The sequence below is a fragment of the Schistocerca piceifrons genome, chromosome 4 (genome assembly GCF_021461385.2).
Source record: "Schistocerca piceifrons isolate TAMUIC-IGC-003096 chromosome 4, iqSchPice1.1, whole genome shotgun sequence".
In the NCBI taxonomy this organism is placed as follows: Eukaryota; Metazoa; Arthropoda; class Insecta; order Orthoptera; family Acrididae; genus Schistocerca; species Schistocerca piceifrons.
The window spans coordinates 661,792,116-661,864,204 of NC_060141.1; the positions used below are offsets into that span (position 1 = coordinate 661,792,116).

The following is a 72,089-nucleotide window of genomic DNA, read 5'->3' on the forward strand; positions in this document are numbered from 1 at the left end:
CAATCTAAGCGACTCATGGTTGCACGTGTTAGCCATGTGGACAAAAGAAAAAGAAAACACACACACACACACACACACACACACACACACACACACACACACACACACACACACACACACACACGCGCGCGCGCGCGCGCGCGGCCGCACACACACACACACACACACACACACACATATATATATATATATATATATATATATATATATATGTGTGTGTGTGTGTGTGTGTGTGTGTGTGTGTGTGTGCGCGCGCGCGGCCGCTGAGCGAGGCAGCCGGGCAACACGGGCCCTAGTATTACTAGGCCCGTGTTGCTGGAAAATCAAACTGTGCGTTGCGCAATACACACACACACACATATATATATATATATATATGTGTGTGTGTGTGTGTGTGTGTGTGTGTGTGTGTGTGCGTGTGCGGCCATGCGTGTGTGTATGTGTGTGTTTTTTCTTTTCTTTATATATATATATATATATATATATATATATATGCCAACGCTGAATGTATGTTTGTAGTAAATAAATTACAAATTGTATAAACTTTATGAAAAAATTTAAAATAAAAAATCTATACCTTATTGTTTAAGACAGCTACTATACAATGGTTTTCGTACAATGTATAACAAAAAACAGATTTTATTTGCTCCTCATAATTTACATTTCTCAGCTGGTAGAAATCGGCAAAAATAGCATATTTGCTTTAATACCTCCTGACTGACCTTTGAGACCTTACAACACCGGTGTGAATTAGCAGCAAGAACTCAACTGCTGAACGTGGGCGAACAGTGAATGCTGCATCTGGGCGAAGACCGGCAAACATTTGCACAAACGAAGAATTACGCGAAAAGTAACAACAACAAATACCCCACTACACACAAAAGCTGAAATAGAATTGTTATGAGACAATTATAGCTCCCATCTGAGACATTCAAACATCCGAATCCAATCTATAACAGAGTGTCTGCCCTTACCTTCCATCGTCGCAAGAGTACCAGGCACTGAACGCTATCCAGCGTTACTGGTTTGAAATATCTGGAGAAGGAAAGAAAGAGAGTAAATTTTTGTTGCTCGCCAACTTAAACGGTGTAATGTCAATGTAGATCAACCTTTCTGCTTTCCTGCCTACACCATCTCAAGTCGGCAAAACTGTCATATAACTCTACAGGCTCCTGTTACCTGGGATAATTTCAGGTACATATCAACCACACAGTCATCCATTCTGGATTTCATTCAGAGGAATGGGTCATAGGAGGTACTGATACAGGAAATAATAGTCCAGTAAATGTGTACACTACTAGTATCAAACATAGGCCTTAATTTGAGGATGAATTTTCTGAGAATGTAGGTTTGGAGTACAGCATTGTATGGTAGTGAAATATGGACTGTGGAAAATAGGAATAGAAGAGAATCGAAGCATTTGAGATGTGGTGATACAGAGTAATGTTGAAAATTAGGTGCGCTGATACGGTAAGGAACGAGGAGGTTCTGAGTTCTGCGAAAAACAGGGGAGGAAAGGGTTATGTGGAGATGGGATAGGATGATAGGGCTCTGTTAAGACATCAGGGATGACTTCCCTGGTACTAGAGGTAGCTGTAGAGATCAAGAACTGTAGAGGGAGACACAGACAGGAATACATCCAGAAAATAATTGAGGGCGTAGGCTGCAAGTGTTGCTCTGGGATGAAGAGGTTGGTACAGGAGAGGAATTCGTGGCGGGATGCATCAATCCAGTCAGAGGAATGATGTCTCAGAAAAAAATAAATAAAAAATGTAGAACACGATGCATAATCTTCTATCCTCCTAAAATGGTGCTTGGTGACTCGATGCAAGTACTTTTTTGTATCACCCTTAGCATGGCCTCATTTAGGACTAAGAGGAACTATGCACCATCCCTGCCTCGCCTGCTTAGTATATTTTTAGCCAAATGTGTTTTTGATAGTTGTCGAACAATAATACAGCCAAATATTTAATTTGATTCTCCATTGTGCCTTGCACCAAGTGTGGTAGGAAACCTCTGTCACATGTATTTTGATGAATAATACAGACATTTTAGACAATGAAATAATGTAAGTTACTTCAGGGTTGTCAATATCTTCGATATTTTTGATAGACAATATGTATCACAATTCATATTGTAATATATGAAGTAAACATTGTGTGTGTGTTTTGCTGATGAAACTTACATGTATTTGATAACTGATACAGACACATTTTGGACGTAGAGATACTGTTACACCAGTGTTGTTAACATCTTTACATAACTTTGCCAAATATTTTTGATATGCAAATAATATTGTGACACTTGACATAAACATTGTGTTTGTGGATCAAAATGGCTCTGAGCACTATGTGACTTAACAGCTACGGTCATCAGTCCCCTAGAACTTAGAACTACTTAAACCTAACTAACCTAAGGACATCACACAAAACCCAGTCATCACGAGGCAGAGAAAATCCATGACCCCGCCGGGAATCGAACCTGGGAACCCGGGCGTGGGAAGCGAGAACGCTACCGCACGACCACGAGCTGCGGACTGTGTTTGTGGGAACTGTATTTGTTGCTGATGCAGCTTATGTGTCTCTGATAAATAATATAGACATTTTTGGACGAGGAAATAAAATAAATTACTCTTGTATTGTCAAAATCTATACATATTTTTTGCAGATATTTTAGATGTGCAAATAACGTTGTGACACTTGACATAAATGTTGCGTGAGTGTTGATGATAAAACCTCCATACTTCTGACAAGTAATACAGATATTTTTGTGTTAAAATAATGTAAATTACAGTAGTACTGTCAATAGCCTTACTTAGTTTTGATAAATAATTCAGATCGACCAGATACTTTTGAAAATAGCATCAATGTAGGCAATTCAGTTCGTTCAGATACCTTTGAATGTGTACTAGACGGGAGCCCTGGGCCTGTATACTTACGGGCTTTTCCTTTTGAGCATAACTAGGCTATATCAGTTATCTTGTACTGTTTCTTTAATTTTCCACTAACACAACTGAGCTAGTTCTGCCATCTTACGTTTTTTAATTTCCCTCCACTGTTTTCTTAGATTTTGCACAAGATGGAAGCCGACAGCAGTTCCACCAGTGGAGAATTTCTGAACTCACTTTAATAGTGACTGACTGCAGTGCTGCCAAGCAGAGGCCACGCAAACTCGACGAGACCTCCGGTAGCCCTGTAGCTGTACTAGTAACACTCACTAGGCTACATACTGTGCGTGAGTCATCCTCCAGAGATCTGAGTGGCACACAGTTTACCATAAATTCTTATTGTATATGCTAAATCTTACACCATCACAGGCACAACGAAAACACAGCCCAGGGGAACGACTTTTTTTTTGCGTCATCAGCTTTCTGACTGGTTTGATGCAACCCATCACGAATTCCCCTCCTGTGCCAACCTTTTCAACTCAAAGCAGCTCTTGCAACATACGTTCTCAATTATTTACCGAATGTATTCCAATCTCTGTCTTCCTCTACAGTTTTTAACCTCTACAGCTCACTCTGGAGCCATCGAACTTAGTACCTGATGTCTTAACATACGTCCTATCACCCTGTCCCTTCTACTTGTTAGTGTTTTCTACGTATTCCTTTCCTCACCGATTCTGTGGAGAACTTCCCCATTCGTTATCTTATCAGTCCACTTAATTTCCAGCATTTTTCTGTAGCACAACATGTCAAATGCTTCGATTCTCTTCTGTTCCGGTTTTCCCACAATCCTTGTTTCACTATAATGCAATGCTGAGTTCCAAACGTACATGCACAGAAATTTCTTCCTCTAATTAAGGCCTCTATGTGATACTAGTAGACTTCTTTTGGCCAGAATGCCCTCTTTTGCAGTGCTAGTCTGCTTGTTATGTTCCCCATGCTCCGACCATCATGCCTTCGTTATTTGGTTGCTTAGGTAGCACAATTCCTTAGCTTCAGCTACTTTGTAATCATCAATACTGATGTTAAATTTCTCGCTGTTCTCATTTCTGTTACTTCTCATTACTTTCGTCTTTCTTCAATTTACTGTCAATCTGTTTCCTGTAATCATTAAACAGTTCATTCCATTTAGTGCATCATGTAATTCTTCTTCACTTTCACTGGATATAGCAATGTGATCAGTGAATCTTGTCATTCATGTCCTTTCATCTTGAATTTTAATCCGATTCTTGAATCTTTCTGTTATTTCCGTCGTTGTTTCCTCGATATATAGATTGAAGAGTAGGAGCGAAAGACTGAATCCTTGCCTTACACCCTTTTTAATCCGAGCACTTAGTTCTTGGTCGTCCACTCTTATCATTCCCACTTGGCTCTCGTACGTTTTGTGTATTAACTGTCTCTTGCTATACCTTACCCCAGACTTTTCTCAGGATTTCGAACCTTTTGCATCATTTTACATTGTCGAACTTTTTTCCAGGTCGACGAATCGTATGAACGTGTCTTGATTTTTCATTAGTCTTGCTTCCATTACCAACCACAACAGCAGAACTGTCTCTCTGGCGCCTGTACTTTCCCTAAAGCCAAACTGATCGCCATCTAACAGATTCTCAATTTTCTTTTGCATTCCTCTTCATGTTATTCTTGTCAGAAACTTGAATTCACGAGATGTTAAACTGATTGCGCGATAATCTTCGCACATATCTGCTCTTGCACTTTTAGGTACTGCGTGGATGACGTTTTTCCGAAAGTCAGATGGTATGTCGCCAGACTCATACATTCTACACACCAACATGAATAGTCGTTTTGTTGACGCTTCTCCCAGTGATTTTATGAATTCCAATGAAATGTTATCTATTCATTCTGCCGTATTTGATCTTAAGCCTCCTAAAGCTCTTTTAAATTCTGATTCACTATATGGAAATTTTACAGAAAAGTACATAAACGAAAATACTCCTTCGCTGGGAAAAGCTAAGCACTGCAACAGTTTACGGAACTTCTTGATTAGCACTGAATATCTACTAGTCTGAACTTAGACGGGAGGCCGTAGGGATGAAACAGTTACAGCTAATATTCACTAGGAAGTAGAACAAAATAATGTAGTGAAGGTCGACGGCTGATACCAAGTTCCTGGTCGTCTCCAAAGCATAGGCCAAGTCCTGTTGAAGGCAAAGGCAGACACTGACGGTTTCCTGTGTCAGCGGTGGTTGGTGCGGCACTGTGTCGTACGAAGCGAACGTTTCGATCGAGACTCTGATTGAAGAACTGTAGGTGCAGTCGACATCTAACCCAGCGCTCGATAGAAGATGCGACAGAGTGGTTAAGCGTCGCCCTAAACACTCAGGCCGCAAGGTTAGGTCGCTGGTGCACCATTGCAGAGAAACGGCTGCCAGTCTGTAGGGCATACAGTCCGTGTACAGCATTATAAAACTACCTTAAGTTTTCGCAACACAGTCTGGTAGCTGTTTGAACCACATTGAGGATGTGGTCACTTGCTTTTGTCGTCGCTACCTACCCGTCAACAGAGTGGCCATGAATGGTTCAGAAATATTCTGACATAGGTCCCTGTACTCGTTCCGCAACGAATATCTACACAATAGCTGAGAGGGATGTTTTCTGACTGGGTCGTAGAGAGCGCTTTAGTGTTTAAAAGTCACTATAGATGTTTTATAAGGCGTAAAAGAGAGAATGTTGAGTTTTGTAGTATCCTGATGTCCCTATTGTTTGAAAAAATTGATAACAAACGACTTGGAGACGTAAGCTGTGATTTCCCTCAAGCAGAATATCTGAACTTATGAGTTCTTGTTAACTTCACCTGGGAAATGAAATGAAACTGGTCGGTGCTTCGCTCTCATTGTCTAATGAACAACACGATACAATATTTTTGGTATATGGTTTAAATGGCTCTGAGCACTATGGGACTTAACATCTGTGGTCATCAGTCCCCTAGAACTTAGAACTACTTAAACCTAACTAACCTAAGGACATCACACACATCCATGCCCGAGGCAGGATTCGAACTTGCGACCGTAGCGGTCACGCGGTTCCAGACTGAAGCGCCTAGAACCGCACGGCCACACCGGCCGGCTTTTGGTACATGACGATACATTATATTTCACACAACTTTTTTTTTGACCCATTTTATAAATTTCACATCGTTTACATCGCGTACACGTATGCATCAATACGATATTGCATATAAATTGTGACTACACGCAAATCATCTGAATTGGAAATATTTCTACATGTATAGCTTGTTAGTATGGAAAACTTCACTGTTAAAATACATTTATATTTATTTTTATCATCAGTAATTGAAAGTCATGTAAAATAACGGAAGACTGTACAACATAAATGGACTAACTTTATTAACGTTGCTATTGCGGTAATATACTTGGTATAACTTTAGGGTATATAATTTTGGCACGCCCAGCATTTGCGTGTTATAGGTAAGATCTCATGCTGTTTTGGACGTAATTGTAGAGTAACGGAGTAACGCTAACGCACTGAATAAAAGTTGGGTTGAGTGAATCCAATGTACTCTGACCTTTAATTTAATAATGTATATGAAATTAACCGGAACATTGCTTGTAAGCAGGATCTACCTAGACAGACTGTGTCAACAACGATAATGACAACTAATGGACAATCAACAAAGTGAATGCAAAGTTCACTTATTATAAAGATGTTTTAAATCATGGACAATCTAACTTGTCCTGATATTTGTACTCAAGGTGAGAAAATGTGCTGCAACCGAAATCACAGTAGAAATTTTGCGGTTCGTGATTAGAGAAGGAACCCGCCTCCATAGATCAGATAACGCACGTCTATGTGGTGACCATCACCTCCGAGGTAGCTGGTTCGAAACCTGACGGGACAAGAAAATTTGATAAGGAAATAGCACCACCAGTATTTGGCCGTTGGTCGGACTGTTTACCATTTTCTTGTACATGGTGGGTCGGGTGAAGTAATTGGTCCTCCACATTGCACAAAGCACTATGAACAATACGCCAAGTTCCTAAGAACGTTGACATTCGAGTATGTTTTTATTACAACTGCTAATCGGCCTTCGAAGTCAGTTGCAATTTGTAGACTATTTTGTGGCAGTCACGCTCCATGTAATAGGTTGAAATAGGGATGTTAAGTGTTAGAATATTCTAGACAATGACACACTAATTTTAGGAAAAAATCTTGAATATCCAAAGGTAGTAATATGGCGTGTTCCAATCTGGAAATTGTAATGAAAATTAGTGATATTTAAAAGTATTGCAATGAAGAAGATTACTGCTCATCTCTGTTATTAAAAGGTCGTAGTAGATGACAGTTCACTATAGCTTTTTTCTTCTTTACATGTGACACTTTAGAATCATGTGTTCTTTGGGAAGAAGATTACAATATGTATTTTTGAAGTGCAGTACTGATATGAATGAAGGTCGAAATGAAGTCAATAGAGGACGAATCGCTACCACTAAGAACGGCCTGCCATGGAAAATTTTGTTATTCGACAGAAGGAACATGATAGACTATCATGCATTCATGATAGCTGTCTCCTCCTGCTGGGGGCTAAACGCTGTGGAAAGAAAACTATGGCGCACCACGAAGAACTTATCCGAAATGGACGGAGGTCTATAGTTGTGATATATAAGTACAAGCGAACAAATGATTACAATTTCAGAAAATTTGGATATTTATTCAAGAGAAAGAACTTCACAGAATAATCAAGTTACTAACTCGTTGGTCCACCTCTAGTCCCTGTGCAAACAGATGTTCGGCATGGCATTCATTGGCAGATTTGGTGGATGTCCTCCTGAGGGATATCGTGCCAAATTCTGTCCAGTTTTTCGTTAGATCGTCAAAATCCCGAGTTGGTTGGTGGCCCTGCCCATAATGCTCCAAACATTCTCATTTGGGTAGAGAACAGGCAACATTGCTGTCCAGGGTACGGTTTGGTAAGCATGAAGACAAGCGCTAGAAACTCTAGCCACGTGTGGGCGGGCATCATCTCGCTGAAATTTAAACCCAGGATCGCTTTTCTTGAAGAGCAGCAAAACGGCAAGTAGAATATCGTGGATGTTCTGCTGTGCTGTAGGGTAGCCGTGGAAGATGACGAAAGGGGTCCTGTTATGAAAATAAATGGCAACCCAGACTATCACTCCTGGATGTAAGGACACATGACGCTCGACGTCAGGTTGGTATCCCCTTGCTTCCCGGGGCGTCTCCAGACTCGTTTTCAGCACGGAAACTCATTGACCGGAGTATAATAGTCTTCATTGATGAGTGGCGCTTGGAACTGATCCCCGATGACCAGTAAAGACGTGTCTGGATATGCGACAGACTGGGATACCAAGCTGACTGTCGCCCCCACAAGGCCAGACAACAAGGCGTCATGGTCTGGGTGCCATTCCTTTTCATAGAAGGTCCCTCCGCGGCATTCTTACAGCACAGCGCTACGTTGATGGTATTCTACTTCCCGTTTGGTTGCGCTTCGTGGCCGGCCAGAGTGACCGAGCGGTTCTAGGCGTTACAGTCTGGAACCGCGCGACCGCTACGGTCGCAGGTTCAAATCCTGCCTCGGGCATGGATGTGTGTGATGTCCTTAGGTTAGTTAGGTTTAAGTAGTTCTAAGTTCTAGGGGACTGATGACCTGAGACGTTAAGTCCCATAGTGCTCAGAGCCATTTTTTTGCGCTTCGTGGCAACCCATTCTGGACTTGCATTTCAGCAAGATAATGCCCGCACGCACATGGCTAAAGGTCCTACTGCTTGTCTTCGTGCTTACCGAACTATAGCTTGCCCAGCAAGTTCGCCGGATCTCACCCCAATTTAGAACGTTTGGAGCATTATGGGCTGGGCCCTCCAACCACATTTTGACGATCTAACGCTCCAGTTGAACAGAATTTGGTATGATATCCCCCAGGAGGACATCCAGCAACTCCGTCAGTCAATGCCAAGTCGGACAGATGCTTGCATAAAGTGCAGAGCTGGTCCAACGCGTTATTGATTTGATTGATTTTTGAAGCTCTTTCTCTTCTATAAATCATCAAATTTTTCTGAAATCGTAATGATCTGCTTGCCTGTAGAATAATCTACTGATTTCCGCCCCATTCGGATAATTCCTTCGAGGTACACCTTTTTTAAAACCTAGAGTGTACTTCTGTACCTATTATTCGAACCATTTATCTCCGGTTTTAGTGCCGCTGGACCATAACAGCGGACTAGACATGGAGCTGTACGAAATAATTATCGTATGTGGTAGTGGACAGAATCACAGAGGCTACAAAAAGTTTTTAGGATTCTTAATTTTCTTCGAGGTGTTTACATTCTACGAAAACTCTGAATATGTGAAGTGATAACGTAAAATCTGTGACGGGCATGTGAATGCCCATTTTGTCTTTATTCCAGTTACATAACTGCACTGAAGTGCCAAACAGACTGTTATACAGGGTGGTCCATTGATCATGAGTGGGCCAAATATCTCACGAAATAAGAGTCAAATGAAAAAACTACAAAGAACGAAACTTGTCTAGCTTGAAGGGGGAAACCAGATGGCGCTATAGTTGGCCAGCTACATGGCGCTGCCATACGTCAAACGGATATCATCAGCGTTTTTTTTTTAAATAGGAACCCCCATTATTTATTACATATTCGTGTAATACTTAAAGATATGAATGTTTTAGTTGGACCACTTTTTTAGCTTTGTGATAGGTGGCGCTGTAATAGTCACAAACATACGGCTCACAATTTTAGACGAACAGTTGGTAACAGGTAGGTTTTTTAAATTAAAATACGTTTGAACATTTTATTTCCGTTGTTCCAATGTACCTTTGTGAACTTATCATTTCTGAGAACGCATGCTGTTACAGCGTGATTACCTGTAAATACCACATTAATGCAATAAATGATGTCCGTCAACCTCAATGCGTGTAACGACCTTCCTCTCAACAGCGAGTAGTTCACCTTCCGTAATGTTCGCACATGCATTGACGATGCGCTGACACATGTTGTCAGGCGTTGTCGGTGGATCACGATAGCAAATATTCGTCAGCTTTCCCCACAGAAAGAAATCCGGGGACGTCAAATCCGGTGAACGTGCTGGTCATGGTGTGGTGCTTCGACGACCAATCCACCTGTCATGAAATATGCTACTCAATAGCGCTTCAACCGCACGCGAGCTATGTGCCAGACATCCGTCATGTTTGAAGTACATCGCCATTCTGTCATGCAGTGAAATGTCTTGTAGTAACATCGGTAGAACATTACGTAGGAAATCAGCATATATTGCACCATTTAGATTGCCATCGATAAAATGGGGGCCAATGATCCTTCCTCCCACCATCATGCACCATACATTAACCCGCCAAGGTCGCTAATGTTCCACTTGTCGCAGCAATCGTGGATTTTCCGTTGCCCAATGTGCATATTATGCCGGTTTACGTTACCGCTGTTGGTGAATGACGCTTCGTCACTAAATAGAACGCGTGCAAGATAACTGTCATCGTCCCGTAATTTCTCTTGTGCCCAGTGGCAGAACTGTACATAACGTTCAAAGTCGTCGCCATGCAATTCCTGATGTATAGAAATGTGGTACGGGTGGAATCGTTGTTGATGTAGCATTCTCAACACCGACGTTTTTGAGATAGCCGATCCTCGCGCAATTGTCTGCTACTGATGTGCGGTTTAGCACGTTTCACATGTGGCTGAACGTTTCCTGTTTCATTAAATAACATAACTATCCGGCAAACGGTCCGGACACTTGGATCATGTCGCCCAGGATACCGAGCAGCATACATAGCACACGCCCGTTGGGCATTTTTATCACAATAGCCATACATCAACACGATAACGACCTTTTCCGCAATTGATAAAGGGTCCAAGCAAATACCGTCCGCACTGGCGGAATGTTACGTGATACCACGTACTTTGTGACTATTACAGCGTCATCTATCACATAGAGAAAAAAGTGGTCCAACTAAAACATTCATACGTACTACACGAATGTGTAATAAAAATGGGGGTTCCTATTATTAAAAAAACGCTGTTGATATCCGTTTGACCTATGGCAGCGCCATCTAGCGGGCCAAGCATAGCGCCATCTGGTTTCCCCCTTCCAGCTAGACGAGTTTTGTTCTTTGTAGTTCTTTCGTTTGATGCTTATTTCGTGAGATATTTGGCCCGGTCACTATCAATGGACCACTCTGAATACATGCGTATTCAAATACAGAAATATGAAAACATGAAGAACACGACGCTGCTGTCGACAACACCTGTATAAGACAAGAAGTGTCTCGCTCAGTTGTTAGATCGGTTACTGCTGCTACAATGGCACCTTATCCAGATTCAAGTGAGTTCGGACGTGGTGTTATATCCGGCACACTAGGGATGGGACACAGCATCTTCGAGGTAGTGATGAAGTGCAAATTTTCCCGTCGACCATTTCACAAGTATACCGTGAATATCAACAATCCGGTAAAATATCAAATCTCCGACATCGCTGCGGCCGGAAAATGATCCTGCAAGAACGGGACTAATGACGACTGAAGAGATCGATCACCGTGACAGTAGTGAAACCCTTCCGCAAATTGCTGCAGATTTTAGTGCTGGTCCATTAACAAGTGACAGCGTCTGAACCATTCAACGAAACATCATCGATACGCGCTTTCGGAACCGAAGGCCCACACGTGTATCCCTGATGACCGCACGACACGAAGCTTGACGCCTCGCCTGGGCCCATCAACACTGACATTGGAGTGATGACAACTGGAAACGTATTACCTGGTCGGACGAGTCTTGTTTCAAATTGTGTCGAGCGGATGGACATGCATGGGTGTGGGGACAACCTCATAAATCCATGGACTCTGCATGTCATCAAGGGACTGTTCAGACTGGTGGAGTCTCTGTAATGGTGTGGGGCGTGTGCAGTTGGAATGATATGGGAGCGATACGTCTAGATACGACTCTGACAGGTGACACGTACATAAAGCATCCTGTTTGATCACCTGCATCCATTTGTTCCGACGGACTTGGGCAATTCCAGAAGGACAATGCGACACCCCAAACGCCCAGAATTGCTACACAACAGGTAGCTCCAAGAACACTCTTCTGAGTTTAAACACTTCCGCCTTCCACCAGACTCCCCTTGCAACTCGCTGTTCAGAAGGACAGCACTGTAAGATTCATGATGTCAACTCCCTCCAGCACCACTTCAGACATTAGTCGAGTCCATGGCACGTCGCGGTGCGGCACTTCTGAGTGCTCGCGGGGGCCCTGCACGATATTAAGCAGATGTAGCAGTTTCTTTGGCTCTTCATTACACACTCCTGGAAATGGAAAAAAGAACACATTGACACCGGTGTGTCAGACCCACCATACTTGCTCCGGACACTGCGAGAGGGCTGTACAAGCAATGATCACACGCACGGCACAGCGGACACACCAGGAACCGCGGTGTTGGCCGTCGAATGGCGCTAGCTGCGCAGCATTTGTGCACCGCCGCCGTCAGTGTCAGCCAGTTTGCCGTGGCATACGGAGCTCCATCGCAGTCTTTAACACTGGTAGCGTGCCGCGACAGCGTGGACGTGAACCGTATGTGCAGTTGACGGACTTTGAGCGAGGGCGTATAGTGGGCATGCGGGAGGCCGGGTGGACGTACCGCCGAATTGCTCAACACGTGGGGCGTGAGGTCTCCACAGTACATCGATGTTGTCGCCAGTGGTCGGCGGAAGGTGCATGTGCCCGTCGACCTGGGACCGGACCGCAGCGACGCACGGATGCACGCCAAGACCGTAGGATCCTACGCAGTGCCGTAGGGGACCGCACCGCCACTTTCCAGCAAATTAGGGACACTGTTGCTCCTGGGGTATCGGCGAGGACCATTCGCAACCGTCTCCATGAAGCTGGGCTACGGTCCCGCACACCGTTAGGCCGTCTTCCGCTCACGCCCCAACATCGTGCAGCCCGCCTCCAGTGGTGTCGCGACAGGCGTGAATGGAGGGACGAATGGAGACGTGTCGTCTTCAGCGATGAGAGTCGCTTCTGCCTTGGTGCCAATGATGGTCGTATGCGTGTTTGGCGCCGTGCAGGTGAGCGCCACAATCAGGACTGCATACGACCGAGGCACACAGGGCCAACACCCGGCATCATGGTGTGGGAGCGATCTCCTACACTGGCCGTACATCACTGGTGATCGTCGAGGGGACACTGAATAGTGCACGGTACATCCAAACCGTCATCGAACCCATCGTTCTACCATTCCTAGACCGGCAAGGGAACTTGCTGTTCCAACAGGACAATGCACGTCCGCATGTATCCCGTGCCACCCAACGTGCTCTAGAAGGTGTAAGTCAACTACCCTGGCCAGCAAGATCTCCGGATCTGTCCCCCATTGAGCATGTTTGGGACTGGATGAAGCGTCGTCTCACGCGGTCTGCACGTCCAGCACGAACGCTGGTCCAACTGAGGCGCCAGGTGGAAATGGCATGGCAAGCCGTTCCACAGGACTACATCCAGCATCTCTACGATCGTCTCCATGGGAGAATAGCAGCCTGCATTGCTGCGAAAGGTGGATATACACTGTACTAGTGCCGACATTGTGCATGCTCTGTTGCCTGTGTCTATGTGCCTGTGGTTCTGTCAGTGTGATCATGTGATGTATCTGACCCCAGGAATGTGTCAATAAAGTTTCCCCTTCCTGGGACAATGAATTCACGGTGTTCTTATTTCAATTTCCAGGAGTGTATTTTGCTAGTGAGACATACGTCCGTCGACGATACTTAAAGGTTGTTTGATATCTCAGCAGTAGTACGTTTGTGTGTTCTTAAACACTGCGTCAATCTACGAGCTTCTTATAATTAAACTTCCTCTAATTGAGAGGGCCATATGGAAAATGAGTGACAGTAGGGAAATAAAACTTTGTGGAAGCATTTGTAAAGACACGCGGAAGAAAAATAGCGAATAAACACTGAAAAAAATTATTTTAATCTTCACGTGAGGGTAACATTTGTTAATTGTGATTATGTTCTAGCTTACAGTATGTTCCAGCTTTCAAACGTTGCTTAATGTGACGAATATCTGCATCCACGACAGCCTACAACCGCACTATATGTTGCTCTACTGCTACCCGAAACATTTAAGGTGGCATGTTGACTACCTCCCTCGCCATACTCATTTTCAGCCTCTGACGCGTGTTAGTGTGTCGGTGATAAATCTTGTCCTTCAGGTAACCCCACAGCCAGAAGCCACACGGGTTCAAATCTGGTAATCTTGTTAGCCTTGTAGTTTGGAGCGCTCGGCCGATGTTTCGGTTTTCTCCAAATGTATTACGTAGTAATCGAGTGACCTCCCGACCAATGTGAGGCGGAGCTCCAGTGCATCAAAACAGTTGAGTACGAAGCTCATCTCATCCGTAGAGCAAGGATCACATGTTGGCGAAGCAGATCACAGTAACGTGTACCATCCACGCTGCATGTCCTTGGTCCTTGTGGTCCGAGCTGCTCAAAGAAAAATGGACCCGTCATGAACTGTGCCGTGAAACCATACCACACAGTGACGTGTTTGCTGTGCAGGGGAAGTTCATGAACGTTCTTTGGACGTGACGATCCACAAAAGCAACAGTTGTGATTGTTCTCTGCCCCGGTGAACGTAAATTGTGCTTCATCACTCAACAAAATGTTCCAAAGCCACATGTCGTCAACTTCAAACCTTTCAAGAAACACAATAACGAAGTCTACTCAAGCACGTTTAGAACGGAGGCCCATGGATTGATCGGCTGTCATGAAACAGCTCGCGCACTGCTTGAAGATGGTACGTTGCGTCCAGCATTTTCAGCATGGTAACAGTAACTCCTTCAACAAGTCGTGGCGCAATAGGCTGTCGGCATCTCTTAGGAGTAATTCTCAAATCGCTATTTGATTCGAAATTCCGGATAACGTTCTTCAACCACGGTGCAGAAAGAAGATCTAGCCGTGTTCTTTTAATGCGTCGGTATTCTCGAAGAGCACCAGCACTATTACTGTTGTTTTGATAAAACAGCTTTACGAATAAAGTTCTGCTCACATTGTCCAAACCCATGTTGACTGCCTGCAACAGTATAGCATACTGATGCTTGTGTTTCAACTCTACGTCATCGTTCCAGTACATGCCACTAACGGCAAGTCATGAGCTAACATTACTAACAACGCAAATCTTGCAGCGCGCAAACTGAACATAATTCCTGTAAGGTTGGGTGCCTACATGGTAAATACACTCCTGGAAATGGAAAAAAGAACACATTGACACCGGTGTGTCAGACCCACCATACTTGCTCCGGACACTGCGAGAGGGCTGTACAAGCAATGATCACACGCACGGCACAGCGGACACACCAGGAACCGCGGTGTTGGCCGTCGAATGGCGCTAGCTGCGCAGCATTTGTGCACCGCCGCCGTCAGTGTCAGCCAGTTTGCCGTGGCATACGGAGCTCCATCGCAGTCTTTAACACTGGTAGCATGCCGCGACAGCGTGGACGTGAACCGTATGTGCAGTTGACGGACTTTGAGCGAGGGCGTATAGTGGGCATGCGGGAGGCCGGGTGGACGTACCGCCGAATTGCTCAACACGTGGGGCGTGAGGTCTCCACAGTACATCGATGTTGTCGCCAGTGGTCGGCGGAAGGTGCACGTGCCCGTCGACCTGGGACCGGACCGCAGCGACGCACGGATGCACGCCAAGACCGTAGGATCCTACGCAGTGCCGTAGGGGACCGCACCGCCACTTCCTAGCAAATTAGGGACACTGTTGCTCCTGCGGGTTCGGCGAGGACCATTCGCAACCGTCTCCATGAAGCTGGGCTACGGTCCCGCACACCGTTAGGCCGTCTTCCGCTCACGCCCCAACATCGTGCAGCCCGCCTCCAGTGGTGTCGCGACAGGCGTGAATGGAGGGACGAATGGAGACGTGTCGTCTTCAGCGATGAGAGTCGCTTCTGCCTTGGTGCCAATGATGGTCGTATGCGTGTTTGGCGCCGTGCAGGTGAGCGCCACAATCAGGACTGCATACGACCGAGGCACACAGGGCCAACACCCGGCATCATGGTGTGGGGAGCGATCTCCTACACTGGCCGTACACCACTGGTGATCGTCGAGGGGACACTGAATAGTGCACGGTACATCCAAACCGTCATCGAACCCATCGTTCTACCATTCCTAGACCGGCAAGGGAACTTGCTGTTCCAACAGGACAATGCACGTCCGCATGTATCCCGTGCCACCCAACGTGCTCTAGAAGGTGTAAGTCAACTACCCTGGCCAGCAAGATCTCCGGATCTGTCCCCCATTGAGCATGTTTGGGACTGGATGAAGCGTCGTCTCACGCGGTCTGCACGTCCAGCACGAACGCTGGTCCAACTGAGGCGCCAGGTGGAAATGGCATGGCAAGCCGTTCCACAGGACTACATCCAGCATCTCGACGATCGTCTCCATGGGAGAATAGCAGCCTGCATTGCTGCGAAAGGTGGATATACACTGTACTAGTGCCGACATTGTGCATGCTCTGTTGCCTGTGTCTATGTGCCTGTGGTTCTGTCAGTGTGATCATGTGATGTATCTGACCCCAGGAATGTGTCAATAAAGTTTCCCCTTCCTGGGACAATGAATTCACGGTGTTCTTATTTCAATTTCCAGGAGTGTAGTTTTCCATGTACACTGTCTCAAGTAGCTAATGTTTAATTATAACCACCTGGTATTTAATTAACGCAGCGTACCTGATTCGGAACTCCGACTGTCGTTAAGTGAAAGCACAAACGCACAACTCGGTGAGGGAAAGTACATCAGACAATAAAAATTCAGAGTAAACAGAAGCTTGAAGCAGGTGAGAGCAACGGGAAGATAACCGAGAGAAAGTTGAAACATTTCTAGGAGGGAATGCAAACTACAAAACCGACCTCAAGAACTGGAAACGACAGTTAAAGCAACATAAATAAAACGCAAGTTACACTGCCTGCGGTATTCCTGAGACTCTGCTAGAAGAGGGAGAAATTTATGCCATGTTAGCGAAGAACCGTCGTTAATTAGTGCGGAGCTGCAAGCCTTTGGGGAGGAAAACTTGTAGCTATTAAGTGACGATTCAGATTAAATGAGTGGACATAAGTGACTAACAAAAGTGTGGATGGTAATTGCTGATTTGACAGAGAGCTAAAAAATACCGCAGCTGTAATTATTGGAGATGGACACGTGATTTAATTTTCTCGGACATTAAGTTACGGTATTTCAAGAAAGAAGGATATTCCCATTAACACGGACCAAAGTTCTGTCTAGATTGGTCTCTGTGAAGGTTAATGTTAATTTTCTTATGAAACGCTACATCAATGGGTAACAACCTCATTCCAACAAATTTCGATCAACATACTCCACACATACTTGCAAGTTAATTAACTATCGATGAGCAGCCACTTACTGCTGAAACTGAATGAAACTTTCCATCTTAATTTGTGGTGGTTTTGTGTATATACTATAAAAAATAGACAGTGGGACTTCTTACAATCTGTATAATTGATAATTTGACCGGAAGTGTGGTTATAAGATGATCGCCCGCCACCACATACCGCAGTTCTCGGCCGATACCAGACCGACACAACATTCAGGAGTAGGTGGACATGTCGAGGTGGACCTCATGCTTAGTCGTCAAAGTCCATGGGTTTGATTACTGTACAGACATAGGAGGACTTCTGTAGGCAGCTTATAGATACAGTAGAAATGAGTCACGTATACAGTGAAACGTTCTTTTGCTTCGTCAGTCACAGACATAGCAGGACTCTCAGCACTACTGGTCTCCAAGGCAGACAATGCTACCTGTTGCTCCAAACAGTAACCAGGAGACAATGACGAACCCAGGTCAATTATCGTCACTGCTGCGCTTATAAATCACTCTTAATAAGAGTCACAAGGCTCGGCTTGACCCGCGGAAGAGGATTAAACCTGTCAGTGCTCCAAAAGCTTCAGCTATCTAACTGCATTCGGAAAACTTCCGAGGCTCGAACACTGGACTAGATAACGTACAAAAGTCAATAAACAACAGATGTTCTTAGGGCCTTCGACTATAATTCCCCTCCCCCCCCCCCCCCCAGCCAAAACAGAGTAACAGTTTAGAGGCAATATGTCACAAGTCACTCAAAAGTTTTAACTTAAACAAATATAATTTATTGATATTACCCAGATGTCGTCGCGTCGCCCATGTCTTCCATTAGACGCCATCGTCAGCCAGTTAATAGCTCTAACATCCCATATTAGGCCTCTTCCTACCTCGGACGGGAACTTAGCTACACTATCCGAGAAATTCTGAAAATGACTGAATAGAATTCTTTGCCTGCGTGTGGGAACGCAGTTAAGGATCTCTGTGAACTTTCTGGATTGGAAAACTTACTTTTCATATCACGTACGATCACGAACTACTTGCTTCGGAAAGGTTAAACATTTTCAGACATCATCTCCGTCCGAGAGGGCACATTTACCACTACACAAAAGAGCACTAGTTAGTTCCGTAGATCATTAGAACGATTGTTTTATAGAAATGATGTGGAACGAATCAGTCTACTGGCTATGTATTCACTATTAGTGTTGGCATTAATTTCTTAGTCCTAATCACGCAACTGCACTTTAACACGAAATTAGTTTTTACCAGCTTTTAAGTAGAAATTCGTCAATGGAACAGAAGATGTCCAGGAGAAATGACGTTAAGTTAGATTTAAAACTTGCTCTGCTACCTGTCAGACATTGGACAATATTTTTGTGACAAAAACAAACATAATTCGAAAAATGATCAAAAATTTTTGTTGCTTCAAATTGGACTTCTTTTTGAGCCACCGACAGCCTTAACAACGTAATAAACGTTATTTTTCCCTCTAGTATATAGATATGGCTATCACTGTTCTTCTCAAATTGTGATAAATTACTTATGACGAATTTCATTAGCTGCTTGCAGAGGTACCCTCATGTCTCACGTGGGTGAACACCACATATTATTCTTACTGCTGGCTTTTTTGCATTCGTTGCTTTCAGTCTAAGTGATTAGATATCCCAGAAAATATTCCGTAAGACATTATTCAGTGGAAATATGCAAAATATTTCAGCAGGTTGATTCCTTGGTTTCCAAGACAAGTAATTATACGAAGAACAAGATTAACCGAACTTAATTGTTTGAGAAGCTCAGTAATATGCTTCTTTCGGTTCAAATTTTCGTCAGTACGTACACCGAAAAATTTGGAGCATTCTATCCTACTTACTATCTCCTGTGCTCATGTACTACATCAGTTGTTTGTATGACAATTTGGAGTACAGAACTCATTATAGTAAGTTTTTCAAAATTTAGGGGGAATACATTTTCTGTATCACCTCTTCTGTTGCTTTCTCTCTAATGGTGTTGGTTATAACACTAGTATTGTCTGCAAAAACGACCAATTCAGCTCGTTGAATGTTAAGTGGACGGTCATCCACATATATAATGAATATAAGTGGATCCAAAATCGAATCCTGTGAGACTCCCTTTATAATTTCTCCCCAGTAACTAAAATTTTTCACCATGCTGACATTGTCTGAATTATTCAGTACAACCTTTTGCATTCTGCTAGTTAAGTATGATACAAACCAGCTGTGCGTTGAAGCTATCGGTTCTACAAAACTTCAGTTTTTCTAAGAGAGTAACACGATCTACACTAATACACTACTACCTGCATCCTCGTTTTTTTGCGAACTCCACAAAACTCATGAAATTTTTACAATGAGGTCATTATCTCTTTTTGCACTCGCTTGTTTGCTTCCTCTGTACTAATATGCACATTTAATCACAAAGTAAAGCTGAAGTTCACAGCACCGAAACGAGCTGGCTCGGTGTGAGAAAACAAAATGATGGTAGAAGAATAATACCATAAAGTCCGTACAGCCTCACAAAATCGTTATCAGCACACAATTAATTGTCAATATGGCAATCCAGTAGATAGCAGCCAGGTTCCAGTCGCGTGTCACAAGGATGTCAACAGTCTTCGCTCAGTGAACGAAGTGCCACTGGAGTTACCGACTGCTGCCTATAAGGGCACTAGTTGGGAAACCTAGTGTCGTGTAAGAATTATTTATTCCAATTTTCTATTATTCAATCTTCTCCTCACTTCTCTCTCCATCTATAACGTCCTCCCCCTCTCTCTGAACATCTCCAACCTGTCTTATCTCCTCAGCCTCCTTCTCCCTCTGTTCGACACCTATTACCTCCATTACTCCAACCCTATGGCGGGTTGGTGATTTTTACCCGCACAGTGTTTATTTCCATATAGTGAATAATATGTGCATCAATCTTGGTTGAAATCGATCCAGAGGCTTCGGAGGAAATGTTAAACACATGCATATGTCACACGCCTTGCTAACTTACACGTCAGATTCTCCGCTGTTTTACACCGTACGACTCGAGAGAAGACGTTAAACATATCTGTGGTATCAGGTGTGTGGCTTGATCTTTTGTCCCCATAACACACTGACAAAAATACGGGCTCACTGCAGTGCTTATTTTCGCAGTCTGGTTGACACACTGTACAACACAAATAAGAGACAAATTGAAGTATTCCCATTCAAGTAAACACACGAAATAAATACCTAAAGCTCATTTTTCAACCTTTGTATATCACCCCTTCTTATCCACATCCCACACATCGTGGTGGTAGTGGGGAATATTACTCCCGTAGTATTTTTATACAAGTCATGTAGCTATCAAATGTGTTTTAAATTCCTCCAAGTGTTCCTGAGTTTTATTTCAATGTCACACCGTTTTCATTCCCACCCCTATGTTTATTACATCACATCTACTGAACTATGAGTCGAACAATGACGTAATTGTGCAGTTGCATTCAGTGGTATACCATCTGCAAACTGTTTTGCGAATATAGTTGGTAGTAAAGAAGTAATGAATAAAAACGTCGTGCCTGATGCGGCAGTTTTACTGCATGAACAGCGAAAATGTAGTGAACGACAAACTTTTTCCCTTTCATCATTTTGTTGGGGTATCAGCGAGAAAAAGTTTCATAAAGGCTTGATATTATGTGTAAAATTTGTTGGAAGTCCCTAAGTGTTCTCATACTTCTCCCTCACCTTCACACCGTTGAGAGGTGTCTTTCTTTCGAGATCGCAAGTAATATGTGTCCCAAGTATGGTCTAAATAGATGAGGTAGTTTGGAAAGAGAAGGTGAACATACGAGAATGTGCTGAAACGTAATTCATCCGAAGTTTTATGTGAGAACTATTAAAAAAGCACTCCGTCCTCTGGCCACAAGTGGCCCATCGGGACCATCCGACCGCCAAGTCATCCTCAGCCGAGGATGCGGATAGGAGGGGCGTGTGGTCAGCACACCGCTCTCTCGGTCGTTATGATGGTTTTCTTTGACCGGAGCCGCTACTATTCGGTCGAGTAGCTCCTCAGTTGGCATCACTAGGCTGAGTGCACCCCGAAAAATGGCAACAGCACATGGCGTCCCGGATGGTCACCCATCCAAGAGCCGGCCACGCCCGACTGTGCTTAACTTCGGTGATGTGACGGGAACCGGTGTATCCACGGCGGCAAGGCCGTTGCCGTGAGAACTATTAAAGCTGTTAATTAAAATAGAAGTTTTTAACATTCTATATCATTGTTGTCCATGTATACATACTGGGAGCCCTCTGCCGCTAGAAATCGCCGACTTTGGCGAGTAACATGATTGTGTGAAGTTACTATGTCGTTACGTGAATCGAGTTTCGAATTCGAAGAGTTCGTCCACACATGGAGGACCCTCTCTTTCGGCATGACAATGCCAGACCATACAAGAGCGCTGTGCCATCCGCAACAATCCGATGCGTTGGGTTACTGTCATCGATAATCCTCCATATCTGCCACCATCCGATTTTCATCTGTTTCCAAAACTTAAAGAAAACATTCGAGGACTTCACTTAAATATTGTACAGTTACGGTATCAACAAACTGGTCACTCGTTGGGAGAAATATGTTCGTCGCCAGGGTTGCTATGTTGAGAAATAAATATGTAGACGTGGAGAATAAAGATGTAGAATGCTAATAACGTTTAAAAAGCTATAAAAGTTTTGAAATAAAACATTAGGAGACGTTAATTTTCAGCATGACCTCGTACTTACATACATACCATTTACTAAGGTAAAGAGATTCTGGCCTGTAGGTAGAGGAACCAGGTGGGTCGTCTGCCTTGAGCTACCGTGCCCCGCAACCTCTTTGATCGATAACGTCGATATCTTCGGTGGCGGAATCGATGTCATTATTTAGGAAAATTATAGTTCCTGTCTGGACTCGTTTCCAACAACACATGAGAAACTCACTAGGAAAGCCATTTTAGACGGTTTAGGGAAAGGTCAACCGATCAGATCTGTACTGGATAAAGACCGCTTCCAGTGGACAATGGATGCCGTCTCTGGAGTCTCAACAGCCAATGAGAAGATCATGGTGAAACAGAGATTATAAAAATAGATACTGGGCGGTAAGACATGGTCAGGACCAGCTACAGACTGAGACCACAATTTAGTGTTGATGAATAGGTTGAAATTGAAGAGATTCGTCAAGAAGAATCAATGAGCAAAATAAAGTGGGTACCGAGTTGCAGAGGAAAGCTGATATGCGTTTGAAGTCTATAGACGCCGCGGTAGTGGGAGTAACAGTAGAAAGTGTAGTTGAAGAGAAACTGATGTCCCTAAAAAGAGCAATGACAGAAGTTAGACAGACAAATTTAGGTACAAGGAAAGTAATTTGAACGAAATATGGGGGTAAAGAAGAAATACTTCCCCTGATCGACGAAAGATGGAAATACAAAATTGATCAGGAAGGAAAATATATGCTATACAACCAGATTTCAATAGATAGTGCACGCAGACTAAATCGAACTGGCTAAAGAAAAATATACGGAGAAATCGAAAAGGAAATCGTCGTCGCAAGGACAGATGCAGCCCCTTTTTTTTGTCATCAGTCTTCTGACTGGTTTGATGTGGTCCGCTGCGAATTTCTCTCCTGTGCCAAACTCTTAATCTCAGAGTAGCGCTCGCGACCTAAGTCCTCAATTATTTGCTGGATGTATTCCAATCTCTGTCTTCCTCTACAGTTTTTACACTCTACAGCTCACTCTAGTACTTGATGTCCCTTCTTCTTGCCAGTGTTTTCCATACATTCCTTTCCTCTCCGATTCTGCGCATAACCTCCTCATTCCTTACCACATCAGTCCACCTAATATTCAACATACGGCTGTAGCACCACATCTCAAATGTTTCCGTTCTCTTCTGTTCCAGTTTTCTCACAGTCCATGTTTCGCTACCATACAATTCTGTACTCCAAACGTACACTCTCAGAAATTTCTTCCTCAAATTAAAGCTTATGTTTGATACTAGTAGACTTCTCTTGTCCGGGAATGCACTTTTTGCTAGTGCTGGTGTGCTTTTGACGTCCTCGTTGCTCCGTCGCTCACTGGTTATTTTGCTGCCTAGGTAGCAGAATTCCTTAACCTCACCTACTTCGTGACATTTTACGTAAAGGTATTGTAGGCCAGTCTGTCATCACTGTACATATGTTGACTGCAATTTCACTAATAACAGATATGGGGCTACCTGAGTCAAGAACAGCAGACAAAGTGCTGTCACCTAAAGAAACATGTATTACAGGATGTGCAACAGGGGCGCTCATACAGTTGTTTACAGAAGGGGGGGGGGGCGGGTATACCTTGGGGTATGGCATATTTTTAATATTTTGGAAGATGAATGGCGACTTGTAAGTAGCCATAAAATTTTTCAGCTCGGATAATGTTAAAAAGCAATGTAATACTGACTTTTAAATCGTTTTCTTGAAAGAAAAACATCTGAATACACTACATTTTTTTCCTTTCCCTGATGTGCAATAGCATTCCGTGTTATCTGATTCCTGTAATAAAATATCTCTATGGTCTTCAAGACGGACGATATTCACTGTATTGGCAGCGAATTTTTCAGTCCCGTCTATAATATCATCAGCTGCCGGCGTTGTGAGTCATTGCTGTATGTCATTTCCAGGCCGCTGACTGTTGGCCGGGATAGGCGTTCTCACTTGATCTAACTCAACGTGTCGCGGCGGGCTTGATCTACTTGCCAAAGCTGACTGTGTTATTGTTTTGATAATGATCCCCGTTTTGATTATGTCGTATATAGTTCCTATTTTGCCATGACTTCTGTGGGCTTGATATACCAGAACTGTATCCGTAAGAATAGGAGTTGAACCTATAGTTGTTCTGATAATTGTGATAGTGTCTGTGCGCGTTTTCATAACGCCTGTTCATTCGATTACCGTGATAATGATTGTTTTGGTTTTCCCCGTGTGTATCATACGAATAATCCTTTTTACGTCTGTATGATAATGAGTTTTACGAGAGCGTCCGTTATTTCTATGATCGTACGGTGGAAATGAAAGTCGGGATCCAAATGTTTGTTGCCATATTTCATAATAATATGGTTATCGTAGTCGAGTTCCAGTTCTTGTAGCAAACCTTGGAAAGCATCTAGGGCGTTCTTGCATCCTCCTGTCAGTATCAGGAGACGCAAATGTGAGTTCAAATTTTTGTAAGCAAATACGTATCAATTCAGATTTACTGTACGGGTTTGCGAGATAACGGTTCCTACGTAATATCTGCAGAAACCAGATGGCAGTTATAAGGGTCGAGGGGTATGAAAAGGAAGCAGTGATTGGGAAGGGAGTGAGACAGGGTTGTAGTCTCTCCCCGATGTTATTCAATCTGTATATTGAGCAAGCAGTGAAGGAAACAAAAGAAAAATTCGGAGTAGGTATGCCGGGTTCAGCTAAACTGGTGGCTGTCCGACCTTTGCTTAACGTGATTCAGAAGAATGAAGACCTTCAGTTGAGCAACAATAACTTTATTGCGAGCGCGTATCTGACGACGCCCGGCATGCATGGACAGATCGGAGCTATAAAATTTGCTTCCGGCCTATACAGAGGATCCTTAATCGTCGGAAAACTTCCGTAGTTAGGAGAGAAAACAGTACTCGTCCATACAAGTCAGGAGGCACGGAACTAATAACTAACTCAAAAAAACAAATAATAATAATAATAATAAACAGAACGTATATAAAAGCTAGAAAACACAGCGCCTCTAGAGGCTGGGCGCGGAACTACACAAACGTCGCGTAAAGTAATTACGACCGCGCACCACTGCACTGACGCACGCGCACAGCACACACACACACTGGCGAGCTTGAATTAGCGCGCGGCAGCGTCGCTACATCAGCCCCCCGGGCGGAAGCGGAGCGTCGGCGTCGAGATACCGCGTCGCAAAGTGCACCCGACGTCCAGAACGGGTCGTCCGCGTCGGAGGAGGAGGAACAGCGTCAGGAGGCGGATGTTGTGCTGCGTTGGGCGGCGGATGTTGAAGAGCCGGCGTCGGAGATGTGGCGTCAGTGTCTGGAACAGCGGTAGGTGGACGCCTACGACGAGGTGCCGCTAGTGGGGTGTCAGGAAAAACATACACAGGTTTAACCCGATTCAACGCAACAGTCGTGGTTCTGCCGTTCATTGGATATCCATGGTGTGGGCACTGCGCCGTAGCACTTCATATGGACCAGAATAAGGAGCTTGTAGAGGCGGTTTAACGCCCTCAGTGCGGAGCATGACGTGACGACATTGTTCCAGGTCCTGGTGCACGAAAGTGGGCGGCTTGCCATGACGTGTGGCTTTCGGAGGGCGAATCTTTGATACATGGTCCCTCAATCGTCGCAAGAAATCCGGCTGGTCAGTAGCAACTGTCTCTGTGGCATCGGCGTCTACAAAGTCCCCAGGAAGGCGCAGTGTTTCTCCATAAACCAGTTCTGCCGCTGACGACCCCAGGTCTGGTTTGAAAGTAGTCCGTAAGCCTAACAAGACCACTGGTAGTGCGGTTGTCCAGGTTTCTTCGTGGCACATCAGCGCGGCCTTCAAACAACGGTGCCAGCGTTCGATCATTCCTTTGCTTGCTGGGTGATAACTTGTGGTCTTATGGTGGGTGTAACCACAAAACTTGGCCAGCTGTGAGAACAGGTCTGATTCAAATTGCCGTCCGCGGTCAGTGGTAATATGTAGCGGGCATCCAAATCTTGCCAACCAAGTCATTGCAAAAGCGGAAGCTAATGTGTCTGCTGTGATATTATCCATCGGCACTGCCTCCGGCCAACGTGTAAAACGGTCGATCATTGTAAACAGATATCTTTGCCCGTTCGAAGGTGGAAGTGGTCCGACTACATCTAAATGAACGTGGGCAAAGCGGGCGGTGGTATCCGGGAAATCGCCGATCGGTGCGTGTACATGGCGGTTAATCTTGCAGCGTTGACACTGAAGACAAGATCGGACCCACTCGCGGCAGTCTTTTTGCATGTCTGGCCACACGAAACGTTGCGATACTAGGCGGAATGTCGGGCGTACCCCGGGATGGCACAATCCATGTACTATATCAAAGGCTTGTCTTCTAAAAGCCGGCGTCAGAAAGGGACGAGGTCGGCCGCGAGAAACGTCGCAGTATAGCTGTGTATCTTCCCCCGGAACATCAACGAGTTCCAGTTGCAATGCGGAAGACGTGTCTTTAACATAGGCAAGGAGTTCTTCGTCGTCTCTCTGTGCCTGTGCCAGTGCAGGAAAGTCTATGGTACTGGAAACACTGCTGATCCGTGAAAGGCAATCCGCAACAATGTTGTCGATCCCAGAAATATGTCTAATGTCGGTAGTAAACTGGGCCACGAACTCAAGGTGATGAAATTGACGGGGAGAGCAGTTGACACTATTCCGATGGGAGGCGAACGTGAGTGGCTTGTGGTCCGTATATATCGTGAAAGTTCACGCTTCCACTTGGGGGCGAAAATATTTCACTGCCTGGTATACTGCCAGGAGCTCACGGTCATATGTGCTCCATTTTCTCTGTGCAGGCGAAAGCTTGTGGGAATAATACGCCAGTGGCTGCCATGCGTTGTCGGACCATTGTTGTAACGCGGCACCGATCGCCGTCTGGCTCGCATCTACGACAATTGCTAATGGCGCGTCGAGCCGTGGGTGTGCGAGAAGCGCCACGTCGGCCATGCTCCTCTTTGTTGCCTTGAACGCAGAACACATGTCCTCTGTCCACTGTATCACAGACTTGCTATTTGCTTTAGGGCCTGATAATGCCGCCGTCAAAGGTTCCTGCAGCTCCGCAGCGTGAGGAAGGTGTCGTCGATAAAAATTGAGCATCCCCAAAAAACGACGTAATTCTTTGATCGTAGTTGGTCGGGGTAGCTGCAAGATAGCGTCCACCTTCTCGGACAGAGGAAGAGAGCCTTCAGCAGAAATCTTATGGCCAAGAAATGTCACCTCTGACTGCCCAAAAACACACTTGTCCACGTTCAAGACGACACCGTAACGCTCCAATCGCTCGAAAATCTCTCGCAGATGTTGTCGGTGTTGTTCGTGGTCAGCAGAGAACACTAACACATCGTCCAGGTAGGCGAAACAGAACGGCAGCCCCTGGAGAACCGAGTCTATAAACCTTTGCCAGCTCTGAGCGGCATTGCGTAAACCGAAAGTCATAAATTTGCTTTCAAATAAACCGAAAGGCGTTATTATTGCAGTCTTTGGAATGTCGTCATTGGCCACCGGAATCTGTGTATACGCTTTAGCGCAGTCCAGAACTGTGAACACCGTGGCACCATGTAAAGCGTGATTATAATCCCTCAGTAACGGAGCTGTATATCTGTCCGGCACTGTTCGCGCGTTAAGCGCACGGTAGTCACCGCATGGGCGCCAAGCTCCACCCTTCTTCGGAACAAGATGTAATGCGGAGGACCACGGGCTCTTAGATGGCCGCATTATGCCCTCGCAAATCATGGCGTCAAATTCTGCCTTCGCTATCTTCAATCGGTCCGGAGCGAGACGCCTAGGTCGGTATGCTACTGGGGGACCATCAGTCGTTTGAATGTGATGCACCGTGTCATGTGGTATACACCTGGGAGCGCCGGGCGGCCTGGTCAAGTCCGGATAGTTAAGCAGTAATTCAGTGTACTCACCCTCCGTAGCATGGACCAACTTGGCACTGTGCGTTGCGGTGTTGCGACGGAAACCCGAGACTGCTAAGCCAGTGACGCTGTCTACCAAGCGTGCGTTCGCGACGTCTGGCAGCAGGTGGTAGTGCGCGAGGAGATCAGCCCCGACGATCGCCTCCGTGACGTCAGCCACTGTAAAATTCCACTCGTATGCGCGACGTAGGCCGAGATTAAGCTCCATCCTCTGTGTGCCATGTGTTGCGATGGAAGAATTGTTGGCAGTCGTCAGACGGAAGGCAGTTGGCGGCCGGCAACGATATACGGCTGTTCGTGGTATGATACTCAGGTCCGACCCAGTGTCAATTAAAAACTTTACGCCGGAACTCCTATCGGTAACGAACAGGCGCTTGGAGGATAACTGGCAGTCGGTTGCGCCTATTGTCGACCGCCGGTGGCGTTTGGGTGCGAGCATGGCGATGTGCACTTCCTTGCCTGATCGCCGAATCGTCGGTGGTACCAGCACAACGGTACCTCGCCTTGCGGAGTGGTAGTACTGCCGGAAGATCTGCTTCTCGAACGCCGCCGTCTGTATCGGCTTCTTCTATTATTGTCGTCGTCACGTGCCAGCAGCGCACTGACCTGGGCGCACAAAAGCTCAACCTTGGCAGCGAGAGAATCATGGTCGGCTCGTGCTACAGACGCGGTACTGTTTGCACTGTTGTCCAACGCCGCGACTGCGCTGACCGGAGCCGGTGTGATCGCGTCCTGAATCCGGTCTGCTAGCTGCGCCACGTCATCCAGCGGCATGTCCGTTTGTGAGGCGATTATGGCTTTTATTTGCGGCGGCAACCTACTGCTCCACAGCGTTCTGAGCAGACTGTCTGGCACAGTAACGGTGTCAACTTTGCTGCGTAGATGTCGCAGGTATTGAGAAGGCTTCCTGTCGCCAATTTCTTCCTGTGTCAGAACCTGACGTATCCGGTCCTCTTGTGACGCGGCCACCCGTCGAATCAACTCTGATTTTAGCCTGGCATAAGCTCCAACCTCGGGCGGTGCTGTGATTATGTCCTGCACCTCGGCATAACGTTGGTCGAGTTGGCTCACAATCAGCGCAAATTTAGTTGCTTCGACCGTTATTCCAGCGCAGCTAAAACTTGCCTCTGCCTGCGCGAACCAGAGTACCGGAATGTCGGGCCAGAACGGCGGCAAACGGACTGCAATCCTGGAGACGGCCTGCTGTTCGGTCATTATGTGCTCGTTACTTACGTAGCTCACGGCTGCTTCTTCTTAATCACGTCGGTCTCTGCTTGAATCACGTCGGGGTCACCACTTGTCGGGTTCAGCTAAACTGGTGGCTGTCCGACCTTTGCTTAACGTGATTCAGAAGAATGAAGACCTTCAGTTGAGCAACAATAACTTTATTGCGAGCGCGTATCTGACGACGCCCGGCATGCATGGACAGATCGGAGCTATAAAATTTGCTTCCGGCCTATACAGAGGATCCTTAATCCTCGGAAAACTTCCGTAGTTAGGAGAGAAAACAGTACTCGTCCACACAAGTCAGGAGGCACGGAACTACTAACTAACTCAAAAAACAAGGAATAATAATAATAATAAACAGAACGTATATAAAAGCTAGAAAACACAGCTGGGCGCGGAACTACACAAACGTCGCGTAAAGTAATTACGACCGCACACCACTGCACTGCCACACGCGCACAGCACACACACACACCGACGAGCTTGAATTAGCGCGCGGCAGCGTCGCTACAGGTATTAAAATCCATGGAGAAGAACTAAAAACTTTGAGGTTCGCCGATGACATTGTAATTCTGTCAGAGACAGCAAAGGACTTGGAAGAGCAGTTGAACAGAATGGAGAGTGTCTTGAAAGGAGGATATAAGATGAACATCAACAAAAGCAAAACGAGGATAATGTAGTCGAATAAAGTCGGGTGATGCTGAGCTAATTAGATTAGGAAATGAGACACTTAAAGTAGTAAAGGAGTTTTGCTATTTGGGGAGCAAAAGAACTGATGATGGTCGAAGTAGAGAGGATATGATATGTAGACTGGCAATGGCAAGGAAAGCGTTTCTGAAGAAGAGAAATTTGTTAACATCGAGTATAGATTTAGGTGTCAGGAAGTCATTTTTGAAAGTATTTGTATGGAGTGTAGCCATTTATGGAAGTGAAACATGGACGATAAATAGTTTGGACAAGAAGAGAATAGCAGCTTTTGAAATGTGGTGCTACAGAAGAATGCTGAAGATTAGATGGGTAGATCACATAACTAATGAGGAAGTATTGAATAGGATTGGGGAGAAGAGAAGTTTGTGGCACAACTTGACTAGAAGAAGGGATCGGTTGGTAGGACATGTTCTGAGGCATCAAGGGATCACCGATTTAGTATTGGAGGGCAGCGTGGAGAGGGTAAAAATCGTAGAGGGAGACCAAGAGATGAATACACTAAGCAGATTCAGAAGGATGTAGGTTGCGGTAGGTACTGGCAGATGAAGAAGCTTGCACGGGATAGAGTAGCATGGAGAGCTGCATCAAACCAGTCTCAGGACTGAAGACCACAACAACAACAACGTAATATCTCTTCAAAATATCTGACTGGGTTAGAAAACTCGGACTGATCAAAATGTTTCATCATTATGATATTATTCTTTACCGGATCCTGAGTAGCTTGCGACCAATACGCGGTCAAGAAACGGTGGTAAAAACGTGGAGGTAAAAAAGTAGGAAGGAAGGTGGCACAACAGACTTAAGTTGTACGTTAGTTTGAAACCAGGGTGGGCGGGGCCTGCCGCCATTTTAAGTAGCCAAAAACATTAGCAGACTACTGTTTACGGTAGCTTCCTGTTCATTATTTCTGTCGTGTGCTAGCAAAAAGTGTTTTAAATACTAAAAATTACAGTGCTTACATGAATAACATAGTGTAAGGAAGGCAATTCGAACGTTTTTCTGTTCTTGGATGCATATTTGCTCTAGTAACACGACACATTTGGCCTCGAAATGTAACTTGTTTTTGTTGATGTTTTTCGAATAATTAAGAAGACAAGGATATGATGTGAAAAAGACGCTTTCGTAATACATTTTATTCCACTTTTGCTATATCTGTATGGATATCAGATGGACCTGGAATTCCGAAACCAATGCGTGTTTGCTTACTGGTACTACTTCTTGTCAGTCCATTTTCAGCTTTCAAACTTGATGCACAACATTTCTAATGTTCACATTTAAAAAAAATTAGTTACGTGTTCTTTGTTAACCCATAACAATGTACTGTGAGGAAAGAAACAAGGCATGCTATCGTATCTTGTGAATATCAACAAAGTGAGCGGTTATTGAAATGTCGAAGAAACAGAACCGCATAGAGGCATAACTGCACCCTGAATAGAGATCTTGTTTTATTAGACTGTCAGTGCATTAGTCTCACTGTTGTTTTACACATATTCTCATTCTGAAATCTTACCTACGATTCTTCATTCAGTGTGTGGCCAGTAAGAGCAATTTACAGGGTAAAAAAAGATAGATAATTTTGTAAACATCTTTCAGCACTGCGGAATGCTATAAATGTGATTAAGGAATTACACATTATATATAGACTTTAATTTTTTTGTAAATATGAATCCATGCTGATCATTTATTAGTTTTCTTCTTTTTTTAATTATAAACAGACCAATGTTAGTCAGTAATTCCTACTCATCACCATTTACACATTACAGTAATAGATAATCTCCTGCGGAATAGGAGGAGTGTCAAAGAGAAACGTTTCCAGTTTAATTTCAAATTTTATTTTACTGTCTGTTTGGCATTTTATATCAATGGGGAAGTGTTCAAAACTTTTGATTGCAACATTGTGAAACCCTGTCTGTGCTAGAGACAACCTTAATATGGTGTAATGAATGTGATTTTTTTCTTTTGGTATTGTAATTATGTACAACATTGTTCCTGTTGAAGTGCTGTGGATTATTTACAACTTCATGAGGGAATAACTATACTGGGAAACGGATAGATTGCTACTCGCATGCCGAGCAGCAGGTAGGTACGATGAAAAGCCTTCTTCAGAAAGAAAGCAAAACACACATACACATTCATACAATCATACACACAAAACTCACCACACATGACCGCTGTCTCCGGCTATTCTAACCCGAACTTTTTTTAAAATGGGAAGAAATGTGAACAATGAGTAACTATCGGCGAGAGGAATTTAGGGCATGAGATGCTGCCCCAACAATAAGCGCGATTACGTAGCCGAATGTTGTGCGGGGACAAGTCCGTCGATACAGTGTGGCTAGGATGCTGGAGCGTTTGCGATTTAGAAGGCAATTAAAACGCACAGGAAAGAAGAGAAAGAACGGATGCTGAATAATATATGGCAAATCTAAAATCAAAAGACAGAAATGAAACCACTGCAATAAAAGTAACCAGTGAAACCATAATTCATCTACACAAAAGAAAATATTGCTTGAACGGCTCTATTTATGAATGAAATTTGAGTCCTTTAAACTTTGGACTGCGATCGGATTAATTAGTACATCCGTAAAGAATGCAAGATGACATTTTCAATGAAACAACTACGTCTCCACTCAATCAAAGCACCCAACACCGTCGAAACTGGGCACGTCAGAGTGACGTCACGAGGCAGTATCACAGCAGTGAAACATCGACGTATGAATGCCGTGAACCTAATGTTTTGGGCTACTTAAGATGGCAGACGTCGACTTTAAGTCTGTGACGTTATGGCAACTCCCTTCTTTTTTACCTCCATGGGTAAAAATCAACTTCACTTTGACGATCTCTGATTATAGAACGGCTGGCTCGCTTTCGAGATATCCACATATGAATCCAGTTTGTGGCCTAAAGTGATAAAGTTTGGTGATAACGAAAATAAAAATTGATCCAACGAGACTTGAGAATGAATGTCGTCGCCAAAGCTTCGAAACATTTTGAATCTGCGAACAGTGAGAAAGTGCTTGTAATCGAAATAGTCGTTTCGGTGAGAGCCAGAATGTTCTCTGTTGCGCCTGACGGGCGGCTCACTGTCATGTCTTGGTGAAAAGTGTTATTCTCCGGGAAAGTCACAAGTTTCAGATCTTGGGTGCGAGTGTGAACCCTGGTGAAATCGTTGGTATCGTCGTTACTACTTAGTTTTCGTTCGACATGTGTCAGCTGTTCCCGCATGTTGTTCACGTCATTTCTCTGTTGTTGATTCACTTTAGTCTGACTTTTTTTAAAATTATTAAGTGTCTGGTATTCCGTTGTGTCAGAGAATGGTACAGGATGTGTATCATGAGAATCACTGTCAATATTTATAGACAAGTTTGCTATCTTTGTTATCAGATCTTCGACATTCTTTGAAGTTGTTGTTTCCGGTTCGTCAGAGTTCAGTTTTAATGCGTGTACCTAATTGTTTCAACTGTGATATTAAGGTAGTCCTGACGTTATGTGAGTTTCGAGACCACTGTGCTCGGTACAGTGATATTTATTTTACAAGTAGCTCTTGTTTGTCGTTCTGTTGTGTAGTTTTTAAATTATATTGTTTAGTTTCAAGACTGCGTAGCCTGGTCTCTAACCTCATAACAACCGGTTGTAAGTCATTTCTAATCTCTTGTCGATTTTCTACAGAAAGGTTTTGTGTTTGTCCTCAAGTTTCTTGATATCCTTTGTATTTCTTCTTCTGCATTACTTATTTGTCACCTAACTCCAAAGAAGAAACTCAGAGTGGCTGTTAAAAAGTGAATCTTTAGGCGCCTCAAAGAGCTTAAGTTCTCATTGGCTACAACATAAATATAACATGGTTTATTTACGTTGCCTAGGAATTTAGTAATAACCTGCTCGAATTATACTCAAGCTTGCATCTGATTTACAATCATTTGTGATTCAAATTTGGAATAGAATATTATTTTTCGAATATAAAGTTCAAAGGAAGATGAGGAAACTTATAGCAGAGATAAAATATTCCCATCTCTGAGCACGAGTTTCACAAACTATTTCATTGGCTCCAATTTGACATGTAAAGACAAAATCATATATTTCAACTGTGATTATTATTAACTATAACAGTATTTGAAACAGATTAGAAAATCATTGTAGGACATATTGTTTTAAAATACTGATTCTTAATTGTGAAATATGGCGGGAGATCATATCTTTTGTTACCATGTTAGGATTCAGCACACTAGAAACCACAAGAGCAAGCAACGTTCATGTAAAATTCATTTTCATCGTTGGCTCATGTTATTTTTGGAGTGTTATGGCAAATTCAATAGTGGTTACATTCCTTTGTGAAGACGGTATAGAACTACCACCTGATGGCAGATATCCAGGTTTGAAATCTATCTGGGGCATAGTTTCAGTTCGTCTCAGAGGTTTGCGACTGTTTAGAGAAATATTAGATTGCAGTCTGTGTGATGTCAAGCATAAAGTGTTCGGTAATTGACTAAACCATTAAGAGTGTAGACCAGGTAGAAATTTTTTTATACCCAAATTTTTTATGTTCCTTAGAGAAGATTCTGAACGGGCCTGGTCACAGACCCCTACAGCCATCAGGAGAGAGCCACGCAGTATGCGGTAGTGGGATCCTGTTTATGCTCGAGGGCACCAAGAAAACATTGACAATAACACATTTATTAGGCAGTAATACAGGATTGTCTTCCAAAGCATCACACCACAACGTAGTGGGACCCTGTTTATGCTCGAGGGCACCAAGAAAACATTGACAATAACACATTTATTAGGCAGTAATATAGGATTGTCTTCCAAAGCATCACACCACAACCTAACGCTTGGAGTAGAGCCTCATCAGTGGCAGACGGCCGGCTTCCGCTTGTCTTGCAGTATCACCAGCACGGTGAAGCATTATGTGGCGGTTGCTACGTTACTGCGGCCATTGACCATGGAATACGGCCGTGTCTAGGTCTATGTATCGATCACCAATGTGCTCTCGTGGACGTAGAAGATTTGCACTCAGGAGTCTCGCCCTAGTCCACCTGAAGTGCTCGCTGGCTAACAGAGGTCGGCTCTCAGCCTCTATTTAGGAAACAGGAGCCAGCAGCATCGATGTCTGACACATTAAGGGGATGAGCAGCCGCAGTGCCCAACCACTCGAAGGCAGATGATGGACAGTGTCCAGGTCATGCAGGTCAAGCCTACAGCAGACCTACAAGGGGATAGCGGCCTCTGTGCCCCATCATGTGGCCTCAATTGGCAGTGCAGCTGCCAGCAGCAACATCCTTCCCGCCAGATTTGTGGTTCCACAGAAGATCGAAGACAGCTAGACCTACTGAGGGTCGATCTCCTTAGCCTACCCACTCACTGGACGATTGCAACTGACACAACGGCTAAGACTATACACTGGGCAGTCAGCAATCGAAACTCAGCTATCAGCAAATTGTTAAGAAGGGTGGGATACCTATGTTGGCACTCCCCATGCACTCCGTGGCGGTGGGTATTGCTATGACGTCATGTGCCCTGGTTTTCCTTCGCTGTCAACTCTGCTAGTGTTGTTAGACTTCACCTTTCAGAGGCTCTTTTCTGCTCACTCGACACCTGAGTACTTAAAGCTGGGTTGCACCTAGCCCTTCTTACGAAACTCTGCTTTGTCACTAGTATGACAGTATCTCTCGGCTTCCATGATGTCATTATACTTCGCCTGCAGACTTGGGCGCTCAGTCGTTCCCCTGTGTTGCGATATCTTCTATGTTTGATGCAACTAGCTCAAAGTTTCCTCCTACCTGGCAGTGTACTGGTCATTGACACAGGCGGTTCGGCTTTCAGGAATTGCCGAGATAGAGCTTGACCGGATTTTTAATGTACACCAGGAATATTATCCTGGGGTGTAACATCTCCCCTTTCTTTCAGAAAATTTGTCTCGAATTTTTCAATTTGGAGTACCCGTATTGAACTCATTCTACATAGTTCGCACTAATAGTTACACATTATACATCTCTAACATTCTGCGTGGTTTCTGCGACTGTTGTTCTATATCGTGTCTCCCTACCACTTTCGCGCAACGACGCTCTGAGTGTGTTTTTTAGGGAATTGACTAGTTTGAACCTGGGACCTGTTGCTGGTAAGGAGACGTCAGACCACACATGACATGTATAGTTCAGAAGAGTTCAGTGAGACTAGCGATGATATAACCAAATACTTAATGATTTCAGCGTCAGCTCCACTGCACTCCCTGTAAAAGAATCTTAATACTAACTAAATTTAGTGGAAGGGGTTCAAGGCTTCCCTATTTTTAGTTAGCTGGTAAAATAACGTCGAAAAAGCAGTTAAGTTTACCATTGGAAATTTTATTCTACTCACAAAACATTGTTTATAAATTGCACTATTGATAAAAGGAAATATTTTAATACAGGATGATAAAAACCAAGTGCGTTCAACAAAAATGTGAACGAATATTCCCTGAGTGGGTTTCCAAGTTCTACAATGGATCGAAGGATGACCTATGCCATATCACATCTATAATCTAGGTCTAAATTAAGTTTCACAAAATAGAAAACTATCAAAATGGTCTACAGTGACCCTCAATTATCTTTAATTACTTATCTAACTTGTCGTAGATTACATTGGCTGATGTGGCTTCTCAATAATTATATAACAGAAAAATCATCGCGTTTCAGATTTTAACTTACATAGCAAATGTGAATACCATGAGCTTCAATTGACGATCGACACTAGTATGACGTAAAAAAGGGATGTAACAGATGAGACTTCTGCAGTTCTGAGTGAAGCCTTATGCGCTCAAAAATGCGGCATCGCGTGTGTTCATTACCTTGTCGGTGTTCGTCAGGGGGCGGCGGTCGGCGCAGCTCCATCCAGCACGCCGTCTCGGGACTAACTCTCCCCTAACTTCTCCTTACTACAATTTACCGAAGTTGGTTTAAAAAAACTATCTGGCTGTGTTTTCATCTGACCAATCAGGGTCTCAATGTTAACCTTAAGGTCTGCCTACAAAAATTCTGTTTATCCAATGAGAAACGTTATACTTTTCATGGTGGGGAAATGTTTTTAAAGTTTGCAACGTAACAGAGACGCGAAAAAGTCTCATGCTAAAACTTGCAGCTGGTGTGGTCCTTATAGTGTTATCGTAAGATCTATACTGTTCTTCTGGAGGACTCTATCTTTTAACATGGGCGGGGGGGTGGTCCTAGCGGTTAGCTGGCGACGTGGGTGTCCATCCCTTATTGTAGGGCCTTCTCGCTTAACACGTTTCCGCTCTCGGCTTTTGTTCTCGTTTCTCCCCTCGGAACTGCGTCTGTCTCACGGTGGGAAGGTATGACATGCATTTAGGCATTCTTGTGTTAGTCTGTGGTATTCCATTTGCTCACTCGTTACTCGTATTACTTTGGTTAATTTAATGTCACGATTTATTCTGAGCTATGTGACATACTACTGGATTTGCTTATCATGTCAGGGTTTTCATGGAAGGTGTTGGATTTGCCTGCTACCTTACATATCACCACCCTTCGAACTTAATTTTTGTACTGAAGTTAGGCAATGATCGAATCGTTGTCCAAGCCAGTCAAAAGTTATTCCGTTATCTAAATTTTGTTGCCTACTGTTCAGCCACATTATTCTGTTCTATGCTAGTTTGTATTACTAATTTATATTTTTATATTCTTCCACATTATTATCAAAAATATGTTTATATTGACAAGGGAAGAATATTTTTATTCTATTATAACTATTATTTTTAAATTATTTTCTTTCTTTATTGAATTGTGAAGTTTGTTTTTTAAGAAGTTTGTTATCGAAAGTGAGGAGTCTTTCACATCGATTTTCTTAAAAATATTGTTTTTATAAATTTAGTAATTAAGTAAAATCTATTCCTAACACATTTTCTAAATATCATGTGCAAGTAAAATGTTTTTGTTTTTAGACACTTACTTCAACATTGTTACACTAACAAATAAGAATTATTTCCAAGAATTGCTTTGACAAAGAAATATACATACACAATTATTGAGATATTATCCTAACAAATGGTACAAATGTTAAAAGAAAGGGAAAAACATCCAACAAGATAATTTTTTATCCTTTGTTTTTATAAGGAGAAAATAAGTTAAATATAGTTATTCTTTTATTTTTATGAGGAGAAAATAAGTGGCATATAGTTTTAGTGCTTATTATGCCTTACTTTTGTTCTTTATATACTGTCCATTTCAGAACTAATGACTTATTTTTATCGATAGTCTATTTTTTACTTAAGTCCATAGTCAATGACTGTTATTTTGTAGTTTATTAGCTGTCTGGTGTGCTTAACTTATTTAGTTTTTCACACGTTTCTTTTGCACAATTCCTACATCACATAATTTGATTTCACACATTCACGCAATCCTATGAATGTTTAAGCATGAGGTTGGCGAATGTTTTTTTTTGCTCGAAGGTGATGCACTTGAGCGAGATGGATGTGGGCAAGTATTTGATGTACAGCTTCGTTCGTCATTCCTTGTTGGCTTTGCAAGTGTGGGTAGCTGTTGTGGAGGTCCCATAATGGAATGGAGCTGTGAGTGCAGAATCTCGTGGTTTACTGGCTTTGTATGCGTGAAAGTCATCGTTATGTGTCACTGAAAGCGGTCGTTTTGTGTAGTAATACTTTGCAGACGACTAGTTTACAATAGGATAGGGATTTGGGAAGGTATGTCGTCTATTCTTCACCCATCTTCTTTCTTGGTCTCAATCTTGCGAATCTTCAACTTCTGTTCTTCCTGCTTTTTCTCTGCTTCTTATTTGCTTCTTGGTTCTTCTCTGGGCAGGATATGGAAATATTTATTGATAACTAGTCGCTTTGAAGTTCTCCTCTTAGTAACAGTTTGATAAATTGTTTGGGCGCATCATTTTTACTTTGTGGAAGTTTTCTTCAGTTTCGTGCATCAGCGTGCTGTTTAATAGCGGTAGTGTGACTTTTACACACATTTTTTGCCAGTGGTGGCTTGCCCAAGCCGTCTTCGCATCGGGCCGTTTTTTGCTCGTTCCACTGAGTCGGGGCATCCCGAGGTTTACGAGCGGTGAAAGCCCGGTGTTTGCTTGTCAGTCCCTGCACTGGTCCCTTCAGCGGTAGATTTACAAGCGCCCTTTGTTCGTCTCACTGTCCTTTCCCTTCTCTCGACCATTCTGCCTTGTAGGAATCGTGTCTTGCTAATTACGTCCTTTCCTTTCTTGATACTTCTCGTGTTGCGACTTGTGGGTCGTTGCATCTCGTCCTTGCTGGAGTTTTTACATAGTTCTTACGAAAAGTTTTACTTATAATCATCTAACATATGTCTAGTACCTACATCGTTTTACACCTTCTTAAAAAGCTTTACAAATTTCGGCGCCCTTCCCATGTTACAATTCTAAGATATTTTGAGTCTTAACTTCTAAAAGAATCCTCAAATTCGTTTTTTTTATTCTTTGTGTAGTGTCGTGGTGTATAGCATTTTAGTATTTCATGCTGTTAGACTATCTACGATTTATCCCTTCACCTTAATCTATGGTACTATTGGTGTTATTTTTGTTTTTGTTTTTATTGAAACTACTTTCTTTTTCCCACCTTCCTCTCTCTTCATTCTTCTTTCTCCTGACGATCTTATCTGCAACATAATTTTGAAATATTGTGCTGAGTATTTACCAGTAATAAAATTAATCTTCAAACTTGTAATGAAAGTGTTTAATACTGCCAGTCTTAGGTAACAATACCTCTGCTCTATCTCGTAAAATACCCTCTAATTCTCTTTTACTTTGTTCTGAAATATCTTGAAATTCTTGCAATTTTTCGTCGATTTCTTTATGGACTTCTAACATGAGTTGAGGCGATTCCCCCTTTTGTGAATACCATTCTAATTCTTCATCCTCTTTATCTCGCGTCATTCTTAATTGTTTGTTTATAACTGGTATTTCTTCTAATTTTAGCTTTTGCTCAAAGAGAAGTGTGACATTCCCGAATGTTACGCTACCTTTCCCCATATCTATTATCGCTCGTCTCTCATTTAAAAAATCTGCACCTATAATCAAATCTACAGTTAGTTTAGGTATAATCACGAAGTTGGCTTCGATCTTTTGACCTTGGTACGAAAGAGTTAACCTTGTTTGTCTAGTAACTTCCGCAGCATTGTTTCTAATAGGACCTCTTACATTAATCTTACGTGTTTTCAGAACTGGCAATTCCTCATTGGCATTACACTGCATGAATAAATTTTCTGAGATCGCAGTGAGTTCACTTCCGCTATCAATTACAATATTGACTGGGATATGCTTTACCATGGCCTTCACAATTGGTTGAATTTGAAAGGGTTGGATCTGTTCTTCTTCTTGCATCAACGAATCCTCCACTGAATCATACATGAGTATTTTTAGGAATTTCCCTCGTGAATTCGAACTTTCTGTAGGATAAGCTTCGACTGCTACTTCTCTCTCTTTTATTTCCTCTTCTCTATTTCTTCCTTCATTTACGCTTTCTTCAACATCCTCTACTTTTTTCTCATCCACGTCTATCTTTTCCTTCTTAGTCGCTACTTCCACATAATCGCATCTAAATGCTCTAATTATCGCTTCATAACTTCCTTCATTATATATGTTGGGTTGTGTGCCCACTTGTAACTTATTTTCAACTTCTGTCGGCTGCGCATTATCCACATTGAATTCGCTTTCCCTGGTTTCCATCTCAAATAGCTCTGCAATACTCATTACTTCGTCCTTTCCTCCTACATTTGTTGTGCATGCCTCTGGTAATTCATCTTCCTCGTCAGTATTCTCCCAATTAATTTCGCCCCAACACGATATTGTTATTTTCTTGTCTTCGTTTTCATCTGGTCCCTGCGGATTTGTTTCTTCCTTCTTCTCTTCTCGTGATAAGATTTTTACTTCTCTGTTCAAGGTGCTGCAATTGTCCTGGGTCGATGCGTCATACTCTTTGGCATGAGCGCTTAGCTGTCAATTCGAACTTTTATCGGGGTTTGGTGGTCTTACCTCCACTTCTTCTATCTGTATTCTCTTTTCTTGTTCAGCTTGTTGATAGTGGTTTCTTTGTTGATAGTTTGTCGGTCTATTGGTTCTCCAGTACCCGTTCCGGTTGTCGTTATTCCCTCTGTAACAGTTGTTGCCGTTCCTGGGTGAATTATAGTTATTGCCATATTCTCTTCTAAATCCATAACCGGTTCTTTGTTGAAATCTATTGTCGTTTCTTGGTGCGAAGATATCACATGGTTCGTAATTATTGTTTCTTCGTACTGTGTCTTGTGGATTCCACTGCTTTTTGCTTTCGTTTTCACGTGCGCTTTGTCTTTTTCTTGCGTCATCTTCCGAAAATATGAACTCTAGTTCCCTTAGAATACCTTTAAATGCTTCGACGTCATTGCCTCCGCGACCTACTAATGATTGCTGGTATTTCAATGGTAGCTTCATCGCGCATAATTTAATCAACTCTCCGTCACTGTATGGTACATCTAAGCATTGATTTTTCTTTGTCATTAATTCGAAAAATTTCACGGAACTCTTCTCTCCTGAATTTTCAAAAAATGGGTTCTGTAGTAATTCGTACTTCACTCTGTCCTGTGCTTCGCTGGACCAATATCGTGAGAGAAACTTCTCTCTGAAATCTTCGTACGATCGGCAGGTCGCTGCAACATTCTGCATGGTTTCTGCGACTGTTCCTGACATGTGTGCACATACAAAGTCTAATTTGTGTGCTAGCGTCCAGTGTTCTGGTGAGCCTACTCGGAATTGGTCAGTAAAAGTTCGTGGATGTAATGAGTTTCCTTCTCGAAAGTGTTGAAATTTTCTGACTGTGAGGAAATGATCGTTGTCGTACTTCGTCATAGTTCCATATGAAATTCGCGATTCTTCGCCACTTTTGTTTCTGACCATTTCTCCCGTCGTTCTTTCCGGTTGTGGTAGATCCATTGGATATTGTCCACTGTAACTTTCGCCTACCCTTGCGTAGTATCATTGGAGTGGTACGCAATAATTTTCTTCCATCGGTTGTGAACATGTAGCTGAATACATTGCACTGTACTCTTCGCGACCTGGCTTTCCATTGTCAGGTATTGGTTCGGTATCTTGTCTGGCTAACCTTGCTGCTTCATTGCACGATCCAAACTGTCTTGAAACATACATTTGTGGTTCCGCATGTGTTTGAGATGACGTTTGTTCATCAAGAATGTCGAAACGTGTTTGTTGCTGTGCAGGCTGTCTGATTTCACGTTTGTTACTTTCCGCCTGTGATTAGAATCGCAAATGCGTAATATCTTCGTTAATTGCTTGTTTTTCCGGTGCTGTTACACATACGGATGTGGTTGCAGACTCTGTGCTTGTTCGATCCTGTTCACTACGCTCTTCAATGGTTTGCAACAACTCTGTTCGCAATTTCTGAAATTGTCGCTTCGTTTGCGCTTCTATTTTGACTATGAGGTTGTCATATCATTTCAGCGCTGCTTTTGTGATACGTTTGTGTAACACACTGATTTCAACAACTTCACGCGCTGTACCTGCTGCTTGTCTAGTAATTTCGTTTATCTGTTTCTCTAGTTCCTTTACTTCTCCCTGGGTGTTGTTACGTAATGTTTTGATCTCGTCCTGAGTGTCATTACGCAATGTTTGTACGTCCGCTTGTACCTTGTGAATGTCAGTTCTCAATTGACTGTGACCTGTTATTAAGTTTCCTATCACTTCTCGAGATTCTTTTGCCTCGTCTTCAATATGACTTATGTGTAACTGAATTTTTGTTTGTTTTGTTCTTTAATCTCACGCATTTGTCTCGTGGTTTCTGCATTCTGAATTTGAATTTGGTTCGCTATGTCTTTATTTTGCCTTGTCATGGTTTCCGTAATTTCTTGTAATAATTCTGCCAGATTGGTGTGTCCTATTGCGTTTTCTTCCGACGTCCTACGCTCTGTGTTTTCGCCCAAGTGTTGGTTCGCAACCGATAGCGTTGAACTTTGCTGTGACACGTTTCTGCTCGCATTCCTTGTACTCTGTGGTGAGGGAGCTCTGATTACTTGTACTATGGGTTCTACGTATTCAAGACGCAAGTTAGAATCCTCATCGACTGTCTCTCTACTTTCCTGCTCCTCTGTCGTATGCTGACTTATGTTTTCTATGCCCTGACGTACATTATCCTCGTTATGTCCTATTTCTCGCGATACTGCATCGTCTGTTGTACTGTCTTCTATTCTCTGTCCGTCTTCATGTTGGGTCTCTACCTCAATTCGGTCAAGGTCTCGATCTGCCATTGCTAATCTTTCCGAATCCCGTATTTTCTGCTTTGAAAGCAATTCACGCGCCCTACTTCGAGTCAACATGCGCTCATACGATCTCACGCGTTTCATAAACTTTTTGCACATACGACTTGACACTTACTATACCGAAGACTGACAATCCATTCACTTACTTGTTGGGTCAGAACCAACTTGTCAACGATGTATCCGCCACCTGTGCGCTTGCATTGAGGAGAAAACTTAATTCAAACAATTTTTAAAATTCATAACTTAATTATGCTATTGTCTCTGCTAGAATGTCTCACTTTTATTGAATACTTTCTTACTATCTTTCGCTGCAGCTACTGTTTTCGACTATTTATAACGTTCAAAAAAATTTTTTTTCTTACGAAAATTTTTCAACAGGATATTTTTCTGACCTAGTTAGGAATGTGGTCGACCTTCAATCATGGTATTTTACCATCCTGGCAGGGTCGCCATTTACTAACATTCTGCGTGGTTTCTGCGACTGTTGTTCTATATCGTGTCTCCCTACCACTTTCGCGCAACTACGCTCTGAGCGTGTTTTTTAGGGAATTGACTAGTTTGAACCTGGGACATGTTGCTGGTAAGGAGACGTCAGACCACACATGACATGTATAGTTCAGAAGAGTTCAGTGAGACTAGCGATGATATAACCAAATACTTAATGATTTCAGCGTCAGCTCCACTGCACTCCCTGTAAAAGAATCTTAATACTAACTAAATTTAGTGGAAGGGGTTCAAGGCTTCCCTATTTTTAGTTAGCTGGTAAAATAACGTCGAAAAAGCAGTTAAGTTTACCATTGGAAATTTTATTCTACTCACAAAACATTGTTTATAAATTGCACTATTGATAAAAGGAAATATTTTAATACAGGATGATAAAAACCAACTGCGTTCAACAAAAATGTGAACGAATATTCCCTGAGTGGGTTTCCAAGTTCTACAATGGATCGAAGGATGACCTATGCCATATCACATCTATAATCTAGGTTTAAATTAAGTTTCACAAAATAGAAAACTATCAAAATGGTCTACAGTGACCCTCAATTATCTTTAATTACTTATCTAACTTGTCGTAGATTACATTGGCTGATGTGGCTTCTCAATAATTATATAACAGAAAAATCATCGCATTTCAGATTTTAACTTACATAGCAAATGTGAATACCATAAGCTTCAATTGACGATCGACACTAGTATTACGTAAAAAGGGGATGTAACAGATGAGACTTCTGCAGTTCTGAGTGAAGCCTTATGCGCTCAAAAATGCGGCATCGCGTGTGTTCATTACCTTGTCGGTGTTCGTCAGGGGGCGGCGGTCGGCGCAGCTCCATCCAGCACGCCGTCTCGGGACTAACTCTCCCCTAACTTCTCCTTACTACAATTTACCGAAGTTGGTTTAAAAAAACTATCTGGCTGTGTTTTCATCTGACCAATCAGGGTCTCAATGTTAACCTTAAGGTCTGCCTACAAAAATTCTGTTTATCCAATGAGAAATGTTATACTTTTCGTGGTGGGGAAATGTTTTTAAAGTTTGCAACGTATCAGAGAGGCGAAAAAGTCTCACGGTAAAACTTGCGGCTGGGGTGGTCCCTTTAGTGTTATCGTAAGATCTATACTGTTCTTCTGGAGGGCTCTGGCTTTTAACATGGGCTGGGGGGTGGTCCTAGCGGTTAGCTGGCGACGTGGGTGTCCATCCCTTATCGTAGGGCCTTCTCGCTTAACACGTTTCCGCTCTCGGCTTCTGTTCTCGTTTCTCCCCCCGGAACTGCATCTGTCTCACGGTGGGAAGGTATGACATGCATTTAGGCATTCTTGTGTTAGTCTGTGGTATTCCATTTGCTCACTCGTTACTCGTGTTACTTTGGTTAATTTAATGTCACGATTTATTCGGAGCTATGTGACATACTACTGGATGTGCTTATCATGTCAGGCTTTTCATGGAAGATGTTGGATTTGCCTGACACCTTACACATCATTAGTTATTCTTTCATTACCATACAGCTCATTTACGTGATTTTCAACGGTTGATATGTCGAAGCCATAACGCAGTTCTTTGTAGAAGTCATTTCGCACATACGAACACAATAATTTATATACTTATAGGTTCATTTATTAGTTTACACGTAATTCCCTTGCTATGGCTGAGCTCTGTCTACAAACCAGTCAACAGGTATCTGGTGCACAGATAAATTTGAACAGTGTACTGACTTTCGTTTTAAACAGAAGCACATTACAGACATGTCAATCAGAACCACTGCAGTGTTGTTAGATGTCATGCTTATCGTCGTGATACTATAATGTTGCCTATCCCGGTACTCCTGTACGTGCTGGAAAATTTTTCGGCTGTAATTCTCCCTTTTTGCATTGCTACTAGATCGCCTTAGTATGGTCCATAGGATGGGGTCATGAATTTCTTTATTTTGCCTTTTGTATATATGGGTTCGTTACCAATAGTCATTGGCGAATCCTGTACTGCGGCAACTTCCCTACGTGTTGTCCTAACTGCTCTTGTCATTCTATGGCTTCCGTATTTGCTCGTTTTACTTGTTGCCAAATGTCTCTCAATTTGCTAACAAACTTTTATCCTGATTCGACGTCGGACTTGGGCGTCCGGCCGTTCCCCCGTGTTGCGATTGTTCCCATGTTTGCTACAGCTCGCTATTTTCTAATAGCTGGCAGTCATTGACACAGGTTGTTCGGCTTCCGGGAGCTGTTAAAGCAGAACTTGGACGAATATTTAACGACCGCCGGGGATACTATCCTGGGGCGTAACAATTCTATCATATAAAGTATGCCATAGACGTTAATATACGGTCATGCTCATAAATTAAGGATAACTGCAGAATGCGGTGCCACACAACGTGGCACTACACAAAACTGGCGCTAATAGCACAAGCACATAGGGAACACACACGACACAGATCTGTAAGTCCGCGGTATTGGTGATAAGTTGAGAAAACCGTCCTGAAACACATGTGCTACAAAACGCCACTTTCTCCTGCGCATGTACCCCGACCTCAATATGGGATATGATCACCATGAAAACGTACACAGGCCGCACAACGGGTTGGCATACTCTGGATCAGGTGATCGAGTAGCTGCTGGCGTATAGCGTCTCATTCTTGCACCATTGCCAGTCGGAGCACCTGAAGTGTCGTAGCGGTTTGAAGACGTACAGCGATAGGTCGACCGAGAACATCCCAGACGTGCTCGATGGTGTTTAGGTCTGGAGAACAGGCAGGCCACTCCATTCGCCTGATAACTTCTGTTTCAGACTACTCCTCCACGATGGCAGCTCGGTGGGGCCGTGCGTTATCATCCATCAGGAGGAAGGTGGGACCCACTGCACCCCTGAAAAGGCGGACATACTGGTGCAAAATGACGTGTCCCTATACACCTGACCTGTTACAGTTCCTCTGTTAAAGACATGCAGGGGTGTATGTGCACCAATCATAATCCCACCCCACACCATCAAACCACGACCTCCATACAGGTCCCTTTCAAGGACATTAAGGGGTTGGTATCTGGTTCCTGGTTCACGCCAGATGAACACCCGGCGACAATCACTGTTCAGACCACACCTGGACTCGTTTGTGAACATAACCAGGGACCACTGTTCCAATGATCATGTACTGTGTTCTTGACACCACGATTTACGGTCCCTCCTGTGACCAGGGTCAGTGGAATGCACCTTGCAGTTTTCCGGGCGAATAAACCATGTCTGTTCAGTCGTCTGTAGACTGTGTCTGGAGGCTGCGGTAAGATCCTGAGCAAGGCTACCTGCAGTACTCCGTGGCCGTCTGCGGGCACTGATGGTAAGCTATCGGTCTTCTTGGGGTGTTGTACGCTGTGGACGTCCCGTACTATAGCGCCTGGACACTTTTTTTCTGTCTGCTGGAATCGTTGCCATAATCGTGAGATCACATTATGTAGCATACGGAGGGCCTGTGCTACGACCTGCTGTTTTTGAACAGCCTCCAGTTGCCCTAGCATTCTACCCCTCATAACGTCATCAATATGTGTTCTTTGAGCCATTTTTAACACACAGTCACCATTGGTACGTCTGAAAACGTCTGCACAGCTTACTCGCTGCACCAACACACCTCAGCGTATGTGGAATGCTGCCAGCGCCACCGTACGACGACCACAGGTCAAATGCACCGCATGGTCATACCCCAAGGTGATTTATACCCGCAAACTGCCCACCAGAGCGTTGTTTCACCATGTATCAGATTTAGCCTTAATTTATGAGCATGAGTGTACGTTAAAACCGCGATTTACTGTATGGGGTCTGGCATTGATAGCGTGAAAGCAATCGATGTAATGCTGTAATAGTTGCCGACGGAGTAGTGGTCTTGTTAGTTTCGGGTATTGTCACAGGGGGCATTAGTATCAATTAAAAGATTTCGTTACATCATACATGGGTTACAAACAGTGTGAAGGCACGTACTTGTTACGCTTCGCTGGCTTTTATACGAAGTAAAACGGGAGTGCTTGGAAACGAAAAACGTATTTTTATTGACAGAAAAGTTCGGAAAGTAATCCCAGGCGTGCAAAAAAGGCTTCGATTAGTAAGCGGAAGGCAGTTAATTGCTCGATATGATTTCGTCAAAATGATTGTTTCGACATCCGAATTCAAGGCCAGGTGTACGGTGCTGGCACTGCCGATTAAAGATTTGTTCAGTTTTAGTATTAAAAACGCAAGTTGAAACTTTAAACGCTTGTTATTTCAAAACAACGTCTTTCAAGTTAGCGGGAGCTATCACACATGAAATGTACACAGAATTACAATATACCTTTTTGTGACTTGTGAGACGGCGTTTTTTCTGCTGTTGCACGTAGGATTTTTCTATATATTTTAACTCCGATTTTTGGTGCACGTTTTCATGACGACATTTTTGTTGAAAACACTGACATTCACTTCAGAGTGCGGCCATTTTTTAGAAACTCTTTTTTAAAGATGTCTGTACGTACTACGTTAGGCAATATCATCAGTTTCAAGTTTTTGAAATTTTGTTCTAGGTTGGAAACTGTGGCGTTCATAGTTCCCCCCAACCGTCCTCGCACTCTGCAAAGGCCTTTCGTCTATGTCGTGTAGCGTCATCTGGGTACAATCTTAAGGTTCAAATGGTTCAAATGGCTCTGAGCACTACGGGACTTAACATCTGTGGTCATAAGTCCCCTAGAACTTAGAACTACTTAAACCTAACTAACCTAAGGACATCACACACATCCATGCCCGAGGCAGGATTCGAACCTGCGACTGTAGCAGTCGCGCGGTTCCGGACTGAGCGCCTAGAACCGCTAGACCACCGCGGCCGGGACAATCTTAAGGGTGTACGATAAAGAACTAAATTCAGTTTTGTAATTTGTTTGTTATTTTATTGAAAAAATCATGAATATTGTTTCCAAAATCGAGCGTCACTGTGGTCTGCCCCCTTAAAAGCTCAGGCCATAATATGAGTTCTGGGCGCTGAATACCGGAGAACTTGTTGACTCAGCTTACGTGTGAGATTGGGCGCACGGTGGAGAAAATTCCTGCGCCACGAACGTTTGTTATCTTACTGTGAACTTCTGTTTGGCTCACAATTTCTCCTACCTGTTCGTGCGAGATAACTGCTCGGCAATTTGACGCACGCTTTATATGTGGTAATCAGTTAAGTTCTTAAGCTGCCAAGTACACTCTAATGGACGAGGAGAACGACTCTTTCGCTCCAGTCATTTTCGACTTTACTGGTAAACGTACACAATTTCAAGATTTTACACACGAATCGCTTTAAGCGTCTTCGGTGGCTTCTCTCTTTGCCGATATTACATGTCAATAACGCGTTCAAAGTATGGCAGTTAGTACTGACAGCTACACTGCTACAAGATGATTTGAGGATTTTGCAAGGAATGCTGCATATCGTGGTAACAGAGCATGTTCTATTTACGAGTCGATAGCTTGTAGGCGTACTGTAGTATCGCTGCCCATCTCAAAACCGTTAAATGTTGTGTTGCGATAGTTGTGATAGCTTCACTGTTGCCAAATGAGCTTTTTAGGCTAACTATGTATTCTTTTTAACACCATTTAGCTGGCTGATGACTAAACCGGAGTCCGGAAGTAAGATTTTTCACGGCCATTTGCCTTTTTTACGGCTTTCTTTTTCTTGACTGTAGGAAAGCATTAAATCCATGTTGATTAAAGCACAATTATTTCCACTGAATTATCATTTCGAAAAGCCGTTTAATATCTCATGAAAATTTATTATTGGAACGAACTGACAAGCACAACAAAGAAAACTAAAGCTGTGTTGGTGTGAGTTCCCGGCTCATCAGAATACTCATACACCAGAACAAAAACATAATTACGAAATATAAACATTTGAGAGCGATACTAGAAATAGTGTTGCAACGTAGCTGACATCAGCAAAGCATCACAACTTCACAATAATGAAGAACGCTGCTCTAAGCACAACAGACTTTGATTTATGCAGGTTGAATAAGTCGTATGCTTCACAGTTGCAATAAATAATGTAACAGCGACAGAAATGAGGAAAGGAACTGCGAACTTGTACTCAGTGCAGTAGTTTGCCATGGTGTCCACCGCACTCCAATGCACAGATGGTTTGGATGAAGCAATACTAAAAGTAGGTTTCATGGATACAAATTAATGTTCAAATTGACATGTATGGTGGTATATATCATTCGTTTTAAACTTTTAAAAATGCAAGTCTATTGTTTCCATATTATCACGTATATGTAGTTCAAATGTTGTTATACATTCATAGTTAACTGTTTGTAGTGTCCAAGAGATTCAAAATTAAGAAAATAAATATCAATTCACGCTAGTCTGTTACTCAGTATAATTATTGCTAAAACAATACTGCACATAATTCAGCAGATTGTCCTTATTTCCATATACCTTAATTTTTTATACTGGCAGAAATAATATTGTGTCTTTACATGTTATTTGACAAGTCTTGCGTTCTTTTATCGGCGTTATGCAGATACTGATCTCATCGTTCTTCATTTTTTACTTGTAATGCAGCACTTTCTTGATCCACTACATTGCTCTTCTTCTCCCCCTCGCTAGCCGTCAACCCCCCACATTTCGGCTATGAACACTATACACTGTTGTTACTGTTCCGCGAATAGTTTGAAACTAAACACGAGAAATACAGTTTGTATTCACGTTGTGTTTTATTCTAATTTGCAAAAGTCTCAGTTTTTTTTTCTAGCAGTAACAAATTGTACCTTTATGTTTCTTGGAAAAGTTTGCTTCTTTGTCTCACCGTACACTTATTTCTGAGCATTTACAATTTTTGTAACGATACTCACCATAGCCCTTGTGCTCATTTCATCTGTTACTGTTTATTGCAAACTACGTTAGCCAATATGGCTGCCTTAAATCTTTCTCTTATTTGCATTGTAATTTTATACTATTTTGTTCAAAAATGGCTCTGAGCACTACCGGACTTATCTTCTGAGGTCGTCAGTCCCCTAGAACTTAGAACTACTTAAACCTAACTAACATAAGGACATCACACACATCCATGCCCGATATACTATTATGTTGTTTAGCTCTCATTATATTCATTGTCAATTGTGACGATATACAGCGACATTGTTACTGATGGCAGCCAGTACCGCTGAGTGTATTGGTATTTATTTTACATTCTAAATCTTAAATTATGTAATCATTTTGTTGTTGAACTTTTATTATGTACTTATATCTGCTATTTTTCTTTAATAAAATTCACTGTTAATTTTGTCTACATACTGCCAGATTCAATGCAATTCTGACATCTGACGGCAGCCATGCGGCTTTGTTCTGTGCTCTTCTTGTGTAAACTAATAAAACAGTTTCCAGTCTTTCTGACTGTTGTAATGGTATCATGTGCGTTTTACTGTTGTATTTTTATAATTTAAATTTTGGACTATGATGTCAATTATGATGAAGTATAGCACCACCATCACTGCTGTACTGCCATCTGGCTCGATATTCACCTCTAAGTTTCCTGTTGTTATTTTCTCTCTAATATGCTTATGATTGTTATCGTGTACATCTTGTCTTATATCTGCTTGCAGCATGTTGCTCCTAGGTACGTTTTTGACTGAATTACCCCGTGTGTACAACTGAGAGTTGTTCTTGTATTTCACTGTTCTGAGTGTGTTTTGTAATTTCCATGAATCTGTATCATTTGTTAATAGATGTCTGAAGACGGCTAAGTCCGAAACGCGTCATATTATAAGCGATAAAGTCATTCCATTTTTGAAGTATGGCTTTTTGATTAGTGTCCATTCCAGACGTTGTGCAATACTACTGTTCACCTTCGCTTTAAGACGCAATTGTGTTTCAGCTTGTTTATCATTATTAAACTGCTGGGTACGTCTCACAATCCGATAATTGATTTCGGAATCTCTCACCAAGATGTAATCCCGCCGGTTTCTTACAGTATCTTCAGGTATTTTCCAAAATACCTCCACATCTTGTGATTTTTGAACAGAGTACTGCCCATTACAATAGATGAAATTCGTTGCACAACTCAATTAGCCTTTCTCCTCTCTCATTCGTATTATTGAGTCATATTCTCAGTAACTCTGTCTGCTGTTCCAACTACAGCGCTCAAACCCCCATTATTATTTCATTTTCATCTCCATTTACGTTCTGAGTAAACCATTAAATGCCTTCTGCACTATCTCATCATCTTCTTCTTGTACCGTTGGCACGTAACCCGGAAACACTGTTGCTGGCGTTGATTTGATTTTGATTCTGATGTGCATAATCCTAAAACTGATCTGTTCATCACAGTTCATTCTCAGCCCAACATTGCTATTCATACAAAATCCCAGTCGAGTCATACCATTTTCTTCTGCTGCTATATTTGTCTCACCAGAAATCCTTATCTTCCAGAATGAGATTTTCACTCTGCAGCGGAGTGTGCGCTGACATGAAACTTCCTGGCAGATCAAAACTGTGTGCCCGACCGAGACTCGAACTCGGGACCTTTGCCTTTCGCGGGCAAGTGCTCCACCATCTGAGCTACCGAAGCACGACACACGCCCGGTACTCACAGCTTTACTTCTGCCAGTATCTCGTCTCCTACCTTCCAAACTTTACAGAAGCTCTCCTGCGAACCTTGCAGAACTAGCACTCCTGAAAGAAAGGATACTGCGGAGACATGGCTTAGCCACAGCCTGGGGGATGTTTCTGTTGTGGTATCGGTTGCTGGACCGACACCGTGATATTGATAGCTGAAAAGGAATGCTAAACTAACGCTGTGGCCGATAGTGCACGAACGGCAATAAACATACGGGCGTGAAGTCTGGAACATAAAAACTTATGAATGAATAAGACGAAAAGTATGTAGATGCTTTTTACTTAACTTTTATTTATCCTTGGAATACATCTCTCTGGAATACTCGTACGCTATAGGCACTGATACAAATGGCTCCTTGCTAGTTCGTAGCCCTTAACTTCTGATGGCTATTCTGTCTCTCGGCTAATGAGAGAGAAAGGCTTCGTACAACTGGGCGATAGCTAGGTTCGCGTACAACTGGCCGGTAGCTTGGTTCTCGTACAACTGGGGTCGAGTCCACTCTCTTATCACGAGACCTGCCTAGGTGGTGGCGCTAGGTCTGCGATCCCAGTGGCGACACGCGGGTCCGACATGTACTACATGGACCGCGGCCGATTTAAGTTACCACCTAACAAGTGTGGTGTCTGGCGGTGACACCACATTCCTCCCCCGCAAATCGGCGAACGGTCGTGAGATAAGGCTTCCGCCCGCCGTGGGGAGGACCACATGTTGACGTATGCGAGGAGGTGGGGAGCCTAACAACAGGCGAGGCTGTGCCACCCGCACCCGGCCATCCGGTCCGAGGAGAGCTAGGAAACGCCTGCAAAACTAGTCCAGGGTGCACGTCAACATGCGGTGTATGCGCCCGTAAAGAAACATGAGGGGCGGAATTGTCGACCTCCATTGCGTCGGGGTAGCCGACGCGCGATGACGTCATGTGGTCCGGAGCGGTCGGGAGTTCCATGGCGGAGGACAGCTGGTCACGGGAAGCGAACGGCGGCGCGTGACCCTGGGAGGCGCCTGGCGGCTGCAACAAAGCGTCGAATGCGGCCGGCGCCGGCGGCTGCTGCTGCGGCGGCGGCGGCGACGGCGCGTCGCCATGGGGCAAAATGGAAGGCATCGTCGGTAACACCTGGGGATGAGGCGAGCCAGTAGATGGGTCCCCAGGGCGCTGACCGGACGGCACCGTCGCTGAAAGCAGACGGGGAGCGGCAGAACCCGAGCGACGACAGAGGCGCAGCTGATTGAGATGCCGACGCACCTCACCAGAGGCCCCCAAAACCAAATACATCGCGCGGCCGAGGCAGCGAAGAATGCGCCCTGCGAGCCAACGCCGTGAACCTCGATAGTTGCGATAAAATACAACGTCGCCTTGAGCAAAAGCAGGAGTCTGCCGCTGCAAAGGAACCTGATGCGGCGGATGCAGCAAAGACATCAAGGTGCGATGAGGACGACCGTGGAGCAACTCAGCCGGCGAGCGCCCATCTCGGGGCTGAGAGCGATACGAAGACAAAAAGAGCAACAATGCGTCCTCCCGAGAATGCGACTCTTTCAATTTCAACATCTGTGACTTGAAAGTCCGGACCAAACGTTCAGCGGCACCGTTTGACTGAGGCGAAAACGGCGCGGATGTCAGATGTTGAATACCATTGGCCTGGCAGAATGACTGAAATTCTGCGGACATGAATTGTGGGCCATTGTCGGAAACAATAGTCTGCGGAAGACCTTCAATGCAAAAGATAGCAGACAACGCTTGGATGGTGGCGGAGGACGTCGTGGAAGACATCCGGACAACAAAAGGAAAATTACTGAAGGCGTCGACCAGAACCAACCATCGAGCATTCCAGAATGGACCAGCAAAATCAATGTGCAAGCGTTGCCAAGGGGAAGTGGCTTTTGGCCATGCAAAGACTTTCCGCGGCGGTGCGGAGTGTTGTTCGGCACACGCCGGGCACGAAGAACACATATTCGTAATCGCAGCATCGATTCCGAACCAAGTACAGTGCTGACGAGCAAGTTGTTTCGTTCGCACTATACCCCAATGTCCTTGGTGAAGAAGCCGTAAAACAGAGGACTGCAACGAACGTGGGACCACGACTCTGGACTGATCATTATCAGAACGCAACAACAAAACACCACGTCGAACAAAAAGTCTCTCTTTGTGAGCAAAAAATCGGCGAACCAACGGATCCTCGATCCGAGACTTTGACAAAGGCCATTGCGTAGCAACAAAACGTAAAACAGTAGCAAGGACAGGGTCAGCAGCTGTGGCTGTAGCTACACGACGAAAATCAATCGGAAACGATTCGACCACTTCATCGGTTTCCGAATCAATGAACATGCAAGCAAGTTCGGAAGAATCGAATGCTTTATCCTCAGCAACAGGCAAACGGGACAACGCATCGGCGTTTCCGTGCTGAGCAGTGGACCGATACAAGATATCGTAGCGGTACTGCGAGAGGAAAATAGACCAGCGAATGAATTTCTGCGCTGTACGTGGAGGTACAGGCTTGGTCGGATGAAAAAGCGATGTCAAAGGTTTGTGGTCTGTGATGATGGTAAAGTGACGACCATACAAGAAATCATGGAACTTAGTAACACCAAACACGAGAGCCAACGCTTCTTTCTCTATCTGTGAATAATTTCTTTGCGCAGACGAGAGCAATTTGGACGCAAAGGCAATAGGGCGATCATGTGAGCCAACTTTGTGCGCAAGCACAGCACCGATCCCGAAATCCGATGCATCTACCATCAACAAAAGGGGTTTCTGGGGATCGAATGGCGTAAGGCAAGTATTAGAAAGCAACGCCGATTTCAACTGGCGAAAGGCGCGTTCACATTCCGTCGTCCAGACGAACGGAACACCTTTACGGCGTAAGCGATGAAGCGGAGCTGAAATGGAAGAGGCATTGCGCACATATTTATGGTAATAATTAATTTTACCCAACACACTCTGTAGCTGTTTGAGATTTTTAGGGGACGGCAAGTCTTGTATGGCACGGAGGTGCTCTGGACTCGGATGTATGCCTTGGGCATTAATGACATGTCCCAGGTATGGTAAGTCACGAGCAAAAAACACACATTTGTCCTTCCTCAAGCGAAGACCATTTTGCCGCAAGACCTGAAATAATGTTCGTAAATTCGCAAGATGTTCTTCTTCTGTCTGTCCGGAGATCACTATATCGTCCAGATAGTTTGCTGCAGTAGGGACCGACGCACAAATAGTTTGTAAATATTGCTGAAACAAGGCAGGGGCGGATGCACACCCGAAAGGCAGTCGTTTGAAGCGGTACAATCCAAGATGCGTGTTAACCACCAATATGCGCTGGGATTCGTCGTCCACCGGTATTTGCAAGTACGCATCGGCTAGGTCCAACTTTGAAAAATATTTTCCCGGGCACAGTTTAGCAAAAAGATCTTCCGGGCGGGGCAAAGGAAAAGTAGCAGTCACTAGCTGTGGATTCACTGTGGCCTTGAAGTCCACGCAAAGTCTCAATTTTCCGGAAGGTTTTGGCAAAATTACTAAGGGTGAGGCCCAGAGAGAAGCTTGCACACGTTCAATTACACCCTGTGATTCGAGATCGTGTAACGTTCTTGCGACCTCATCACGCAATGCGTGGGGAACATTGCGCGCCCTGAAAAATTTCGGTTGCGCGTTTACCTTCAGTTCTAAATGTGCTTCATAGTTTTTAGCGCAACCTAAGCCCGGTGCAAAAATGTCTGCAAATTCGTCACACAGCCGAGAAACACTGTCTGTAGGCACAGTCTGATTCACTGATAGGACCTGATTTACAATAGACATGTTAAACAACTTAAATAAATCTAGACCAAATAAGTTCACAGCAGAAGAAGAACGAAGAACGTAAAATGACACAAGTTTTGTTTGTCCCTTGTATGTTGCAAGAAGGCTGCACTGTCCTAACACAGGAATTGTCTGTCCGGAATATGTGGTTAGCTTAACATTTGCGGCACGCAACGGAGGTGCGCCCAGTTGTTTGTACGTGTCGTGATTGAGCAATGAAACTGCAGCTCCGGTATCGAGCTGGAATGGTATCACTTGGCCTTCAAAGTCTAAGTCCACAAAAAGTTTATTGTTCTGCTGACAAGAGCGACTGGTTTGTGCAATTGGAACAGACACTGGTACAGAATCACTTGCTAATTGACGTGATTTCCGGCGACGTCGACGCACAGTTTTTGTGGGACGATCACAGATAATGTCAGAGAAAGTGTCACTGGACGAAGTGGAATTAACGACATGAATGTCCATAGGCGAAGGTCCACGAGCCTGAGTGTCCTTGGTTCGATTCCGGCGCAAAGCAAAGGGCCTGGAATGATTGTGATTGTCTGATCTGAGCTTTTTCTGGCAAACACTTTGAACATGTCCTTTCTTATTGCAGAAAAAGCAAATAGCTTGGCGTGACGGGCAATGTTCACGCGAATGTCTAGTAGCACACCGCGGGCATGATTTCACTGTATTTGTGTGCTGGCGCGGCACACCTGGCTTAGCACGCGGCGGTCGCTGTGCGTCCGTGCGCACGGCCCGGTTACCGGGCCGCGGAGCGCGTCCAGCGGGCCGGTTAATGTTACACACGGCTGGCGAAGTTTCAAAAGATTCCTGAGCACAGTCAAGTGTGTCTTGTCTATCCAATATGTCTATCACTTGTTGAAGGGAGGGATTAACCAGTTTCAAAATTTGCTCCCGTATGCGAACATCAGAAACGTTCTGCGCAATTGCATCACGCACCATTGTATCTGAATAAGAAAGACCACAGTCACATTCAAAGGCACAGTCCCTAGTAAGTCCTTGCAATGTTGCTACCCACTCCCTATTAGTTTGACCGGCCGTACGTTTTGTACGAAAAAACGTATACCGTTTTGCAACCACATTAACTGTTTCTTTGAAATAGGCATCTAATGCAGACAAAATTTCCTCGTAGGACAGAGTTGCTACGTCGCGTCGGGGAAACAATTTCACTATCACACGGTATGTGGACACACCGACACAAGAAAGCAAAAACGGCTGCCGCTCATTACCTTGAATTCTGTAGGCAGCCATGTGGAAGTGGAACTGACGAGACCACTCTTGCCAGGTCTCGTGGTTCGGGTCGTAGTGCCTAAAAGGCGGTGCAACGGCAGGTTGTGGCTGCGGTAGCGGTGAAGCGGCTGCGGCCGCATCGGTGTGCAGCGCACGTTGACCCTGGACGAGCTGTCCAAGGGCATCCAGTAACGCCTGCGTCTGCTGATTCTGCAAGCGATAAAATTCGGACAGTACATCTGGAGAATGTGGCGAAGCCATGACACAATTAAATAGAAACAATCAGAACACTTGAAACGTCATCAATGGTACAAACAAAGTAATACAAACTCTTTATCTCGTCGCCATATGTTGTGGTATCGGTTGCTGGACCGACACCGTGATATTGATAGCTGAAAAGGAATGCTAAACTAACGCTGTGGCCGATAGTGCACGAACGGCAATAAACATACGGGCGTGAAGTCTGGAACATAAAAACTTATGAATGAATAAGACGAAAAGTATGTAGATGCTTTTTACTTAACTTTTATTTATCCTTGGAATACATCTCTCTGGAATACTCGTACGCTATAGGCACTGATACAAATGGCTCCTTGCTAGTTCGTAGCCCTTAACTTCTGATGGCTATTCTGTCTCTCGGCTAATGAGAGAGAAAGGCTTCGTACAACTGGGCGATAGCTAGGTTCGCGTACAACTGGCCGGTAGCTTGGTTCTCGTACAACTGGGGTCGAGTCCACTCTCTTATCACGAGACCTGCCTAGGTGGTGGCGCTAGGTCTGCGATCCCAGTGGCGACACGCGGGTCCGACATGTACTACATGGACCGCGGCCGATTTAAGTTACCACCTAACAAGTGTGGTGTCTGGCGGTGACACCACAGTTTCCAAAGGTAGGAGACGAGATACTGGCAGAAGTAAAGCTGTGAGGACCGGGCGTGAGTCGTGCTTCGGTAGCTCAGATGGTAGAGCACTTGCCCGCGAAAGGCAAAGGTCCCGAGTTCGAGTCTCGGTCGGGCACACAGTTTTGATCTGCCAGGAAGTTTCAGTCCTTATCTTGTTTGAACTTCACTTTACTAACTACCAGTATATCTACATTGATCTATGGATTTCCATGTCAGATTTTCTGGCTTCCCTACCATATTCAGACTTTTGACACTCTCTGCACCGACTCCATAATGTTACCTTTCGTTGGTTATGCAATCTTTTTCTCATGATTACCTTGACAGTCCCTTCTCTGATATCCGAATTGGGGAAATAATTCGGATTCTATTACCAACAGAGGGATGATAATGACACTTACTCAATCGCAAGACACTTGTTTTCTGGATTCACATATTACTTTTCTTCAAGGCAGTGCTTTCCATTGCGTTTTGCATCCTCATGCCGTTTATCATTGCCGGTCCTTAGGCTTTAGGGGCAGTCCCACCTCAAGACCTCAATAGGGCCATTGTTATAACAACAAATTAAACAATAGTTCCACTTTCTCATTCATAATGATTTCAGAATCGATAAATTCCTGTGAAAATGATATCTACATGTATTTTCAAGCTCATAGGACGTGTTCATCGTCTTCTCCTACCAAATCGCGTGCTGTTTTTCTTAATTGATGTCGAGTGACTGGTATGTTTCATTACATTTGCCGTTGCTGCGTGGCAGTATATTAAACAAGCACACTTAGCCGGAGCAGAATTATGAACATAGTTTTGCCTTGCCAGTAGCCTACGTTTAGAGCCTCTTAGTTTACAGATAAGACAAGGGAAAAACGAAAGTTTGTCTTTTTCGTGTTACTGGATGGATTACATCTTCAGTGACTCGTACGGCATATCGTAATATATAACTAAGTAACTGATGAATTTACCCATTTGTTCAAGGGGAGAGTTCACTTCGCATTGTTAATTAAGACAGCAGGAAGGAATTGAACGAATTTATGCCGTGACTCGACTCTAAATGGGTTAAGCTGCTAAGAAAATTTTCTTGTTGAAAAATAGGCCGACGCAGCGAAGCAGTTATAATGCAGGTGATCCTTCACTGAAGATAAACTCGTTCTGTTTCTTACAGAGGTCACGCAGCTAGCAGAGAACACGTCAGTCACTTTTTATTACCCGTACTTCCAGTAAAACTGCTTCCAGCGCCTAATGTCTTCACTGTGTCTGGAACTCTTGCTGATGTCCGAATCCTTGGACCTAAACAGTACACTGAGCTGGAGTTTCCCTTCCTGGCAGCCTCTTGGTATAACTGAGTGCGCTCTGACAAAGCGGTTTCGTATAAAATTACAAAAGTGGTCAGTATGCTTTTCGTACTTAGTTTGGAGTACAAATAAGTATAGTCAATTAGTCCAAAGATGACGATTTGCTCGCTAAATAAAGGTGAATAATTAACTTGTAACGAGGAAATAGAAACGAGGCAGAGTTATTACTCTTTATTATTTTAGCCACTAAGATTAGATGAAAACTAAATTAAAAAAGAGGTCGATACTAATTCCTGACGGCTAGTCACTGATGTGAAAGGAAGTGCACTACCTACAGAATAGCACACGAGTCTTTGGTCGTCACTGTTTCTCCAGTGATCAGTCACCTGACTCGTTTGAGGTGACCCGTCAAGAAAGCCTTTCCTGTTCCAACTTCCGCATCCCAGAGTGATCATGTGCTAACCTCCGCATCTCGGGTGACACATGAAACCAACGTCCTCAATTATTTGGTGGACGTATTTCGATCTTTGCATTTTCCTGCGGGTTTTACCCTCTACAGCTCCCTCGAATACCACTGAAGCTATTCCTTGATGTCTTGACCCATGTCCTATCATCCTGTTCCTTCTTCTTGTGAGCGTTTTCCACATGCTCCTCTCATCACTGGTTCTGCGGATAACCTCCTCATTTCTTATCTTATCAGTCCACCCAACTTTCAACATCCTTCTATAGCACCACATCACGGACGTTTGGATTCTCTTCTTTTCCAGTTTTTCCGCAGACCAGTTTCACAACCATACAATGCCGTGCTCCAAGCCGGCCGGAGTGGCCGAGCGGTTCTAGGCGTTACACTCTGGAACCGCGCGACCACTGCGGTCGGAGGTTCGAATCCTGTCTCGGGCATGGATGTGTGTGATGTCCTTAGGTTAGTTAGGTTTCAGTAGTTCTAAGTTCTAGAGGACTGAGGATCTCAGAAGTTAAGCCCCATAGTGCTCAGAGCAATTTGAACCATTTGAAGCCGTGCTCCAAATGTACGTTCTCAGAAATTTCTTCCTCAAAAAAAGGCCAAAATTTCATACAAGTAGACTTATTTTGGCTAGCAATGCCTCCTTGGCCCGCCTGATTTCCAGGCTCCCCTTGAGTTCTTCGTCATGTGTTATTTTGCTTTCAAGCGGTAAACTTCCTGCATTTCGCCTACACTGTGGTGCACAATATTTACGTTAAGTTTATCGCTAGCCTTTTTTCTGCTAATAATTACTTTCCTCTTTGGACCGGGCGAGGTGGCTCAGTGGCTAGCACACTGGACTCCTATTCGGGAGGACGACGGTTCAATCCCGCGCCCGGCTATCCTGATTTAGGTTTTCTGTGATTTCCGTAAATCGCTCCAGGCAAATTCCGGGATGGTTCCTTTGAAAGGGCACGGCCGATTTCCTTCCCCGTCCTTCCATAATCCGATGTGACCGATGACCTCGCTGTTTGGTCTCCTCCCCCAAACAACCCAACCCTTCGGTTTATTCTCAGCTCATAGTGTATGTTCATTAGGCTGATCAGTCCATTCAACAGGTCCTGTAATCCTTCTTTACTTTTACTGAGTGTAGCAATGTCATCAACGAATCTAATTATATATATGCTTTCACCCTGAACTCTAATCCCACTTTAAACCTTTCTCATGTTTCTGTCATTGCTTCCTTGATCCCTTGATCTACAGATCGAAAAGTAGAGCTGAAAGACTGCATCTCTCTCTTATAACCTTACTATTCCAAGCACTTCCTTCTTGGTCATCTATTCTTGCTTTTCCTTTTTGGTTCTTGTATATATTGGACTTTTTCCTACAGATTGCACCTATTTGCCTGACAATTGTACCGTTTTACATAGTCGGTCGGTTTTTTTATAAGTCGACGAATCTAATGTCTACATTTTTCTTAATTATTGTTTCAGTTTTTAATCGCAACCCGAGAACTGCATTTCTCGCACCTTAAACCAAACATTCTCATAGAATTGCTCCTCGATTCCTACTTGCCTGTAAATTATATCTGTTATTCTACTTTTCGCAAACAAATGAGGTGCTCGGGAATAGGTCACGGTACGCCACAATAAATAAATTTTATAACGGAGACAAACAGTGTACAGTCACATTAATGTGAGCACCTGTTAATGTGAACACCTGTCAAAAGCCTGAATAACTATCTTATGCAGCGTGGACCTCTGCGAGACGTGCAGGAATAGAGTAAGTGAGGTTGTGGAAGGTACCGACAGGGATGTGCAGTCATGCCGACTCTAGTGCCACAGCCAGCGACGTTGCTCGTGTGGGTGGATATGGTCCCCAAGGATAGACGCATACTTGCGTTGATCCCTTGTACCTTCCAGAATGAGGAGATCACCGATGGAATGTTACAGAAACATTCCCCCGGCCATGGCACTCCCACCTCTAGGCTGGACCCTTCCGACAATTGCTTCAGTGTGTTTGCTTTCTGACGTTTCACGCAGTACACGCCAACGGCCATCTGTGCGATGGAGCATAAAGCGTGATTCATCTGGAAAGACCACCTGTCGCAACTCAGTCGGCTATGAACAGCAGCCAGCATGGCACCTTTCACGGAGGTCCCTTACGCAGCGGCTGCGATCGCTGAATTGTCGTTGTGGAGTCACTGTTGGTTGCTCCTTGTTTCATCTGGGCAGTCAGTTTCTCAATACCTGCACATCCATTCTCCCGTCCACATCTCCGCAGCGATCATTCATCCCTGTCATCTAAGGCCCATGGTGCATCACAGCTACCTTGGCGCCGGTTTTGGAAAGCGCCATTTTGCCATGCACGGCATACTTTAACCGTGGCGGCGGGTGACGAATTTACAAACTTTGTCGTTTCGGAAATACGTCCAGCTTTGGCCTTTAACGGGACATTGTATGTCCTATGCCGCCAATGTTAAATTATCGAATTTTGTGACCTATTATCTTGGAAAGTTTCTAAGACACCAACTTACAATTTTTCCATAATTATTGAGTGCACCTTTCTACAAACACTGAACTAGAATTATTATTAAAATTGTATTGTGTGGCATGTTATCTTTTTTTTATAAACACTCAATTTTTTGACACAATTTTGTAAATAAATGACAATAAAAACAAAACAAACCAGAATATTTTAATTATTCTAGTTCCATATGTGCTGAATCTCACTCCTGTCATGCTGTGAAAATTTCATGTCTTTACCATCAGTACGTTTTTAGAAAACGGGTCATATATTGCAGAAAATGTACTCGTAGTTCAGAGATATTCAGGCTTGAAACTTTTTTTATTACAAATTCCTATACAGACTTACATTTCTGCGTCTTTTATACTCTAGAATTGCCCTGGCCCATAGTCTGTGTCTTTTGCAGTGTCACAACAGCCCAGTGATTGCCTCCTCCTTTTCTTTCTTGTTTCTTTTGTCATTTGCTGAGCAGCTAACTCTGCTTCACGTACACGAAGGTCATCCAGTTCGCGCAGTACTTTAGCTGTGTTCTGTCCAAATTTTATCCCTAATTTCTCCAGAACCTTTAGTCTTTCATAGTTCCCACCATTAGAAGTTATTAGATCATCAGACACTGCTAACTTTGGAGTAGTAGGGCCAACAAATACATTTTCAGGCTCACGGCACCACACAACATTATTGAAGGACTCATTCACATTCTGGTTGTTCTCATGTAAACACTTCTTTAGTAGCTCAGGATTTGCCAAATCTCTGTAAAAAGATTTGATTGTCTCGATTACTGGCAAAGGAAGAGAATGTTTGTGTGTAAATTCGTGCAGGGTGCAGAAAATTCAGCTTGCCTATATTTAACCAAGTGTTTGTTGGAGCTGGACACAAAGCATGACATGGTTGATATTCCATGAAAGAAAGTGCTCCACTCAGCTCTATTCATCTTCTCTAAATTGTCACAGTTATCCCTAATGGCCTTCCCATAATATTCCTGTAATTCATCAGTTCCTTTGTCCATTAGCCTTCCAGCACATTTTATTGTCTTGCCATCAGACAGTTTTGTGTTACCCAATATCAGAAAAAAGGACTGATTTGTTTATTTGTAATGTCAACTTCTGAGAGGTAGCAGTAGGCAGAAAATAAAGCAATTCACAGCCTTCTAGACTGTGCAGTTCCCAAGATATGACTACTCAATTGCGGCAGTATATGTGTAGACGCGAAATTTGACAGTCACATGTCAAAGTTTAAAATATTATTTGAAGGTCTCACAATTGTCTGATTTTAATGTATTATATACCAAAATGTTGAGGAAAGGCCAAAGTTCATAATGGAGTAGAAAACAGAAAATGTCAAATTTCAACGAATTTCGCATACTATGTACCCAAAGTCCATGATCATGCCGTTTTGGACGTCATGTAAATCGTTCCGTTTCCACATTACGACACCAGCTGCACTGGTTTCCGCGGCTCCCCCCCCCCCCCCCCTCACCCCCAACACATTTCACGTCCAATTCACTGCTAGAGCTGTCACCACCTATCTGTAAGTGGTTACTGCACGTTGACTTCGAACATATATGGTGGTTTCATTACTGTGACTGGACCATGTATAAAGATTCAAAAAATTTCATAAATGGATATATAGTTTACTGTATTATATGTATATACATACAGATGGTTACTCTGCAGTTCACAATAAAGTGCATGGCAGAGGTTTCATCGAACCATCTTCAAGCTAGTGTTCCATTCTCGAACAGCGTGTGGGAACAACATATGGTTGACGACATATGGAAGCCTGCATTCGGCCGTGAGTACTGCTCGGACAGCCAAGTGGTTCATGGACCTACCGCTCAGCTGGGGTGTGCCGAGTGTAAAAAGAAATTGACTTGCAGACGTGATGTTCCCACGATTCCCCTAAAACAGTTTCTGACTGTGTGTGCTCCGACGGTTGATGACTGGTGATGTCCACTGCATAATGACGACTGCTTCTCTCTAACTGCCAGCTTCGACAAAGCCGATCCCAGTGGACAAGATGGCCCTTTTTAGTTCACATAATCGGCACAATTTCTGGTGTGTGGTTCTCTTGTTTTTGTTGCTTCTTATTAAAAAAAACCATGGTGCGCTTAAGTGGTAGGAGGAGAGAAACATCGTGACTAGGCCTCGGAATTCGACCCCTACCCACCTTGCCTTCTCCAGTGTGACTGTGATACTAAAAAAAAAGAAAAGGTTGGCAGCTGGGAGGGGGGGGGGGTGGCTACGTTTCCAGGCGATGCATTTGTTTTTAATTTATTGTTCTGTTTCTGTATACAAGAGGTAGAAGAATGCAATAGTGGTTTTTGCCATAAAGCAGACACAACTCCTCTTTTTCTAATTAAAAAAATGAGAAATAAAAAAAATAAAGAAAAAGTGGCTAACGCAACTACAAAAAAAAAGAAAGAAAACCGGTAGAGCACTGCCCTTAAAAGGCGAGGGTGCTGAATTCGATTGTTGATCAGGCACCCACTTAAAAAAAATGGTAAGGGGGCCGCTCATGGTAAGTGGAGAAAATGAGAGAAAAAAAGTGGTAATGCGACCATTCACAATAAGCTGGGAAACCGCATTTGAGTCCCGCTCCAGTATACAGCTGATGGTTGTCCATATTCGCAGCTGCGAATACATATCATGTATTTCATCGTCTTTGCATTAATAATTTTTTGTAAATTTGTGGTAAGGTCTTAAGGGACCAAACTACTGAGGTCATCGGTCCCTACTCTTACACACTATTTAATCTAACTTAAGCTAACTTACGTTAAGGACGACACACACACCCATGCCCAAGGCAGGACTTGAACCTCCGAGGAGGGGAGCCACGCGGACTGTGACAAGATGCAACAGACCGTGCGGCTAAGCCGTGCGGCGTTTATGATTGCCACACCAATTCGCGTACCATATCCATGGTACTCTCTCCCCTATTTCGCGATGATACAAAACGAGCTGCCTTTTTTCAACTTTTTCGATGTCCTCCGTCAACCCTGTCTGATGCGAGTTACCAACTGTGCAGCAATACCCCAGAAGAGGACCGACCGGCAGTCTTTAGCAGAACTGTTGAATGTTTTGCCAATAAATCGAAGTCTTTGGTTCGTTTTCTCCACAACATCATCTGTGTAAAAACTCTAGTTTAAGTTATTCGCAATTGCAGTCCCTAAGTGTGCTACCTAGGCAGCAAAATAACCCATGACGGACGGAGTGAGGATGACATATTAGGCAGACTAACACTGGCAAAAAGAACATTCCTGGCTAAGATAAGTCTGCTGGTATCAAACATAAGCCTTAATTTGAGGAACAGATTTCTGAGAATGTAAGTTTGGAGCACAGCATTGTATGGCAGTGAAACATGGACTGTGGAAAAACCGGCAAAGAGAATACAAGCATTTGAGATGTGGTGCTATAGAAGAATGTTGGAAACTAGGTAGATTGATAAGGCAAGGAATGAGGGGGTTGTCCGGAGAATTGGTGATGAAAGGAGCATACGTAAATTACAGCCAAAAGAAGAGACAGGACGACAGACCATCTGTTAAGAAATCAGGGAATAACTTACGTGGCACTAGAGGGACTGTAGAGCATAATAACTGTAGAGGAAGACAGGGATTGGAATACATCCAGCAAATAACTGATGATGTATGTTGCAAGTGCTAGTCTGGGATGAAGAAGTTTGCACAGGAGAGGAATTCGTGGCGGGCCACGAAGACTGGTTGAATTCACAGCTTTTAGATTTGTGTGATTTACTGTGTAACGGAATTCATCTTTTTATACTCATGTGCACGACTTCACACTTTTCATTTCTTGGAGTGAATATCGAGTTTTTCTGCATACAGATATCTTTTCTAAATCGTTTTGGAATTGGTTTTGACCATCTGATGACTTTACAAGACGGTAAATGAAAGCATCATATGCCAACAGTCGAAGATGGCTACGCAGATTGTTTCCTAAATCGTTTACGTAAATCGGAACCAGTGAATGGCTTATAAAACTTCCTTGGGGAACATGATACGAAACCTATTCGCAAAGTAAGGTCCGATCGGTCGCAAACTGGAAACCACTGTGAAAATCAAATATGTTTCATTTGCAACAGTTAGCTACACCTTCCAGCTACTTCTCTGCACAGACATACTCCGATTTAGACATTTTTCGTAGCGTTGTACCAACTTTTCAATACCTTCGTCATAGAAGAAAGCCACCTGTGCTACCTGCCAATTCTCTGCGCTGGTCTACAGCTCGCTGTCTGTGCCAGAACGTTGTCTTCATAGCTAGCGGTCTTGTGAGGAGAGATGAAACTTACGGAGAGTTGATCAAACACTTAAAACGCTGTCCGCAGCTCGTGGTCTAGTGGCTAGCGTTGCTGCCTCTGGATCACAGGGTCGTGGGTTCGATTCCCGGCCGGGTTGAGGATTTTCTCTGCCCAGGGACTGGGTGTTTGTGTTGTTCTCATCATTTCATCATCATCATTTGTGATGACCATGGTTGGATTGGACAGTGAAAAAAATTGGACTGTGTAAAAACTGGGACTTTGTATGGGCGCTGATGACTGCGCAGTTGAGTGGCCTACAAACCAATCATCTTCATCATCGAAAACGCTGGAGCAATATCTTCATTGCCCCTTCAGAGTGTGGCCAAGTGTTGTTATGCAGAAGGAAATGTGTGACAGTTATGTTATGTGGGCTGCATGACATCAGGCGAAATGTCACACCAGGCCCTCATATTTGGCGGGAGACACTATTGTTTTAAACATCTTTAGGTGATCAGTGTGCGCTCAGAACTAAAAAGAGTGACGTGACGGTATCAATGGGCATACTAGAGACACTGCCCAAAACATCTGTGCAATGCTTCATCGGATTTTCACTGTGGTTTCCATTTCGCACCCCATCGGACCTTACTTTCCGAATAGCCATTTGTATCATTTCAGTTTTTCTCAACGACTTTCCGTCAATTAGTACAAACTGTTACCTTTCTGACAGGAAATCGTGAATTCAGTCCATAGCTGAGACGATACTCTGTAGGCATGCAATATGATTGGGAGTCGCTTATGAGGAACGGTATCAAAAGCTCTTCTGGAAATCTAGAAGTATGGAAATAGTTTGATATCCCCTGCCGACAGCACTCATTACTTAGTGATGGTAAGAAGCTAGTTGTGTTTCACAGGAAAGATATTTTCTGATCCTGCGTTGGCTGTTTGTCAATAAATCGTTTTCTTCGAGGTAATTCCTTATGTTTGAATACAGATATGTTCCAAACTCCTACTGCAAATTGAAGTTAATGATATGGTTTCAAATTATCGACAGTTGCGTGTGTTTCCTACAGACTTCCGTGAGTACCTTACCTAGAGATGGTGCAAGACGCAGGTGTACCTTTAATCCTTCAAAATTATAACTTCAACAGCCGTAATACGTCAAAACAAAGATTCCACAGATATAGCTTGATTACAGAAATTTAGTATTAGTTTTTTTTAAAATGAAAGTAGTACAGTTAGAATAATTTTTATTCTAATTAGTAAAGCACCTACTTAAATATAAAATTATTGGTAAACCAATAAGTATAGCAGCAGTAGGGGATAATAAATCGAAATAGCTGTCTGTAGATGTGTAGTTATGCTTAGTTTTAAGTAGTTAATAATGAATTATGCTAATTTTGACAAATTCATGATAATGAGATTGGAATAACTCACAAAATAAAGAACGGCAACAAAAGACGTATTGACACCAGGTAAAAGCTTGCGAAAATCTAATTCTACTTGATATCCAACATTTGTACTAGCGATAAGTTTGATATGGCTGTTTATTCGCCCAAAAGTCCATGCGTAACCCACGAGAGACATAATGCGAGATTTACCTATAAAAAGCTGTCCAATTGGCTTGTTTCAGCATGTTAATTGTAGCAGCATGTAAGCGTGAGTTATGTAAAACCTTTAAGTTTATGGTTCCGTTGCACAGCAGAATAATTTTATGGTACATATTTAAATTTTTTTTAAAGTTCTGCCAGGTGAACTTGGAAAATAGAAGGGCGGTACGTTAATATGAATCTCAACAATACTACACCCAATATGACGGATGTCAAGGTACGGGCCGAGCTTTGCCAAATAACCTCTGAGTAAGAAAAGCAGAGGCGCAAACACCACAGTGCTACATGACGAGGTAGTGTGAAGTAAGACTTTGCAGTTTCACCGCCAGAACGCCACTGCAGTAATCAAGCGTCGCAGAAAGACCTGAGCTCGGTGTTCTAGAATAATTCTGAATTACTCTCATCGCGCAAGGAGCTCTGACAGAACTGATAAACGAGGGCAAGTCATGGCTCTGAGCACTATGGGACTTAACTTCTAAGGTCATCAGTCCCGTAGAACTCAGAACTACTTAAACCTAACTGACCTAAGGACATCACACACATCCATGCCCGAGGCAGGATTCGAACCTGAGACCGTAGCGGTCGCGCGGTTCCAGACTGTAGCGCCTAGAACCGCTCGGCCACTCCGGTCGGCTCGAGGGCAAATGAGTTCGATCCTTCAAATAACGAGGCTCTCGGAGCTCAAAGTCACATACAGTCTTGCTGCCGTTCTGTCAGTGTCGCCAGAACTAGAAGGAATGACCGTCTGTTGAGTTTCAGTGAAATCACGACAAGCTGATCAATGACGGTCTGTCTGCTACTTGCTTGCTTAATTCAACAATAAGGGGCAGCTGTGGTCTGCCATTGGTGCCTTCTGGGATATTGTGGATGAGGAGAAGACAGATGAATGGACAACACAGCTCCACTAACACACATCGCAGATGATCTGCAAGCTGTCCTCTCCACACCGACCAGGTGTGCCACGCATGCGCGGCGCCCTGGCCGCCGTATGAATATCTGCTACAGTCTTGGTCGGTCCATGGTGGATGACCAAAGACCTTGTAAAAAATAACTAGACTCACTGATGGCGCTGCAGTCGCGGGATAATTTGAACCTTCGGCTGGACGCCATTATAGTTGCTGTAATCTGATGTGTTGAGTAGTACTGTTGTTTATGAAGACCCTGATTCAGCGTTGTATATTTGTTGGGACTTACATACAGTATTTTTTACTCGTAATTCTACTGTCTGTACGTTCCAATCAAAAGAAGTACAATGGTGAAGAGTCGTCCAGCGATTAATTGTACCATTATATTCGAGAAAGGAACGAATATTACATTTCTCAGGTAAGTGAATATTTTAAGTTGTTTTGTATGTCAGTGCACTTGCTTAATAAATGTTTTTGTAACACGGTGTTAGTATAATGTCTGTCCATCTATTTGCAGGTTTCCTTTCTCAAAACCATAGCTGTTACAAAAATGGTTACACGCTGCCAGGAGCCAACATTTCCGACCGACAGAATACCATTTTATATGTTCTGATCATTTTGAAGAAAGTTGGCTGATCTGTAGTGTTTTCATGGTCTAGGTTAGGTTGAAACTTGATAATTTGGTCGTGAGTTGCCAAAGCACTATGCCATCTATAACGCACTTCTCGTCATAAAATCTAAAGCAAGGTAGAGTCAGAAAATATCTATTAATATAGTGGGCAAATCTTCGAGTATTTTGATGCATTTTGCGTACATCTATCGTAAATGAACTACGAAAAATGCTAGGGGTCCAGTACGTAACTTTTAGCTACGGCAGATTCCATGTAGTACGTAAGATAAATTCATAAACAGTGACTAGTTGCTGTTTGTTCATAAATTAAAAAGTATATTGTAGTAACGTATTTAAATGAGGCATTATGTTTGTGACCTAACTCAAGGGAAGGCATTTTATAACCAAAAGCGATGTATAAACATTTGAACTCCGCGCGTCAGTTTACCACTCTAATGGCCGCCGCCCAGCTATTCAATTTGTACGCTGTTCACAGTCGACCACTCGTGCGGTTGTGGGGGCCTGTGGATGACCAAGGGCTAGTTTTCATAAAAACCTATATACTGGAGCACAGTTGGCTGCCTCATCTGAGCATGTGACGGGCTGTCTTCGAGAGTGCTGAGATGGGAGCCGCACTGTACTCCAGAAAGTCAGTGCAAGCGACTCCTCGTCCCCTTGCTGCTGCCAGCAAAACAAGTTAGCGGTAATACAGTTAAGACACACTGCTAGCATCATGTGAAGCAGAGGTGTCAATGATGCGAACGACAGAAGATCCCTCAAATTCGGCGCCCCAAGAAATCTGTTTAGCCTACATGTAATCAGAACCAAACGACCGGGTCAGTGCAATGGTTTTAAAATATTTTTGAACGTGTAGTAAGAATGCAGAATATCTCTGCGACAACTTGGGTTTCCAATAGCATCAAGCAGCTAAAATGTCATTACCTTTCGACGCAGTACTCCTTGCTTTGTCAAGTGGAATAACTGTTGACGGGCATGCGTTGACTCAGCGTTCGATGCTTCCGCTTCAACCTCGCGATCGCTCGACCCCACGACCCGCTGAGATGTCAGCTGCCGTATCTATTAAGTGTGTTGTCAGTGGTTTTTATTTCAATACCTTCTTTAATCACAGCGTTCCAGAAGCCGCTAGTGCGAGCCACGACAGCTGTGTTGTCAAATTTGATACGATGACCGTTTTTTAGAGCATCTTCAAACCAATTAGAGACGCTTCACGCGTTAGAGACCTGGCGTTTATAACGTAAGCTGAGAGTGCGGCCAGTCTTGGGTCCGACAAATAATGCACACTGCAGAACAATGCAGGAAGGAGTATGAGAGGTTTTAATCTTCTTCGTTAACCGAAAAATCTGATTTAGCTGAACATGCTCTATAAAATGATCACCAGATTAACGTGACAATACTTGTGTTCGAGCATATTCACGACGTACTGTCGCTTAGAAAAGCGACCAAAACAACCAGAAAAATATTTATTTTAATCTGTAGTCGAACTTTTATTTCGTGTAACGACTATGGGTTTCAATACAAAGTACCATCATCGAGCCTCCTGTCACCTACGATCAAAAAATCTGGGTATATAGTTCTAATATTCTTTACAATACATTTACACCTTTTTTTCTATATGATAGCAAATGTATGGTACAAACAGCAACCTTAATGTATAGACATGCCCTTACCCATGGCAAGCTATCGTCAAACTAGCTTCTCCAAGAGGTTGTGTGCTACAATAAAGGTAAATGTCTCTGCTAAGTTTTAAATAGAGGTAAACTGTGGCCGGAAGAACCGTGTTTCCATCCACCGTTTTTATACGGTTAACACCACTATGAAACGTCAAGCTCACCATTAATCTTCTGTCAAGTATAGCATGCTAATAATAGGATTGGGCTGGGTGGTCAGAAACAGTGTGAAAAGCTTCTGATGGTTCTGCAGGGCACGTTGTACTGAGAAATAATTCTTAAGAAAAAAAAAATCGATAAGTTTGCGCCGTTTCCGACTTAGTTAGCATTGAAGTTAGCCAATCAGGCCATTGCTCACACAAATTCAAGCGACCCATCAGATACAGTTAGAAACAGTTGTTCTCCCTGTATAGATGACAGCGCAAGAGAGTGCTTTCGATCGTTCCTATCGTCTTACGTCCAGTGTTAGTATCACTCTCTTGTTCGTTTTTAGGAAACCAAAAGAAGAACACGTTTGACGACAGCATCTCTGGCGGGCCGCTTGAATTTGCGCGCGCCAACTGCCTGATTGGCTAATTT

General features: G+C 43.6%; 1 pseudogene; it reads right to left on the reverse strand.

Moving 5' to 3' along the window:
- Positions 1-21,402: 21,402 nt before the first annotated feature.
- On the reverse strand, positions 21,403-21,520 carry LOC124796855 (annotated as a pseudogene).
- Positions 21,521-72,089: the final 50,569 nt, after the last annotated feature.